Source organism: Bos indicus x Bos taurus, chromosome 12 (assembly GCF_003369695.1).
Source record: "Bos indicus x Bos taurus breed Angus x Brahman F1 hybrid chromosome 12, Bos_hybrid_MaternalHap_v2.0, whole genome shotgun sequence".
In the NCBI taxonomy this organism is placed as follows: domain Eukaryota; kingdom Metazoa; phylum Chordata; class Mammalia; order Artiodactyla; family Bovidae; genus Bos; species Bos indicus x Bos taurus.
Genome location: NC_040087.1, coordinates 19,843,004 through 19,915,092, shown reverse-complemented (window position 1 = coordinate 19,915,092; position 72,089 = coordinate 19,843,004).

Genomic DNA, 72,089 nt, shown 5'->3' with positions numbered 1-72,089 from the left:
TGAACAGTTAGAACTGTCCTGTCCCCTTCTTGTCTTTCAGCCAGCAGAACAATTCCCCGTTGTGTGGGGACTTAATTTCCTTGGACACTTTGGACTGGAGTTGTGAAGAAATGGGTTTAAACCATTGCCTCTTCTTCTCTCTGTTCAGTGGTGGGAAAGAAAGAAAAGCGATAGTACCTCCCTGACCCCCAAATAAAAGGAAACCAGTAATACGGTGCGCGGAAGGAAGCCGGAGCACGGAAATCAGGAACAGGTGGGCCTAACGCGGTACGGTTACACGTGTTCTTTCAGAAGGACAAATCAGAACCGTTCAAGAGAAGGCCGCAGCGACGCACAAACTCCCAAACCTCTGGACTTGCCAGCTGGAGAAACAGATTGCGCTGGGAGAACTTAAGAGTCACTGGAGAGTGTTTAGTTCTCCAAGTGAGTAGCAGAACTGTGCTAATGAGGTCTTTAACACCTGTACTCCAACCAGCCGCCGAGTCTAAGCAGAACCAGGTGGGACAGCCAACAGCTTAGAGGTGGCCAAGGGGAACTCAGAAACCGAAAAAAACCCCACTCTTCCTGGCTGGTAGGATGCCGATGACATTTGTTGTCCTTTTTTATGCTTTGTTTTTTTCTCTTTTCCACATATACCTGAAATGAGGAAAAGAATGTTACTTTGTAAAACAAAACATGGCTTTCAATTTATCTTTCCCAGTTATGCATTCCCTGGTCGCTTGATTTTGTCTCGAGCATGTAGCGGTTCAGGCACTATAGATGCAGCTCTGATTCTGCCACTTGTCAACTCCAGGAAGTCTTCATACAGACAGCGGCAGGTGGCTAGTGCAGAGGAGATGGGATGGGGAAGGAGAAAATATCCTTCCAGGATGTCCCTCTTTGGCATGCTTTGTCGTTGTTTTCTGGGCTCTGTGGGCTTGAAGAAGACTTCTTTTAAGTACTCTACATCCTTCCCTCTCCTCCCCTGCAAACACTCCCTGTCTGTTCTTGCCTTTCTTCCCCACTCAGGTTTTGACAACACAAACCATGCTAATTGGGAAAATGAGACACAAAATATAAACTTCTTAATCTGGGTAAGTAGCTGAAAACTAGAAAAGACAAGACTTCAGATAAACTGGTTAGGAAAATCAAACTTAGAACCAAAGCAAATGTGAGGCTTACCGCCTTGAATCTAAACCTTGCATTCTGTACCGTGTGGGTCCTACAGAGAGAGGCAGGGAGGAACCATGTCAGTCCCTGTGGAGCAGCCTTGGGGGCTAATGACCCCACCTGGGCACAGGTAGAACGGCAGGAGGGTGGACATTGCAGGCCATGCCCTCTGCAAATGTGGTCTGATCAGTTTCAAACTCTGACCAATCAGATCAGTGACTCCTGTAATGGCCAGTGTCAAGAGGTCACCAAGTGGGTATAGCCTGAGTGCCTTTTCATGGGCTTTGGCTGGTGGGCAGGGGGTGAAGAATGAGGAAAGCGATTTTCTTGCCTTCTTTTCTCCTTTCCCAATAAAGACTGGAATCCATTTAGAGTCCCCTATCACTGGATTCTTTAGCCCAGTTGGTTAAAATTTTTTCTCAAATCAAATCATTTTAATTAAAAAAATATAGATGATGCAGATCTTTATGAAACTTCTGCACTCCTTTCAGCTCCAAATCTATTGAAACCTGCTGTACACTGTGTTCTATCTGCCACTTTTCAACAAAATAGAAAAGGTATCTCATGGTATGATTACATTTGGTAAGAGCTGTGCATGGTGAGGAAGACAAAGTGAAGGTGAAGTCACTCAGTCGTGTCCGACTCTTTACGACCCCATGGACTGTCTCCTACCAGGCTCCTCCGTCCATGGGATTTTCCAGGCAAGAGTGCTGGAGTGGATTGCCATTTCCTTCTCCAGGGTATCTTCCTGACCCAGGAATCAAACCCGGGTCTCCCGCATTACAGGCAGACACTTTACTGTCTGAGCCACCAGGGAAGCCTGGTGTAACTTGAGTATAACAGGTTACAATTCTTTGGGTTATTGGAAGTTTAATCAAGACTCCCAGATGTTACGGTAAATTAATAACTTATGATTAAGTTTCTCTTGGCAATTAATGTCAGCTTTTAAATCAGTGTTACATTTCATGTCACATTTACATTAAGTAATGAAATATTTGTTTATTGCACAATGTTCTTATGAATGCTCACAGCACCCTCATTAATTATAAAGCATTGCTCTGGAATACGGAGATACGTGTGTTCACGGTGCAAGTCTGCAATGCCTGTCTGGCCAAATGTTCACACACAGTGCACACTAGAAAAGCAGGTGCGGAGGGCACAGCGTTGCACGCACTCTAATTGAGCAGAGGTGGTTTTCACCCTCAAACGAATTGGACTGATGAACTCACAGGAAACACTGATTAGTTGGAACTGGGGGAATTTTTTTCCTAGTTATTCCTGGGATTTGTTCCATGAAAGTATTTTTTGGAATTGGCAGAAAAACCAATTCGTACAAAAATAAATGTCCTTTCTTTAACTGAAAGAACTAGGAAACTTCTTAATGCCTAATGTTAAAAAAGCATAAGAAAGCAAGAAGGTGTTATGTTTCTTCCACACTGAACTAAGTAATTTCAGCTGTGGTTTGAGATGAGCCACCAAGGCCATTATGATATTGAGATAATTGAAATAACAGCAAACCTTCTGCTGAGGACAAAGTGAACCTGCGGTGTTTAGATGATCTTTGTGATGGATATACTGCTCGAGACTTTAAAAATCTACTATCTTGCCCCCAATACACGATCTTTTCCCTAATTCTGAAGAAAGTGACACACAAAAGCAGAGTGTCCCTCAGTGAATGAGCGACAGAACTCAGGCTAGTACGGGGCTCTTCACTCTTGGACAAAGGCTCTGCTACACTAAGCCGGTGGTTTACAAAATCTTTGGGGCCACAGAAATCTGTCTTCAATGACATCTCATCAGGAAGCCTAATATTGAAAACAGAGTGCAGCTGGTGGATAATTCCAAGCCAGTTTCAGTGCCTCCATCAATTTTCAAAGTTCTTGCCAGGTTGCAAGAATTTCTAAGAAAACTGATATTTCCCTACTTAATCCCCAAGAAATGGAATTCAAAGGACTTCTGAAAGCATCTTCATCTAATGGTTTCATCACTACTGATGGACAGAACCATCACCAGGCAGGTAAACACCACATACACTTCAGCAGAACCTGAACAAGGGGAGCCAGTACTGATACACACAACACACTGATGCTAGTGAATGGTAACAACTTCCATGCAGCCTGTATTACCTTCTACCTGGACACGTCCATCCATTTCTCTAAGTACTGGCCTTGCATTCTGGACCATGCAGGAAAATATCCAAAGGGAAGCCTAGCGGAATCCCTCAAGATTCCCATCTCCTGATAGTTAACACATCCTTTCTCAGACTCAAGAAAAGAAGAAATCCAGTATATACCAGCAGCTACTGAGGGCAAGGCATTTTTACCCAGATGATTTTCGTATTTCACTTGACCTTGTGAGACATGTAATTTTGTTCTCATTTTACCAAGGAGGAAATCAAGACTCAGAGCAGCTTCACAAACTGCTCAGACAACTCTGTTGAGAGTTGGGATTTTTTTTTTAATTTTTTTAAATTTTATTTATTTATTTATTATTTTTTTTTCTAATTTTATTTTATTTTTAAACTTTACATAATTGTATTAGTTTTGCCAAATATCAAAATGAATCCGCCACAGGTATACATGTGTTCCCCATCCCGAACCCTCCTCCCTCCTCCCTCCCCATACCATCCCTCTGGGCCGTCCCAGTGAGAGTTGGGATTTAGATCTGGATGAATCAAATTCCAAAGCCCACGTTCCTCCCACCACCCCATCTCTGAGTCTCTCATTGCTGATGTCTCTGATCAAGTCCAGAAACAATACGCTGCTGGGCACGGGCTTTGTATTACTAGGTACCCTTTTTATTATAAAAGCCAGATCTCCTCAGTTAGCAGACTACATGCATTTTGAGAATATAGCATAGAGAAGAGATTCCTCGGTCTAATTCCCTCCTTCCAAATGATAACACTGCAAAACATTGCAACCTATATTTATGGGACATGTTATAGTATTTATCAACTTGAGAGACACTGAAGGGCAGCACTAACAACCAAAGCTTTCTAAAACATCTCTTTCCATTCTATTACAGGATGGTCTGTATTCATAAGATCTATGGGTCTGTTAGCTCGAATTTTGTTTGCTTAGAAGAAACAGTTACTCAGGTTGATAACACAACTGCCATTCATGTACAGAGTGATTCCTTGACAGAAGAGGAGTACACATTTCTAAATACACTCATTGACTTTGCTATTCTTGAGTTTTCATGGCTATGGATGATTTTCTGCAAACATACCAGAGCTGTAATTTCTGAATGCACCAATGATGAATATCCCCTTACTGAATAACTCTTCCTGGAAGAGTTCCTAGAATTATATATCATTCAGTATTACAATATGAAGGGCAGTTGCCCATACAAAAAGAGATACAATCATCTTTTTTCATTACCTGTAATTCTTTTGATCCATTTTCTTCTCTGCTCCCTCCTCTGTAAGTAATCTTAAGAGACAGGAAATCTGGGCTATTTTTTAGAGAATAATCACTTTTCCCCTCCAAGTTTTAACTTGCACTTGGCATTAAGTGACAATAGAGGATTGGTATCAAATAATAAGCCTGGAGAATATCTATACACACACACACACAGAAGTTTGAATTTTAAAACAGATAATTTCCTCTTTATCTGAAAGCAGAGTTTCTTTAGTTGGAAGAAAAAAATCTGAATTTGCTCCACTCAACATTTTCTCCTCCTGTCTTAGCTCCAGCTACTGTAACAAATTACCCCATGCTTTAAACAATAAATATTTATTTCTTACCATTCTGGAGGCTGGGAAATCTGAGATCAAGGTGGTAGCAGATTCCGTGTCTGGTGAGAGCGCTCTTCTTGGTTTGTGCGTATCTTTCTCCTTGCTGTATCTGCTGGAGAGAAGGGGAGGACTCTGGTCTCTTCTTCTTCTTTAAGGACATCAATCCCATCATGGGGGCTCGACCCTTATGACCTCATCTTACCCGAATTACTCCCAAAGGCCCTACCTCCAAGGCTCATCATACTGTGGGGGGAGTGTGTGTGTGTGTGTGTTAAAGCTTCAGCATATGAACTGGGGGGATCAAACATTCAATCCATAGCATCTCCCTTCTCCCTCTCCACTTTTCACCTCATGCCCACACCGGACTCTGCAAAGCCAAATATAGAAGCCTCCATCTGCCCCGCTGACGCTTCTTTCTTGAGGACACTCCCTGTATAACAAGGTAATTTCCCCTTTTCCGTTTGTTCTCTACACATAGCTTTGATGAACCAAACCAACCACCCCCACACCCCACACCAAGCTCTAGAACAGTTCCCCTTCAAGACAATTGAATTCTGTAGGTCCCCCAGTGGCCAGGGGAGGGGAGAGAAGAAAATTTGTAATAACAACAGATTTTTCATTTTTGAAAGGCCCCTTTTAGTTGCTAAAATATTTTATATTCCCTGTAAGGAAAAAAAAAGTTCAGTGAACATTCTCACTAAATTGGAAAATAATTTTCAACATTACAAATGAATTTGTGTTCATTTAACTTAAATTCAGTTCAGTTCAGTCACTCAGTCATGTCCAACTCTTTTCGACCCCATGAATCCCAGCACGCCAGGCCTCCCTGTCCATCACCAACTCCCGGAGTTCACTCAAACTCATGTCCATCGAGTCGGTGATGCCATCCAGCCATCTCATCCTCTGCCGTCCCCTTCTCCTCCTGCCCCTAATCCCTCCCAGCTTCAGAGTCTTTTCCAATGAGTCAACTCTTCACATGAGGTGGCCAAAGTACTGGAGTTTCAGCTTTAGCATCATTCCCTCCAAAGAACACCCAGGACTGATCTCCTTTAGGATGGACTGGTTGGATCTCCTTGTAGTCCAAGGGACTCTCAAGAGTCTTCTCCAACACCACAGTTCAAAAGCATCAATTCTTTGGTGCTCAGCTTTCTTCACAGTCCAACTCTCACATCCATACATGACCACTGGAAAAACCATAGCCTTGACTAGATGGACCTTTGTTGGCAAAGTAATGTCTCTGCTTTTGAATATGCTATCTAGGTTGGTCATAACTTTCCTTCCAAGGAGTAAGTGTCTTTTAATTTCATGGCTGCAATCACCATCTGCAGTGATTTTGGAGCCCCCAAAAATAAGGTTTGCCACTGTTTCCACTGTTTCCCCATCTATTCATTTAATGTAGGACCAATAAATTAAGGATATGTTTCTGAAACAAACTTTGGCTTTTAAAAGCTTGTAAAAGCCTAATTATTTGGGGATTCCAGTGCAGAGACGTGGGTTTGATCCCTGGGTCGGGAAGATCCCCTGGAGGAGGAAATGGCAATCCGCTCCACTATTCTTGCCTGAAGAACTCCATGGACAGAGGAGCCTGGAGGGCTACAGTCCATGGGGTCACCAAGAATTGGACACAACTGAGCACACACAAAACAAGCTGCAACTCTACAGCCAGAGATTGCTAATTCGAATGTCTTGTGATATTTCAGAAAAGGGCTGTGCTTTGAAGACCATCAGCAACAGAAAAAGTAAAAAACAAAACAAAAACCACTGGCTAGATCAGAATGATGAGCAGCCACCTGCATGAAGGTCACTTAAAGCAACAAGGTCTGACTCAAAGTATAGGAGGGTGTTTCCAGGTCCTACACGAGTCTTCCCCTCTCTGTAGCTCCAGCCCTTAAGCAAGTCTGCCAGACCTGGAGCTGTCCAGAGGGAAGGCTGTCCCTGTCTGCTTGGACCCTGGACACTCAGAGGACAGACAACCTCTTTGAGGCCTCCAATCTGTATAGTGGCAGATTACACAGCTGATCTCAGGGGGGATGTTTGTAACAAGCAAACTGTTACTAAAAATAGTTAGAAGATACCAAATTTTTCAATGATAAACATAAAAACAGTTAAGACTTCATCCCAAGTTACCCCTCCTAAAACACTTTGGTCCACTTGCACTCTAAGACATTCTCCTGAGCAGGGAAGAATGTGGTGGGGCTTCAGCAGAGCTTCAGCAGACCTGCAGAGCTGCACTTCACTCCTGGTCTGTTTTATCGATGCAGCAGCCTGCAGTCTGCACCCGTGGGAGTAAGTCATTCCCCATCACAGGTGGTGGCAGAAGAAAAGATGGAAACTGCCAGGTGATAAGACGCCCAGATGTCTGCCCTCTCTCCACACGGTGACTCTGCATGGCTGAGGTTTCTGCTATGAGGCCACAAATACTTGTGTGGTAAGAAGCAGCTAAAACCCAAGGAAAGTTTACCCCCTAACTTCTACCACTTAATTCCCCTAGAGAGTTTCAGTGGAAACGTAATCAGATTAAGCTGAGGTTCTAAAGGAAATTATAGGTGGCCATGTTGCCAACTGGGAATTTACACACCAGTTTGGAGTGGCCTTTTGGATCTGTCCCTGCGCTATTTTTCTACTGAATACTCTTGTTACAGGAACAGCTCACCTTATCTGAAGAAGAAATGATAGTGTATTATTGTCCTGACAGAGAATAGCTACTTAAAGTCTCTTATAGCCACTCTTCTTGTAAAACAAGTAATTCTATACTGCTTTAACCTTTCTATTTGTTTATTGATTTGGAATATCGTGCATTTCATTGGCTTAAAGCAGAGCATCTCCATATTGTAAACCAACCCATGAAATCTACAGTTTATTGCACATTTTGTAAGAAGTGAAAATTCTCATGCCCTTTACTCAATGAGATGAACATGTCTTCATTTGAAATAAACACCGAATCTAAGGCAAAAATGAGACTGAAGACGATGGACCTGGACATCTAGCCTGATCTTTGTTTTGTCGTAGAGGAGTGGCTGCGGGAGAAGGTCTCACTGGTGCTGACGCAGAGAGTTTTGACACCTCCAGTGGTATGACTGCAGTTCATGCGGAAATCCATTTGCAGGTAGATCCTGCTTCACTCCACAAAGACGGCACTCTCTGCCCCAAAAAGCAGCTTCCCCTCTGGTGGTCATGGAAGCCTCTACAAACACACATTGCTGACCAGAAGTTTCGTCCTGCAGGGTGAAGCTAGCCCCACTTATAGCTGCTGAGTCCTGGGACCTACTCCACGGGCAGGAAGATTGATCATGAGGTAGTTTATTTAGTCAGAGGATCACGGGTGAGTCAGGAGACAAGGAAATTCAGAAACCAAAGTCAGAAGTGATTGTGCATAGAAGAGGAAACCAGCTGCACCTGGCAGCCTGCTACCAAATCAGAAAGGGCTGTAATGGAAAACGGATGCGTTTATAGAAAATCCGTCTCCCGTCCTCCCCTGGCCAGAGCTGCTGCCCTCTTCACAGGGAGTCAGCGTATTAAGTTTGGCAGCTCTAGTAGAGCTTGCCATGCCAGGGAGGTTATTAAAACTGAACTGAAATGGTTTCATAACTCGGACTGGAAACAAGAGTGAGGAAAATGCTAACACCAAAGTGACAGACCAGAACGAAATGGAGCTAGATTCGTAGGCTCTCTGGCTCATGTTTCAGGAGGCTCCACGTGTTAAAATAGGCTGAAAAGTTAGCTAAATAAAACAAAGTGCCAAGTGAGACATTTAACACCCTTGAGAGGGGGCTTACCAATGAGAGAATTCCATGATTTGCTATGTTGACCGAGAACTGTACTGATGGGAGTCTGAAGACAAGAATAATTATAACCACATCCCCTAAAATATCTGTCACATGTGAGGGACTTCTCCCTTCCCCAGTGCGCCTCACTGATTTGAAGGATCTCAAAGATATTTTCTGGTTCTCAGGGATAGAGAGTACCAGAGATTGAAAAAGCAGATGAGTGATGTGTTTTACCGTCACATATTACAGTCATTAAGAGTGTAGGCCAACAACTTCTTGGAAGGACATACTAATTTCAGAATTATACAATTTAAAACACTTGCTAAAATTGTGGAGGGTCTGATGTTAGCAGAGTCGTAGTTCAGGAGAGCCATCAATGGGCTATACTTATTTTTCCAGGTGGTCTTATGTGTGTCCAAATAAAAGTTATTTCTGAAAAAATATCAGCTATCATTTCTGGGAGGACCTAAGTTGAGGAGCAGCAAACAGCTTTCATGTTTGAAGCCAAAAGAATGTTTTTAGGCCCATTGAAAAGGCTGGTCACAGGCTTTATCCATGAGAATATATGGTAAGACCAACTCATGCCAGTGCAATTCAGAGGAGTGAAAAGCCTGGGTCTATAATACCAGTGCCCATGACCAAAAATGGTGGAAAGAATTTTAATGAAGAAGATAGGGAATGTCAGAACAAATGGTTAAACTCTAATTTTCCTTGTGGCTTTTAGGACATTTCCGTGACTATTTTTGTTCATTTCAAAAATAGGCATTTCTTATATTGACTTCCTTTTCCATGAGTTTTTATTTGCTTCTCATTCAATAGCAAATTGGTGGCTCCACCTTCAAAATATATCCAGATTCAAATATTTATCAGCACAACAACCCTATGGTGGTCAAGTACAATCATATCTCACCTGGATTATTGGAGTAGTCCCTTATCAGGTCTCCCTTTACCCACCCTGTCCTCCCTGTGGTCATTTCTTAATGCAGCATCCAGAGTGATTCACAGACATAGAGGAGCTCTGTTCAAAAACTCACCAATGGGAGAGGATTTGGGGAAGATGGTAGAGTAGGAATCACCAAAAATCTGTTTCCCTATCTAGACAACAATTGCAGTGGAAGAACTTGTCTGATGTAACTATTTTGTAACCCTGGAGTCTATTTAAGTCTTTCAACTTCCATGGGAAGGCTTGAACAGTAAATTATGGTTAATTCTGATCAGCTTCAGTTCATGCTACAGTACCATCCTCCCCTGCCCACAGCTGTATGACAGGCAGCTGTGCATGGGTTTCTGGAGCAGCTTGCACACAGCTTGTAGGAGCCAGGGTGGGCAAAATGCATCCTGTCTGCCAAATATCAAGCATCTGTTCTCTAATTGCTGTTTCTGATCATAGAGATGCAAAGAGGAGAGATCCGTTGTTGCTATATCTCAAGAGGGTTGCAAGCCCTCTTCTCCTTTGGCTAAAGTAACTTGTAGGGGATTTAAAGGACTGGAACACATCCCCCCTCATTATTCTCTTCTGTTAACTTTTGGAAGTCAAACATTAAGGCTAGGATATTAAAAAACAATATCATATATGGGGAAAATTAGGAAGTAACTATACATAACGATGGAAAGGCATAGGCTCAGAAAAGACCTGAGATGATCTTAAGTTTATACCAGGATGATCCTTGGCATAGAGACAGACTACAACAGTTGAAAACAAAACAAAACAAAACGAAAAAAACAGAAACCATAGCAAACCCCAGCAAACCCAGGAGAAAGGAGACATTATAGCTTACAGAGTTCCAACATAATTTTATTCAAATGTCTATTTTCCAACAAAAGCTCAAAAAGCATACAAAAACAAGAAAGTATGATCCATTCAAGAGAAAGAAATAAGTCAAGACAAACTGTCCTTGAAACTGATAGCAGTTGTACTAGACAAAGACTTTGAATTAATCATCTTAAGGATGTTCAAAGGTTGAAAGGGAGGTGTAGAGAAAGTCAAGAAAAGGATGTGTGAAAAATGAAATATCAGTAAAGAGGTAGAAAACCTAAAAATAAACCAAAAAGAAAACTGGAACTGTAAAGTACAATACCTGAAACAAAACTTTCATTAGAGGGATTCAAAAGCAGATTTAATCAGTCAGAAGAAAGAATGGGTGAAGTTGAAGATAGGACAAGCAAGGAGAAGAAAACTGTTGAGTCTGAAGAGTAGAAAGAAAAGGGAGTGAAAAAACAGTGAACAGAGCCCAGGGGATCTGTGGAACTCTATCATGTGGACCTAAATGTGCCCTCTAGGAGTCCCAGAAGGAGAAGAGAGAGGGTAAAGTGCAGAGAATATTGGAAAAAAGAATAGCTAAAAACTTCCCAAATTTAATTAAAGACGTGAATTTAAACGCTACAGGAATTTGATGAACTTCAGGTAAGATGAACTCGAAGAAATCCACAGAGACACATTATAATCAAATAGAGAGAATTTTGAAGGCAGCAAGAGAGAAGCAACTCATCACATGAAGTGATCCTCAGTAAGATAATCAGGTTTCTCATCAGAAACTTTGGAGGAAGGCAGTAGGCTGATACATTAAAAATATCAAAGCAAAAAAGCTCTCAACCAAGAATCCTATATCCAGCAAAACTGCCCTTAAAGAGCAGAGGAACGAACATATTCCCAGATAAATAAAAGCTGATAAAGTTCATTACCAGTAGACCTGCCCTGAAGGAAATGCTCAAGGGAATCCTGCAGGGTTAAACAAAAGGACATTAGAAAGACTAGAAACTGTATGAAGAAATAAATGTCTCAATAATGAAAATAATTGTAAACACATGAGTAATTACAAAAGCTGATATTACTGTAACCACTGTAACAATGGTGTGTGCGAAGTCCATTTTATGTTTTCTACATGATTCAAGAGACTTGGATTTTTAAAAAAATTATTAGTCTAAAAACTAGTACTATTGAACATTGATTTGTAACCCCACATTTTGTTCTCTACATAATTTTAGACATTAATGCATTTAAAAGATTTATTAAATTATGTTTTGTGCATACATATATAAAGATGTAATCTTGTGACACCAACAACTGAAAGGAGTGGGGACACAGTTGTAAAGGAGTAGGGGTATTGCATGTTAAAAATTATTAAACTATTAAACTATTACTGTGTTAAAAAACTATTGTTGAAGTTAAGCTGGTATAAATTCAAATTGGAGTGTTATAACTTTAGGATGTTAAATGTATTCCCCAAACTGAACAGAAAATAGCTGTGTATATACAGAAAAGGAAGAAAGGAATTATTTCACTATAAAAAAATCAAGTAAATCCAAAAGAAGACAGTAATGCAGAAAATGAGGGAAAAAAGCTAGAAGGCAAGTAGCAAATGACAGAAGTGAGGGTTTCCTTATCAGTAATTAATTTACATGGAAATAGATTAAACTCTTCAGTTAGAAAATAGAGATTGGCAGAATGGATAAAAAAATATGATTCAACTATGTTCTGTCTGCAGGAGTTTCAGCTTAAATACAAAAACACAAATTAGATTGAAAGTGAGAGGACAGAAAAAGATATTCCATGCAAATAGTAACAAAAAGACAGCAGGAGTGCCTATACTAATGTCAGATAAAATAGACCTTAACCGAAAAAGTTTTCAAAAAACAAAAATATAGATCAATGGAACAAAATAGAAAGCCCAGAGATAAATCCATGCACATATGGACACCTTATCTTTGACAAAGGAGGCAAGAATATACAATGGATTAAAGACAATCTCTTTAACAAGTGGTGCTGGGAAATCTGGTCAACCACTTGTAAAAGAATGAAACTAGAACACTTTCTAACACCATACACAAAAATAAACTCAAAATGGATTAAAGATCTAAACGTAAGACCAGAAACTATAAAACTCCTAGAGGAGAACATAGGCAAAACACTCTCTGACATACATCACAGCAGGATCCTCTATGACCCACCTCCCAGAATATCGGAAATAAAAGCAAAAATAAACAAATGGGACCTAATTAACCTTAAAAGCTTCTGCACATCAAAGGAAACTATTAGCAAGGTGAAAAGGCAGCCTTCAGAATGGGAGAAAATAATAGCAAATGAAGCAACTGACAAACAACTTATCTCAAAAATATACAAGCAACTCCTACAGCTCAACTCCAGAAAAATAAATGACCCAATCAAAAAATGGGCCAAAGAACTAAATAGACATTTCTCCAAAGAAGACATACAGATGGCTAACAAACACATGAAAAGATGCTCAACAGCACTCATTATCAGAGAAATGCAAATCAAAACCACTATGAGGTACCATTTCACGCCAGTCAGAATGGCTGCGATCCAAAAGTCTACAAATAATAAATGCTGGAGAGGGTGTGGAGAAAAGGGACCCCTCTTACACTGTTGGTGGGAATGCAAACTAGTACAGCCACTATGGAGAACAGTGTGGACATTCCTTAAAAAACTGGAAATAGAACTGCCTTATGATCCAGCAATCCCACTGCTGGGCATACACACTGAGGAAACCAGAAGGGAAAGAGACACGTGTACCCCAATGTTCATCGCAGCACTGTTTATAATAGCCAGGACATGGAAGCAACCTAGATGTCCATCAGCAGATGAATGGATAAGAAAGCTGTGGTACATATACACAATGGAGTATTACTCAGCCATTAAAAAGAATACATTTGAATCAGTTCTAATGAGGTGGATGAAACTGGAGCCTATTATACAGAGTGAAGTAAGCCAGAAAGAAAAACACCAATACAGTATACTAACGCATATATATGGAATTTAGAAAGATGGTAACAATAACCCTGTGTACGAGACAGCAAAAGAGACACTGATGTATAGAACAGTCTTATGGACTCTGTGGGAGAGGGAGAGGGTGGGAAGATTTGGGAGAATGGCATTGAAACATGTAAAACATCATGTATGAAATGAGATGCCAGTCCAGGATCGATGCACGATACTGGATGCTTGGGGCTAGTGCACTGGGACGACCCAGAGGGATGGTATGGGGAAGGAGGAGGGAGGAGGGTTCAGGATGGGGAACACACGTATACCTGAGGCGGATTCATTTTGATATTTGGCAAAACTAATACAATTATGTAAAGTTTAAAAATAAAAAAAATTTAAAAAATGACATTTTTATATTAATAAAAGTTTCAGTACAACAAAAAATGACAATTGCAAACACTTACGCATCTAATAACAGACTAGCAAAATATATGAAGTGAAAACTGAAAGAATGAAAGGAGAAATATCACTACAATAATAGTTGGGGACTTACCCTACTTTCAACAATGGATAGAAAAACTAGACAGAAAATAGTTATCTTTAACTATTACCAATAAACCAACTAGATCTAACAGGCATATACAGAATACTCTATCCAATAACAACAGCATACCCTTTCTTCTCAAGGGACATGGGACATTTTCCAGGACAGACCATAGGTTAGGCCACACATTAAGTCTCAACAGGTTTACAAAGACAAATATGTGAACTTTCCAGTTGTACTTCTTCTGTTGTTCATTTCAAACTTCATCCCATTGTGGTCAAAGAAGATACTTTATATATCTGTCTTAGGGTTAGGGTAGAACTTTTGGCCAACCCAATACTTAGGAATTGACTTAACCAAGGAGGTGAAAGACTCACATAACAAACTACAAAACATTTCTGAAAAAAATTAAAGACACAAATAACTGGAGACATATTCTATGTTTATGGATTGAAAGACAGTATTGTTAAGATTTCAGTACTACCCAAAGTCAGATACAGATTCAGTGAAATCCCTATCAAAATCCCAATGATATTTTTGCAGAAATTGAAAAACCCATCCTAACATTCATATGGAATCTCAATAGCCAAAGTAAACTTGAGAAAGAACAAAGCTGGAGAACTCACACTTCCTCTTTTCAAAACTTACTACAAAGCTCAAGTAAGTAAAACAATGTGGTACTGGCATAAAGACACATATAAATATCAATTAAACAGAATAGAGAGCTCTCACTTGTATTGTCAAATGATTTCCGATACGGCTGCCAAGACTATTCAATGCGGAAAGGACAGTCTTTTCAACAAAAGGCACTGGGAAAACTGGATATCCACATACCAGAAAATGAAGTTGGATCCTTATCTAACACCAGTATACAAAAAATTACTCAAAGTTGATCAAAGACTTAAGTGGAAATCCTAAACGATAAAACTCTTAGAAGAAAACATATAGCAAAACTTAAAGACACTGAACTTGGAAATGATGTCTTAGACGTGACACCAAAAGCAAGATGACAAAAGAAAAAGCGGACTTCATGAATATTAAAAAATATTGTGCGCCAAAAGACACTATTAGAAACTTTCCTGGTGGTCCAGTGGTTAAGAATCTGTCTTGCAATGCAGGAGACATGGATTCGACCTCTGGTTGGTGAACTGAGATGCCACATGCTTTGGGGCAACTGAGAGCACATACCAGTAGAGAGCCAGTGCAGCACAATGAAGAGCCTGCATGCCACAACTAAGATCCGATGCAGCCAAACAAATGTTTTACAAAGACACTATTAACAAAGTAAAAAGGCAACCCACAAAATGTGAGAAAATACTTGCAAATCATATATCTGATAAGGGACTAATATCCAGAATATACAGAAAACCCAAAAACTGAACAATAACAAAAATTTCAAGAATAGGAAAAGATAAAGACTTGAATAGACAGATACTCTTTGAAGAAAAAAGATATACAAATGACCAGTAAGAGTATGAATAGACCCTCAGCATCAGCAATGCTGCTGCTGCTGCTAAGTCGCTTCAGTCGTGTCCAACCCTGTGCGACCCCATAGACGGCAGCCCATCAGGCTCCCCTGTCCCTGGGATTCTCCAGGCAAGAACACTGGAGTGGGTTGCCATTTCCTTCTCCAATGCATGAAAGTGAACAGTGAAAGTGAAGTTGCTTAGTCGTGTCCGACTCTTAGCGACCCCATGGACTGCAGCCCACCAGGCTCCTCCGTCCATGGGATTTTCCAGGCAAGAGTACTGGAGTGGGGTGCCATCGCCTTCTCCAATGCTTAGGGAAATGCAAACCTAAAGTACAATGAGATACCACCTCACATTCATTATGATGGTTTCTATCAAAAACAGAAAATAACAAATGCTGGTGAGAATATGGAGAATTTGCAGCCCTTTGCAGTATTGGTGGTACAGACACGATGGAAAACAATATGGCTATTCCTCAAAAATTAAAAATAGAATTACCATATGTTGCAGCAATTTTGGGTATATGCCCAAAATAATCGAAAGTAGAGTCTGTACACACATGTACACCCATATTCATAGCAGCATTACTCACAATAGTGGAAGCAACTCTGGAGTCCATAGACAGATGACTAGATATCTGATATATACATACAATAGAATATTGCTTAAAGAGGTAGGAAGTTCTGATGCGTGCTACCGTATGGATGAACCTTAAGTATATTATGCTACATGAAATAAGCCAGTCACAGAAAGACAAATACTGTATATTTCCACTTACAGGAGATACTTAGACTAGTCAAAGTCATAGAAACAGAAAGTACAGTGGTGGTGTCAGGAGTCTGAGGCGGGAGGAGAACGAGGAGTCAGTGTTTAGTGGGTACAGAGTTTCAGTTTTACAATATGAAAAGCGTTACAGAGATGGATTGTGGTTTTAGTCGTACAATATGATGAATGTATTTAATACCGCTGAACCGTACGTTTAAAATTTGTTAAGATGGTAGATGTTAAATGATATGTATTTACCACAATAAAAATTACTTTTAGAAGCTTCTCTGTTGACTATACTTCACTCAGGGTAAAAGTCATCAAGACCCCACATCAGCGAGTCTCATCTCACATGGGTATCTAAGTCATCTAAGGAACTTTAAATTCTACACGTGCCTGTGCTACCTCTAACAGTTACGTGTGAATTGGTCCAGGGTAGGATCCAGGCAGAATCTGGTTCCTGTCCAACCTCGTTTCCTACTACTTTCCCTCTCTCACTGCAGGTGCACTAGCCTCTAAACGCACTTCCGCCTCCAGCCTCACGTGTCTCTCACATGCCTTTCCTCCTATGTCACTCCTCCTTGAGCTGACACTCAGTAAGTATCTGTTAAATGAATACATTATTCTAATTCATGCAACATGGTAAGGTGTGACTGATTTTGGATGTCTGCCCCACTGATATATATACTCTTTCCCTTGGGCATTTAAAAATTTTCAGCCTTTTTTAGAAATGGATCCACTGCCTAAATTGAGAGAATTGGAATGAATACTGCCCTGTCCTCACCATTTTTAGAGTTGAAGAGACCCTGCTAGGCTATTTCTACCCAGTGCATTGTTTTAGAAACCATGATGAGAGGAAAGAGCAACCTCATGACAGCTGACCACAGCTAGGGATTTTCTTTAGGGTCTCATTCATATTGATTTTCCACTGTATCCCATAAGATGTCCGTGAATGATAAATATAGAAAAGTTTTCTTTAAAATGTTTATTGGAGTATAATTGCTTTACAACATTGTGTTAGAAAAGTTTTAAATCACAGACCTTGGAAACACGCATCCTGATTCCCATAGCCCGGAGAACCCTCGGCAGCCACGTACTCCGATGGCAAGGGCTCCCTAGACTGAGAAGCACTGTATTCCCTACTTCCCTAATTGAACCTGAAAGCACGTAAGACCCAAAGGGCCAAGGGTTTAATTAAGATCGCACAGTTAAATCCTGGAATTAAAACTGGAATTTGGCCCCCAGCCTTTGGGTGCAAGGCTTTCCCTGTGTGCCTATTCTCTGCCCACAAGCGCATGCAAAGTCCTTATCCCATTAAACACTCCACACCACCTCCCAATGTCTGATTTCACATTACTGCATGAAATCAACAGCAAGGAGGGTGACACTAAGGAAATTACCTATAAGCTTTTCAAGCAAATATGCATTTGCTGATGATGTGTTGGAATTTCTGTAGAAACATTCAGCAAGAAATCAAGTTATCTATTAATAAAATGCTCAGTAGGGTGACAGTCATGAAGTAGGGCTTGTCAACCACCAGTGGACACACTGGAGGCAAAATTCTGATCTTCAATGGGAGAATGAGAAATATTGTGGCAATATTTGAATCAAGGACTCTTTTGCTGCATTTAAATCAGTGAAGGAGCCCTTGATTGATTTCAGAAGAGAGCTGTCCATAGTTCATGATAAGGGAGAAAAGCAAGTGGAGTCATGTACGTAGTATACCAACTTTAATTAATCAAGTAACAACCCTCTGTGTATATTTACGTGAGCGTGGAAAAAGTTATGGGGATATACACAGCAACTGCTAACACTGGTTTTCATAGGCATATGGAAATGAAGGAAGCCCAGGGAAGGTTATTCACTTTCTCTTAAGGCAAGGTCTAGGCCCCTTTCTCCTCAAGCAAGTTATTCTATTTTGAGTTCCAAAAAGTTGGGTGAAAATCATCCATCAGTGAAAAATCAAAGCATTTTAGCTGCTTGTTTTGAAGAAGAACAGTAATTTCATTAGGTGGACAGAGATACAAAGAAAAAGTCAAGAAGGTATTAATTGTCATGAATGAAGAGATCTAAATCCCCACCTGCTGACGGAGTCAGCTCCCACTGAGAGAAATTGGTGGTGGTGGCGGGGAGAGGAACAGAAAAACACAGAGCCAATGGGGAGTTAACAAGACTCTATCCAGAAAGAAAAGTAATTCAGGTAAAATCAAATGAGAACCCTAACTGCAATTTAGAGATGGCAGTGCAATAGTGCGTCCAAATTTAAGGACTAGATGAGATGATTTTGAGTGGGAGCTTTCTGTCCAGGCCCACAAACACCCACAGACAACAGTGACTTGGAAAAATCTCAAAGAAACAGGTCTGACAATGACTATGAATAAACAGCGGGGGAGAAACACTGTCTTATCTTCTGAAGGGATGTGTCAAAGCTGCCTTCAGCTTTTCTAAGAAAATGTATAAAATTATAATACTGAGGTTAAGATTCTTTCATTCTTTCACAAATATTATTAAACACTGACTAATGACCAGTCAGTATTCCATGCGCAGCGATAGAGTGGTGACTAAGACAAAACTCTTGGCTTCCAAGAGTGACCATTCTAGTTCAGGATACTGATAATAAGCAAACAAATAACATGACAGGTGAAAAAAAGAGATGCTATGGGGCACAACGTCAGGCTAAAGGAATAGTAGTGGATAGGTTCCACTTTAAACAAAATGGCCAGGAAGGATCCTCTGATGAACTTAGAGCAGAGGCATGAATAAACTGAGAAAGTAAGTCATGTGAAGCTTTGGGGAATAGGGTTGAGGGCAAAGGAAACAGGAAGCACAAAGGCCGGAGAGGACCAGATTGGTGTGTGAGGAGTAGCAAGCAGGCTCGTGTGGCTGCAGAAGACTAACCGAGGTGCAGCGTCATAGGAGATTAGGAGTGGCCTCTAGGCCAGGGGAAGGAATTTAGACTTATTTTGAATGTGGTGGGAAGCCACAGGAGGGCTTTGATGAAATAATAACAGAATGTGAGTTACATTTTAAAAAGATCATTCTGGTTATAGTATGAAGGACAAATTGTAGCGGAATATAAAGGAGCTGGCAGAATTGGTGGGAAGGCTTTTGCTTTGGTTCATAGTGGCTTTAATTAAAGTGGTGAGAGACTGCTCCACTTCTTCCCAGAGCTTTGCATGCTAACAGGTGATAGAAAAGGTTTTGCCACTTTTTTTCTGGAACAGGCAGTGTCTGCTCATTTTATACTTGCTTAACCAAGGGGTCTTCACCCAGAGACTCCATGAAGAAAAAAGCAGATTGAACTCAAAGTGATTTTTTCTTACTTTTCCTAGATTGGAAAGCAGCCAGCAACTTCACTGTCGAAACATTTCTTTACTCGGGCTTCAAAATCACTGCAAATGGTGACTGCAACCATGAAATTAAAAGACACTGGCTCCTTGGAAGAAAAGCTATGACAAACCTAGACAGCATATTAAAAAGCAGAGACATCACTTTGCTAACAAAGGTTCATACTGCCAAAGCTATAGTTTTTCTGATAGTCATGTATGGATGTGAGAGTTGGACCATAAGGAAGGTTGAACAATGAAGAATTGATGCTTTTGGACTGTGGTGCTGGAGAAGATTCTTGAGCGTCCTCTGGACAGCAAGGGTATCAAGTCAGTCAATCCTAAAGGAAATCGACTCTGGATATTCATTGGAAGGACTGATGCTGAAGCTGAAGCTCCAATACTTTGGCCACCTAATGCGAAGAACTGACTCATTGGAAAAGACCCCAATCCTCAGAAAGATTGAGAGCAGGAGGAAAAGGGGCGACAGAGGATGAGATGGTTGGATAGCATCACCAACTCAATGGACGTGAGTTTGAGCAAGCTCCAGGAGATAGTGTGACGGACAGGGAAGCCTGATGTGCTGCAGTCGCAAAGAGTCACACCTGACTTAGTGACTGAACAACAAAAACACAGACTCACGCAGAGCCGCATCACACTCACACAGTGTCCGTCACACACTCTAGAGCCAGCTGGCAAGGGAAACCCAGGAAGAGGACAGCAGGAGGCAGAGAGAGGTGCTGGGTCCCCCTCATCCCCAGACTGTAAAACTGCAAGACTTCTGTGCAGTCTTAATTCTTAGAGATTGACATTTCATTTTATTAAGAGGTTATGGTACAGCTTACATATCTTTTTTCAGAAATGAGAGAAGAGCATTAATTTTACTCCTTACCCTTGCCTTGTTTTCTCCAAATACACCTGTATAGTTAGTGAATTGCAAAATAATCACATAGACCCAATAGGGAATTGAAGTCATAAAGGAATAATTTAGAAAATAATTATATTTGCACTGTAATTTTTTCCAAATTCTTCTTATTCCGATTTCGCCAATATATCTAGAGTTGGACTGTTTTAATTAGGCAATAGGATCCATCGTAGGTGATTGATCTAGGAAGTGGATTGTGAATCTGTCTTTTTTTAAGTAGCACATTTATTGTATTACACCTGCCAGGTTAAAAGTTCAGAGGGGTAACCTTACAACAGAGGGACCCCTGAGCTGGGAGTGTGGGTCATAAACCCAGTCCCACAACTGGGAAAAGTACTTTAAACTCTTTTCCACTTGCTCATCTATAAATTAGAATAACAATCTGTCCTACCTACTCCACAGAGTTGGATAAATTTTCTGACCACAAGTCAAGATGGAAACTCCTAGATGAGGGAGAGAAAGGAAAGTGCTAAAGGGGAATTTTCTGCAATTCCAGAAAATGAGCGAGGCTAAGTGCGTAAAAAGTTGAATGGAAGTGATGAAGACACTAGAAATACTGCTGGAGAAGTAGGATGCCCAATGGGCAGGACAACAAGACACTTGTTTTTTAAGACAGAATATGCTCAGAGGTTAAAGCATCTGCCTGCAATGCGAGAGACCTGGGTTCGATCCCTGGGTTGGGAAGATCCCCTGGAGAAGGAAATGGCAATCCACTCCAGTATTCTTGCCTGGAGAATCCCATGGATGGAGGAGCCTGGTGGGCTACAGTCCACAGGGTTGCAAAGAGTCGGACGCGACTGAGTGACTTCACTTTCAGTTTCATGCTTCTTTTTGGTCCTAACTGGCTGTTTCAACTTCATCAGAATAAAAAACAAAAAGTCTCAAACTCTTAGAAACTCCAACAGTTCATAAACTCTGTCCCATATGGTCCTACATCCTTCTCCAGAGATTATCACTGGTATCTGTTTGGGACGATCCTTCTAGAATATCCCTAGGCAGTTACAATAGTATGTGTATGTATAACTAAATTAAACATCTTAAACTTTACTGCAGGAATACAGACATTTTAAGTAAATTGTTTTAATAATCTAAAACCACACTAAGATTTCTGGGATATCCTAAATCTTTTAAAACGATTTTAACTCTGAATTTTGGTTATTTCCATGGCAACTGACTCCAGTATGCTTGCCCAGAGAATTCTGTGGACAGAGGAGCTTGGCGGGGTACAGTCCATGGGGTTGTGAACAGTTAGACACAACTAAGCGACTAACACTTTCACTTTCCATCATTTTAATTATAAGAACATATTAAGTACATATTCATGACCATCAACATTTTAATTATAATTTTCCTCAAGTTGATTATTTTCTCTAACTTGAATTCTATCACCTATTTTTAATATATGATAAATTGTCTATAAAATGCAGTTATATTTTCATATTTTGCATTTATGTTAGAAAGTTACTGGGATCTGCTGCTGCTGCTAAGTCGCTTCGGTCGTGTCTGACTCTGTGCAACCCCATAGATGGCAGCCCACCAGGCCCTCCCCCCCACCCCCCCATCCCTGGGATTCTCCAGGCAAGAACACTGGAGTGGGTTGCCATTTCAGAGTTAATTACTTTCCTTTTGCCTTTTTACCTTTTCAAGGTTTTGTTCATTGATTACTTTTTGATCTATTGTATTTAATATTTTTGACAAAGTGAATTTTGTTCTGTATCTTTTATTTTTATAAAATCCAACTTTCCTGTGTCAAGCTTTGCATATCCAAAATTTACCAAGATTTTACTTTTCCTATCCATATTTGGCAACAAAAAATTTCATGTCATGCAATTTTGACCTTTGTCAATGCTGTTCTCTATTGATTCTTTTCATCAGCAATGTTCGTTATGAATTGAATGATTACTGACTGCGTTTGATTTTCAGATCATCCATAAGTGTAAGCAATTCCCTCTCCCTCGAGTTTCAGAATGGCTCAGTTGCTTGAATTATTCTGTTGTGTAGCTCATCCTATCTTTCTTACTTTTCATCTCCTTGCATACCATTGTGGGCCACAGAGCAAGCAGTGAAGTTAGAAAGACATTTGAAATGCCCTGAGCTGCTACAGGAAAGAAGCAGCAGCAATAACCTGAATGCATGCATAGAAAGAAATAACTGGGCATCTCTACATGCTAGCTGGTTGGTATATGAGGCTACAGTGAATCCAGAACTGTCCTATCTACTGCCATCTCCCCTGGAGGCACTAACGTGAAGTTTAGGCTGGCATCTGGGACCAACTTATCCATCAGACACAGCAGTCTCTGTGCTAAGGCCGCAATACTTTAAGGACCTAGAAGAATGCTTTAAATTCTTTTACAATCCGATGGGAAAAATAAACTTTTAGGTTGAACAAAAGGTTGATATATAGTACTGATATATTCTTCTTTATACCAATGCAGTGATAAAATATAACTCTTAAAAAATAAATTTAAAACATACTTTAAAAATATAATTTAAATTTAATGGAAGGGAGAAAGAAACCTGCAAAAATGAAAGCTCCTGGAGCCGAAGTCAAAATGTTGGCCTGCTGGCCTGTGTGCAGCCATGCTAAGTCGCTTCAGTCGTGTCTGACTCTTTGTGACCCTATGGACTGTAACCCTCCAGGCTCCTCTGTCCATGGGATTCTCCAAGCAAGAATGCTGGAGTGGGTTGCCATGCCCTCCTCCAGGGGATCTTCCAGAGAGCGAAACTTAGTCTCTGATGTCTCCTGAATTGGGAGGGAGGTTCTTTACCACTAGGGCCAACTGGGAAGCCTGGCCTCTTGGCATAAGGGCATCAAATTGATACAGCAGAACACACCACCCACCTAAAGAGAATAAGAGGGCTCTTGGGAACAAACATTTTATAATATGATAAAAACAAAGCTTACTTATTTAAAATTACTCAATATTAACATAGCCAGTATTTTCTCATTTCTCTTCCAAGGGAAGAAAGCTCAAGTACTGGACTGGTTTAAGGTCAGATCCCTGGCTCCCCTGGCTCTGGTTGTCCCTACCACAGCTGGTCACTATATCCCATGTGTCTGGGTCTAGCTTTGAACAGAGAAGCCCTAGAAGACCCATGTCTGACCAGCTGGGTCATGCTCAGAGACACCATGGTTTACAGGGATCTATCACTAGGTAGATCCTCTGGGTTCCTTGACTTCACCTTTGTATCTGAGCGCCTGACACACGGACTCAGTCAATACTGAGAGACTCACCTTCACTGCTCTAGTAGGAAGGGAAGCTGTACACACAGTTAACAGTTGTACCTGGGACTTCTTTGGAGGTCCAGTGGTTAGGACTTCACACTGCCAACGCAGAGGCGATTCCTGGTCAGGAAACGAGATCCCACATGCTGTGCGGTGTGGCCAAGATTAAAAAATCACAAACATAAAAATAGTTGTACCAATTGTTTCAGAAGAAGAATTTTCTCTAATCAAATTCTGGTAAGAATAAAATGTGAGAGAACAAGATGGCGGAGGAGTAGGTGGACATGGAGTACGTCTCTCTCCACAGATACATCAGGAATACACCTTCAGACACAGAAGTGCACGCAGAACACCAGCTGAGAGCAGACAGGAGTACCTGACCAGAGGAAAAGACCCACACAAAACTGGGTAGAATGAAGGAACTAGAGGGAAAAACAGGAGTGTTAGTAGGACTGGGCCTGCCCTAGGCAGGTGGGGGAACTGAAGCAGGGGTCTGATCCCCACACTGGGGCAACTGTCTGAGTCAGAGGAGAAACATTTAAGGCTAGTGAAACAGCTGATCTGTGGCAGTCTAAATGGAATGAGACTCAGACAGTCCTTGCTGCAGCCATACATACCCCAGACAGGGAAGTAGATCCCCTGGAAGGCGCAGAGGCTGGGAACTGGAGTTTAGGGATTGTGGAGCAATCCCGGGGTGAGGGCTGCTGTTGACTGAAGAGAGACGGATTGAGGGGATGTGTGGGAGGAGACTGTGGTGGGAAATGCCTGTGGAGGAAAGCCTGGCAGCCATGGAAGCAGGGCCATATTGCTGAGTCACAGGTAGGGGGTGGAGCCATCACCATAGCCTCTCTCCCCCTACACGCCAGAATCCGCAGCTGAACAATAGAGAGGCTGGTCCATCAAACGCCTGATGCACTGAACTACAGACTAGGACCCCACCCAGGGTGCCCCTTTCAGTGCCTGACGCTCAGATCTGTAAAGTAGGACCTCATCCAGGGTGCCCCTTTAAGTGACTGATGCGCCAAAGTACAGAGTAGGACCCCACGCAGGGTGCCTCTTTAAGTGCCTGACGTGCCAAACAACAGAAAAGGACCCCAGGCAAGGGAGCCCTCTAAGTCCCTGAATGGGTGGAGCTACGGAGAAAGACTGGCCAAAGAGGCCTTCTGATCACCAGCTACAAGATGCTTGAAAAAAGACTCTGATAGGGCCATCACTCCTGCGGCAGAGGCAGTCTGTGTCCCTGCACACTTGGTGCCACCAGGGTCTCCACAAGTCAAGCAGCTGCACTACCTTCACCATCAGCTCTCACTGGGGCAGAGCTGCCACAGGCAAAAGAAGTCTTGCGACTTTGCGCGCAGGGTCACTTCAGTAGTGTCTGACTCTCTGGGACCCTGTGGACTATGGCTTGCCAGGCTTCTCTGTCAGGGAGGGGTTCTCCAGGCAAGAACACTGGAGTGCGTTGGCCAATACTGGTTGCCATACCCTTCTGCTGCTGCTGCTGCTAAGTTGCTTCAGTTGTGTCCGACTCTGTGCAACCCCATAGATGGCAGCTCACCAGGCTTCCCCATCCTGCTGCCTTGGCCATCAACTCCCCTGAGTATCTGGTGCTGCCAGAACCCCTGCGACCCATATACCATCTCCATACCTGGCCCTCACAGGGGCAAACCCAAGTCCTCCAGGGCACCCTCAGGAGTAAACCCCAGTGGACGACCCACATGTAGAGGTGGAAATAAAATCACAATTGAAACCCAGGGGCAGTGTGGCTAAGGAAGAAGACCCAAAACCTTCCCACCAGCTGTACAAGCTGCAGGTTAAATCTACACGATCAACTAGGCAGAATCTGTGTCTATGGAATATATAAAAAGGTCATTGAGAGCTGCCACAAAAGAAAGCACACTAGTTCTAATAGCTGTGGGCATTGGAGGCAAGAGCACAGAGGAGTAGGACCTGGGTAGGAAGAATCAATATTGTGAAAATGACTATACTACGAAATGCAATCTACAGATTCAGTGTGATCCCTATCAAATTACCAAAGGCATTTTTCACAAAACTAGAACAAAAAATTTCACAATTCATATGGAAACACAAAAGATCCAGAATAGCCAAAGCAGTCTTGAGAAAGAAGAACGGAGCTGGAGGAGTCAACCTTCCTGACTTCAGATTATACTACAAAATTACAGTCATCAAGACAGTATGGTGCTGGCACAAAAACAGAAATATAGACCAATGGAACAAGATAGAAAACCCAGAAATAAACCCATGCACCTATAGGTACCTTATTTTTGACAAAGGAGGCAAGAATATAGGAGAAGGCAGTGGCACCCCACTCCAGCGCTCTTGTCTGGAAAATCCCATGGACGGAGGAGCCTGGTGGGCTGCAGTCCACGGGGTCGCTAAGAGTCAGACAAGACTCAGCGACTTCACTTTCACTTTCATGCATTGGAGAAGGAAATGGCAACCCACTCCAGTGTTCTTGCCTAGAGAATCCCAGGGACGGAGGAGCCCCGTGGGCTGCCGTCTATGGGGTCGCATAGAGTCAGACATGACTGAATCGACTTAGCTTAGCAGGCAAGAATATAAGCGGGGGAAAGAGAGCCTCTTCAATAAATGGTGCTGGTAAAACTGGACAGCTACGTGTAAAAGAATGAAATGAGAACACTTCTTAACACCACACACAAAGATAACTCAAAATGGATTAAAGACCTAAATGTAAGACCAGAAATTATAAAACTCTTAGAGGAAAACATAGGAAGAACACTCGACATAAATCAAAGCAAGATCTTCTATGACCCACCTCCTACAGTAATGGAAATAAAAACAAAAGTAAACCAGCGGGACCTGATTAAACTTAAAAGAAAGGAAACTATAAGCAAGGTGAAAAGACAACCCTCAGAATGGGAGAAAATAATAGCAAATGAAACAACTGACAAAGGATTAATTTCCAAAATATACAAGCAGCTCATACAACTAAATGCCAGAAAAACAAACAACCCAATCAAAAAGTGGGGAAAAGACCTAAACAGACATTTCTCCAAAGAAGACATACAGATGGCTAACAGACACATGAACAGATGCTCAACATTGCTCATTATTAGAGCAATGCAAATCAAAACCACAATGAGCTATCACCTCACACTGGTCAGAATGGCCATCATCAAAAAGTTTACAAACAATAAATGCTGGAGAGGATGTAGAGAAAAGGGAATCTCTTGCACTGTTGGTGGGAATGTAAATTGATACAGCCACTATGGAAGACGGTATGGAGATTCCTTAAAAAACTAGGAATAAAACCACCATATGACCCAGCAATCCCACTCCTGGCATACACCCTGAGGCAAACAAAATTGAAAAAGACACACATGTGTATCCCATTGTTCATTGCAGCACTATTTACAATAGCTAGAACATGGAAGCAACCTAGATGTCCATCGACAGATGAATGGATAAAAAAGTTGTGGTACATATACACAATGGAATATACACAATGGAATATTACTCAGCCATAAAAAGGAACTCATTTGAGTCGGTTCCAATGAGGTGGATGAACCTAGAACCTATTATACAGAGTGAAGTGAGTCAGAGAAAGATAAATATCATATCCCAATGCACATGTATGGAATTTAGAAAAATGGTACTGAAGAATTTATTTACAGGGCAGCAATGGGGAAACAGACATAGAGAATAGACTTATGGACATGGGGAGAGGAGAGAAGAGGGTGAGATGTATGGAAAGAGTAATATGGAAACTTACATTACCATATGTAAATTAGACAGCCAACAGGAATTTGCTGTATGGCTCAGGAAACTCAAACAGGGGCTCTGTATCAACCTAGAGGGGTGGGGTGGGGAGGGAGATGGGAGGGAGGTTCCAAAGGCAGGGGATATATGTGTACCTATGGCTGATTCATGTTGAGGTTTGACAGAAAACAAAAAAAAAATTCTGTAAAGCAATTATCCTTCAATAAAAAAAATAAATTAAAAAGAAAAAAAAATAAAAATGTGATTTCTTCAGAGGAAATATAAGGTACTTTCCTCTCATTATTTTTCTGTTGTTGGTTCATACCTTCCCTTCCCACCCCCTTTCCTCTCTGGCACTTCTTCTCCCCTTCCATGAAGTCAGGCATCTGGAAACAATTTTTAGGGACATCAGAGCCCAGTGGGAATATGCTCTTTGCCTTCTGGGGTAGGTTATTCCTGTTTCTTATAATTTCTCTCCTAAACCAAAGGATCCGAGGTTGACAATTTCTGCCCATATCTTCCAGCAACAACAGTTCCATTATTCTGCCCCCGCTTTGTTCTCTTCTTTTAAGGGCACAAGCTCTGAGTTCCCACCAATTTCAGGCCTGCTTGGACCTTCTGAGGCGATGGCTAAAAGCAGTCTCCATACAATTAACTTTGCCAACGTACTCGCATTCTTTCCATGACAATGTCATTAAAGACATTCCAACTGCTTAAGACTCCCCTGTTCTTCTAAATAATTTTATAACCTAGATGTCACCTCAAAGTTATTCACCACTAGTCTTTGACTACATCATGACATGGCAATTTGACCTTTTCTTCCTCTAGTTGGAACTGGGAGCTTTGTCTTGTTCAATAAATAAATATGTAGCTTTCCTTATAGGCAAGTGGTAGCGAGACAGGGTGAGAGGGGTTATACTGTGATTATGGAACTGTTTGCTTTTGAATCAAGATCAAATGGCTAATTTGGACGTACTATGGATTTGCAACCTGATACTGAGATACCCACAGAAGTGCTTTGGAGTTTATACATCTGCACTTCTCAACAGAGGATGCGGTTAAACAACACTTCCAAAATAAGACAAAGGGTGCTTTACAGTAAGAACGTGGAGGAATGAAACCCTTGCCCGCAGTCAGTTATAATGAAAAACAGGGCAGCAGGTTTAGAAAATAATATGGGAAGTCCTCAAAAAAAATTTTTTTAAACCCTAAAACAACTAGGTGATCTAGCAATCCCACTTACGGATATTTATCAAAAAGAGCTGAAATCAGGACACAGGAGTATTAGGACTCCTGTGTTCACTACAGCACTGTTCACAATAACCAGGATGTGGAAACATCCTAATTGCCAGTCAACAGATGAATTTGGTATTTATATACAACGGTATATTACTCAGCCTTAAAAAAAGAAGGAAATCCTGCCAGATATGACAACATGGATGAACCCTGAAGACATAAAATACATGAAATAAACCAGTCACAGAAGGATAAATACGGCATGATTCTACTTATAAAAGGTATTTTAAACACACAAACTCAGGGAATCAAAGAGTGGAATGGTGGTTGCCAGGGGCTGAGGAGAGGAGGAAATGAGGAGTTACCATGAGGCTCACAAGCCAGAAGCATTCAGTTAAGCAAGATAAACAGGCTCCAGAGACCTACTCTAAAACATTGTATCCTGATCAACATGCTGGAGAGTTTGGAGAAAAGGAAACCCTCTTGCCCTATTGGTGGGACTGTAAATTAATACAGCCACTATGGAGAACAATATGGAGGTTCCTTAAAAAACTAAAATATAACTACCATGTAACGCCAGCAATCCCACTAGTGGGCATGTACCCTGATAAAACCATAATTCAAAAAGACATATGTACCTCAGTGTTCATTGCAGCACTATTTATAGTAGCCAGGACATGGAAATAACCTAAGTGTCCATTGACAGATGAATGGATAAAGATGTAATACACATATAAATGGAATATTGGCTTGGGACTTACTGGCATTCCAGTGGTTAAGACTCTGAGCTTCCACTGCAGATGAAGTGAAAGTTGCTCAGTCATGTTCGAATCTTTGTGACCCCATGGATTATATGGTCCATGGAATTCTCCAGACCAGAATACTGGACTGGGTATCTCCAGGGGATCTTCCCAACCTAGGGATCGAACTGAGGTCTGAGGTCTCCTGCACTGCAGGCAGATTCTTTACCAGCTAAGCCACAAGGGAAGCCCAAGAATCCTGGAGTGGGTAGCCTATCCCTTCTCCAGTGGATCTTCCTGATCCAGGTATCGAACCAGGGTCTCCTGCATTGCAGGCAGATTCTTTACCAACTGAGCTATCAGGGAAGCCCATAGCTTCAGTGAAATCACTGAATTAACTCTCAACTCTTCACATCAAAACATTAAAATCAAAGTGTGGTTAACCACTTGACATTTCAGCAATATGATTACACATGCTGACTCGGCCACAAAAAGGAACAAAATTGGGTCATTTGTGGAGATGCGGATGGATCTAGAGTCTGTCATACAGAGTGAAGTAAGTCAGAAAGAGAAAAAACAAATACTCTATATTAATGCACGTATATGGAATCTAGAAAAATAGTACAGATGAACCTAGTCCCAGAGCAGGAATAGAGGGGCAGATATGGAGCACAGATACGTGGACACAAGGTGGGAAGGAGCGAGCAGGCTGAGTTGGGAGATTAGGTTTGACATATACAAACTTGCATGTATAAACTAGATAGGTCGTGGGAACCTGCAGTGTAGTATAGGAGCTCAGCTTGGTGCTCTATGATGACCTAGATGGTGGGATGGTGGGGTGGGATGGGAGGGAGGTCCAAGAGGGAGGGGATATATGTATACATAGAGCTGATTCACTTTGTTGTACAGTAGAAACTAACAGAATTTCGTAAGGCAATTATACTCCAAAATTTAAAATTAAAAAAAAAAATGGTGTAGTCATAGCAGCTTATACTGGAAAGAACAAACTGAAACCACTTTCCCTCAGAAGTAGCTGTGTAAGAGAAAGCACTCCAGATTTTATGGACTTCTGCTGCAGCCCATTCAGTACAATTACTATCCCCTTGTGACAAGACAGTGTTTTAATGTGTCAACAGCTATGGTCTATTTCGAGTATTCCCTGTTAACCCATGACCCTGCCCCATTTAGCCATATAGATACGGATAATCTATTGCCCACAAAGGTCACAGCTGATTGCAGAAAACAGAAATTAAATGTTAATTCCTAGCTTTTAGCCTCAAAATCTGAGGTGCAGATGTGAGACAAGAGTTGAAAGATTACATGAGCAGACAGAGCAAGTTTTCTGCCCACTGGATACTAGATACAATTTCCTTGGGTGAGAGGAAGAACAAAGAATAAAAGGAAAGCAATACTAAGAGTTTAATAAGGGATATTTCATGCAGTCCGTTTTCTCCTGAGGTCAAAATCTACAAGGAGAACATTGGAACTGTTGGCCAATTGGAGGACAGGAGAGTGGGGGACATCTTGTCTTGTTTCTGGAGTGAATCCTAGAAGAGCAGTAGGGTGCAGAGCTCCTCCTCCCCTAGGGGGACAGAGCAGCGCTAGATTAGACTGGGCAGTTCAGTGGGTCTGGGCAGTGGGTGCTCAGACAGCTTTAGTGGTGAAGAAGAGCATCCAAGGGAGCTGGGCTCGGTGAGAGGCAGGGGACCTGAAGGAGCAAGTGAGATGCACAGTGATCTGATTGGACTTTGGCCAGAGACCAGATGAGGGAATAGAGCTCTTACATATGTATATCTGCCAATGTCTGGACACCAATATGGCTAAAGCATACAGTAGCAGATTCCCCATGGATAGAAGGCAAACAAGACTAGACACTTCACCTGTCCTCTCCCAACGCCCCGATATCTTAAGGCACCCAGACTTTGAATACAGTTCCAGGGAGAAGGAGGAAAAGAAGTCAACAAGTCTACCATGAATTGACTTAGAAAATCCTTAAATGAAACATAGAAGCGTAAAATGACTGAGATTAAATTTCACCTTTTAGGCAAAGTAAAAGCTTGGGGCTAAATTTCCTTTGAAAATAATTATTGTCTTGTGAGACATTCTTTACCAGGAATGTATGCATCCTCTAGGAAAATGGGATGTTCTTCCTTGGAGAAAGAGGAATTGCAGAAAAAATAAATATAGAAGCATTATCATAGCTCAAACAAAAGATGCAGAAAAACACTCAGTTCTCAAAATTCAGTTCTTAGACTGAAATGAGTATCAATAGAGAGGTCAGAAGTAATAAATTGTTTTTGTGCAGCTCTGTCATTGCTTAATTAATATTCACCCTTAAAGATATTTTTTGAGGTAGTAGAAAATTAAAAAAGTTAAATTCTAGACTAAAATTTTCTTTGTTCAAATCCTGGCTCATCTCCTTTAAATTTATGACATTAAAAACTTAATCTCATCAATAATCTCTCTCTTTTTAGTATGAAAATTTTTTTAAATCTGCAAGAACAGATATAATAGTAGAGGATCCCCATGTACCTCACTTAACTTCAACAATTATTAACTTAGCCAATCTTATTTCATTTATGTTGTAATCCATTCCTCCACCCCACAGCATATTATTTTGAAGCATAGCCTGGAAAACATATCATTTTATTTGAAAATTTCAGTATATATCTTTAAAATATAAAGATTCTTTTAAAACAAATAAAACCAGGCTACTATTATCACATTTAAAAATTTTAAATAATTCTTCAACATCATCAACTATATAATCAGTTTTTAAATTTATAATTATCTCAAAATTTTAATTTTTTTTTGTTTATTGTTTGGAGTCATTTTCCAGATAATGTCCTTACACTGCAATTGGTTATGTATCTCTTAAGTCTCTTTTAATTTTTACATCTGCTTTCAACTTTTTTTTCCCATGCAATTTCTGACTGAAGAAAACTGGACACTTATCCTGTAGAATTTCCCACAGCTTGCATTGTGTTGACTGAATTCTTGGATATTGTTTAACATGGCCCTGTGTCCTCTGGGTTTCCTGTAATTAGATCTAGAATTCTTCTCGGGTGGTGGTAGTGCTTCCAACAGGTTGCATATAATATTTGGTTGTCTCTCTTTCAGTGAAATTAGAAGCTGTTTATGCTCAAGGCCTAAGTTCATTAGGGGTTGCAAATTAGTAATATTCTAATTTTTATCTTCTTCATGTATTAGCAAAGAGTCTGGGACAAAGAAGCTGCTTGTTAAAAGCTACCTTCTGTCACAGCACTTACACAGGCTGTGCTGAGTTAGTTAACTCAGCACAACTCAACATCAACTCAGAGATATATCCATATACTGGGGGTAAGCCATGTTAAAGAAAGAAAATGGGAGCAGAAATATATTACTTAGGGTTCATGATACAGTGGCTATACACTTCACGGTGTGTGTGCAATTTATTTTTTTCAAATTCAAACCATCAGAACTGTCCAACCTTTCAACAAAAGAAGGCTATGCAGTTGGATGTGAGAACTGTTTCTCGAAACATCTTGAAATGTTTGGGTTTGGCTCCTGAGAAGCCTTTGTTTACTCTGAGCCTCCTGTCCTATTGCATATTTGTATTGTGGCAAGAGGAAGAAATTTCATACAAAAATTGAAAATGCGTGAAATCTTGTGCATTGAATGGGATCTCCAAGATTCCTGACAAAATGATGTGATCTCTTCTAGAATTCATTAAAGAGCGGGTTACAGAAGAGAGCTACATTAGTCCTCTCAAAGTAGGTATTCATCTGAGTCATCTAGTGTTGATGGCTCTAGTGAGCCCCCATGTTTGTGATGTACATAAAGGAGAAACAGATCAAAGAAGTTTTGCTCTGTGAACCATTGCAAACAACTACAAAGGAATTGATGAGTTCAGTCCTGCCTTTTGAATGCACAAGTTAATGCTTGACACATGTGAATCTATTTGTACTTTTGGTATCCCCGATACCTGAACAAAAATATCAAGAGCTGCTGCCTTTGTAAAGAAAGTAGACCTTCACCATTATCACACATAATACTGCATGAGGGTGATTTCACTACAAAGAATGTTCCCCCAGATATTGAAGGCTGGTTTGAACATTGTGGTGAACACCATAAATTTCATCGGAGACTATGCTTCAATCTTCTCCCTGACTCCAGGTTTTGACAAAGTAATTGGGACCAAGTACAGTGTGCAGAAATGAGGTGACTTTTCAAGGACCATGTGCTTACTTGATTTTTTCCCCTCAATCAGATATTATTTTCTTACCATTTATTTACATGTAAACACAGATGAAAGGAAACAATATAAAAACTGAGTAGTATGTGCACTGGTGCTGGGAAAGATTGAGGGCAGGAGGAGAAAGGGGCGACAGAGGATGAGATGGTTGGATGGCATCACCAATTCAAGGGACATGACCTTGGGCAAACTCCAGGAGATGGTGAGGGGTAGAAAAGCCCAGAGAGCTGCAGACCATGAGGTTGCAGTCGGACATGACTTGGCAACTGAACAACAACAGAAGTGTGTGCGTACGCCAAGATATAAGAAGAGGGTAATTATTCAATACTAGGTGAAGATCCCTGGAAGAGAGAATCTGGACAGTGTCTCCAAGTCACAGCTGGCTTTAGCTCTGCCAGCAAGGCACCCACTTCCTTCCAGAGAAGTGAGGAGGCAGAGTGTTGAGTGAGTCAGGAAAGCACAGACTCATGACAGCTTATTCATCCAACAGGCTGTCGTGTGGGTCAAGTGCTAGATATCCAGCAAGAAAATGGGAGAGGGCTATCTGTAGTTTCCAAGCTTCTGTGGTTTCCAAGAGCAGAAACACAGCCTAGAGGTGAGAAGGACAAACAGATACAGGACAGAAGAGGAGGACAGACATTTCATCAGCACACAGCCAAGGCAGGCCAAGTACAGAAAAGAACCCAGGAGTTCTGACCCCTGATTCCAAAGCTAGTACAATGGTAGGTCCACCTTGCTGATGACAGCCTCACCTTGCCTGCTTCCTAAGTCAGGCTGCTCCAACTGGCTATTGGCAGGGTCTTAATACCTAAGGAAATAAGCCTGCTTGTTTGAAACTGAGGCAGTAATTCAAGTAAAGAATTTTAAAATAGTTTATTCTCTTATAATACATGGTAAGTGCAATTAAATTCTAAATAAATTTCACACACCCAAATAAGGAATTGTGGCTTCTCTGGTGCCTCAGATGGTAAAGAATCTGCTTGCAATGTGGGAGACCCAGGTTCAATCCCTGGGTCAGGAAGATCCCCTGGGGAAGGGCATGGCTGCCCACTCCAGTATTCTTGCCTGGAGAATTCCAAGGATAGAGGAGCCTGGTAGGCTACAGTCCATGGGGTGCCAAAGAGTCGGACATGACTGAGTGACTAACACAAATAAAGAATTAGGATGAACACAGTACAGCAGTTGTGCATGCGTATTCGGAAATTTCTAGTTTAGAAAAAGGACATTGACAAGATTAATTTTATTCTTGCTTTTTTTTTTTTTTTTTTTTTGCAGGAAAGAAGAGAAGCTTAGTAAATGAAGTAGTAAGCCCAGCAGGTGACATAACAACTCACTGACATGAGATGAGTGATGCCTTTATCCATGCTTTTTCCATGGGAGATTCTGCTCTTTCTGTTTGGCTTTTAAATTTCTGGATAGGAGAGTTTATTGGAGAAGGGGAAAGATATACCCAAATGAATGCAGAGTTACAGAGAATAGCAAAGAGAGATAAGAAGGCCTTCTTAAATGAATGATGCAAAGAAATAGATGAAAATAATATAATGGGAAAGACTAGAGATCTCTTCAAGAAAATTGGAGATATCAAGGGAACAGTTCATGCAAGGATGTGCTTGATAAAGGACAGAAACAGGACCTAAGAGAAGCAGAAGAGATTAAGAAGAAGTGGCAAGAATACAAAAAAAAAAAAAAAAGCTATACAAGAAATGTCTTAATGACATGGATAATCACAACAGTGTGGTCTCTCACCTAGAACCAGACATCCTGGAGTGCGAAGTCAAGTTGGCCTTAGGAAGCATCACTACAAACAAAGCTAGTGGCGGTGATGGAATTCCAGCTGAGCTCTTTAAAATCCTAAAAGATGATGCTGTTAAAGTGCTGCACTCACTGAGTCAGCAAACTTGGAAAACTCAGCAGTGGCCACAGAACTGGAAAAGGTCAGTGTTCATTCCAATCCCAAAGAAGTGCAATGCCAAAGAATGTTAAAACTACTACACAATTGTGCTCATTTCACATGCTAGCAAGTTTATACTCAAAATCCTTCAGGCTACAACAGTTCATGAATTGAGAACTTCCAGATATTCAATCTGGATTTAGAAAAGGCAGAGGAACCAGAGATAAAATTGCCAACATTCGTTGCATCATGGAGAAAGCAAGGGAATTAAAAAAAAAATCTACTTCTGCTTCACTGACTATGCTAAAGTGTTTGACTGTGTGGATTACAACAAACTGTGGAAAATTCTTACAGAGATGGGAATACAGCCCATTTTATTTGTGTCCTGAGAAACTTGTGGATCAAGAAGCAACAGTTAGAACTGGACATGGAACAATGGACTGGTTCAAAATTAGGAAAGGAGTACAAGGCTGTATACTGTCACCCTGCTTATTTAATTTCTATGTAGAGTATTTCTTGCAAAATGCTGGGCTGGATGAATCACAATCTGGAATGAAGACTGCTGGGAGACATATCAACAACCTCAGATATGCAGATAATACCACTCAAATGGTAAAAGTGAAGAGGACCTAAAGAGTCTTTTAATGAGGGTGAAAGGAGAGAGTGAAAACAGCTGGCTTGAAATTAAACATTAAAAAAACTAAGACCACGGCATCTGGTCCCATCACTTCATGGCAAATAGAAGGGGGAAAAGTAGAAGTAGTGACAGATTTTACTTTATTGGGCTCCAAAATCACTGTAGACAGTTACTGCAGCCATGAAATTAAAAGACACTTGGAAAGAAAGCTATGACAAACCTAGACAGCATATTAAAAAGCAAAGACATCACTCTGGCCACAAAGGTCCATATAGTCAAAGCTATACTGGCTTTTCCAGTAGTCATATACAGATGTGAGTGTTGGACCATAAAGAAGGCTAAGAATCGATGCTTTTGAATTGTGGTACCAGAGAAGACTCTTGAGAGTCCCTTGGACATCAAGGAGATCAAATCAGTCAATCCTAAAGGAAATCAACCCTGCATATTCTTTGGGAGGACTGATGCTGAAGCTCCAGCTCCAGCTCCAATACTTTGGCCACTTGATGCAAACAGCCAACTTACTGGAAAAGATCTGATGCTGGGAAAGACTAAAGGCAATAGGAGAAGGCGGTGACAGAGGATGAGATGGTCAGATAGTATCATCAACTCAATGGACATGAGTTTGAGCAAACTCCCAGGAGACAGTGGAGGACAGAGGAGTCTAGCATGCTGCAGTCCATGGGGTTGCAAAGAGTTGGACACAACTTAGTGACTGAACAACAACAGAGTTTATTGTTGTCTATTTTTATCATTAATTTATATTTTTTTCATTAAGCTAGGAGAATATATTCCATTCAACACATTTTCAACATGTGGGATTTATTGAGGATTCCTTTATCATAGTTTCTTTAAATGTTGTAGTTAAAAAGAAAATGCATTTTTCATTTTGGTGACATAATTAGAAAAACAGATTGTGTCTACTGCTTACGTCTATCTTATTAATTCTGTTGTTTAAGCCCAGTTTATTCTCACTTTTTTTTTCCTATTCTCATGGGATGAGAGAATAAATGCTCCTCTATCAGCAAGTTCTTCCTAAGTTCTCTTTATATTTCCAGTAGCACTTGCTTTATGACTTTTGATGCTTTGATATTTGATACATGAAGATTCATGAAAATTAGAGCTTCATTATGTATTATATCCTTTTTCATTGTAAGATATCCTTCTTTATCTTTAATAATTTTGCATAATTCACCCTGAACTAACACAGTATTAGGAACCCTGCTTCTTTTGCTGCATTTCCCTGGCATGATTTTAGCAGCTTCTGTCTGAGAATAGCATATATTTGGACTGTGCTTTGTAATCTGATTCTAGAATTTTTTCTTTCAATAGGTTTATACTTGATGTGAGAGAAATGTTAGGTTCCATCATCCTTCACTGCATTTTTCCTTTGCAATGTTGCACACACACAAATTAAAGACATGCACATATATATTTTTTCCTACATGGTCCTTGATTTCTTTATTGTGTGCGCATTTTCATTCTGATCATTCTAAAGGTTTATAGTCTGTTCTAAGATCTTTTAGTTGTTACTTTATAAGTTTACATATATTATCATATTTTAAAATACTTAAATAGAACCTGATGAGTCACTGCTACAAAAGATGAGACGTGGGACTTTCCTGGTGGACCAGTGGCTAAGATTCTGAGCTTATGCACAGGACCTGGGTTCAGTCCCTAGTCAAGGAACTATAAGAATTTCACATGCTGCAATTAAGACCCACTGCAGCCAAATAAAAACTTTTTTTTAAAAAAAATGATGAGACAATTACTACACTTACACCTACTCCATCTTGCCTATCCTACACTGCCCAATTTTGGTTTATTATAATATTATCATCATTAACATTGCTGGCTGTTACCTTTGTACTTTTAAATAATACACTGACACCTGTCACTTGGTTTATCATTTTAAATGGTAAGTTTGGAGACTGCTATAAAAGATGAGGAAATCATGCTTCCACTGCTTTTCCCTCTATCTCTCATTCTTGGTTTGTTTCACAATTACTAGTGCTTTACTGCTATTATCATTATTTCTACATTATACTATATTCTGTAATCATAATTCCTACAGTTGCTTAAACTTATGCCTTTTCCCCCCAATCTTTTATTTTATTGAAGTATGGCTGACTTACAATGTCATGCTAGTTTCAGGTATATATAGCACAGTGATTCAGTTATATATATATATATATATATAAAATATATATATATAAAAATATATTCTTTATATATATTATATATATAATATATATTCTTTATATATATTATATATATAAACATATAAATATATATATATTCTTTTTTAGATTACCTTCCTTAATAAATTATTATAAAATATTGAGAATAGTTCCCTGTGCTATACAGTAGGCCTTTGCTGGTTATCTATTTTATATATATTACTGTGTGTGTTCATCTCAGCCTCCTAATTGATCCGTCCTGCCACTCTCCTGTTTGGTAACCATAAGTGTTTTGATGTCTGCGAGTCTATTTCCATTTTGTGAATAAGCTCACTTGTACCTCTTTTTTCTAGATTCCACATATAAATGATATCATACGGTATTTGACATTTGTTTCTGTCTGACTTACTTCGCTTAGTATGATCATCTCTAGGTCCCTCCATGTTGCTGCAAATGGCATTATTTCATTCTTTTTTATGGCTGACTAATATTCCATTGTATATATACTACATCTTCTTTATCCTTTCATCTGTCAATGAACATTAGGGTTGCTTCCATGTCTTCGATTTACTGTTTGCTCTCCTTATCACCGTAGCTATTCCATTCATCTCTTGATTGACATCTTCCAGTAATTTTTTTTTAAAATAAAGGATACAGAAGTTCTTTTTTCCTGGCCCTTTTGCATGCCTGGAAATATGAAACAACAACTTGACTAGGTAAAAAATTTCTTGGGTCACACATTTTCTGAGAACTTGGCAACATTTTTTCATCACCTTCAAGCAGTTAATATTGCTAAGAAAAATCCTATAACCAAAGTTATATTTTCCCTCTTATTTCTGTTTGATGTTTTTTTAAGGCCTAGATTCTTTCCTTTATCTTTGAAGTCCAGGAGCCTTGCTAAGCCATGTTTCAGTGTTGATTTTGCTGATCCTTCTTTTTTCTTATTTCCTGGAACAGCTGGGCCTATTTCAAACTATGGATTTAGGCCTTACTTATTTAAGGAAATATTTACTCTGTTATATCTGAATATTTTTTCTGTTTCCTTTATTAGAGACAAGATTTGTAGGAAAGTTGAAATTCTTTTTCCTGCTTCCCATATCCATAATTTTCTCAATAATCATTTCAAATATTTAAATATTCTTTCTCATTTATTTTTTTTTTTCCAAATCTACTCTTTATTTCTTTCTAAGGAGTTTCTCTTTTTAAAAATCACTTCTGTAATTTAACTATTTCTTACTTGAGCCAGTATAGCTCTTCTTTGAATTATTATTCAGAATAGCCATATTTAAACATTTTTAATGGAAAAATGTTCCTCTACCATTTGTATCTATAATTGGTCTAATTTTCTGGAATGTTAACCTGCCTTTTGCCAAATCCCTCTCATCTATTTATTGATTTTTCTCAGTATATTTGTATCATGGGCCATACAAACTTTTTTGCATTAATACTCATATTTCTATGAGATTTCTCATTAATTTATATGGACTATTCTTACACAGGTGAACTATTTTCTAAAATATGATAAGGCAGAGAGTACAGAGAAGTGAGCTAGGTCACTCATCCACTTGGATTTCTCTCTGCCCTGTAGCTTTGCCTCCCACCCAACAGGAAGTAGTAGGCTTGGCTAGCTTGATGGTCAACAGGGAGGCACTCAGCATTCCTCTCCCTTCAGCTGCAAGACCATCGCCCACTCTCCTATGCTGCCTTTTAGCCAAGATAGCATGTTTCTTCACTTCCTCTTTAAGCTCTGAGTCCTCTCACGTGACGCGGGGACACCTCCAAATTCACCTTCATAGACACAGATGTCACCCTTCACGGAAACCGATGGTTTCTCTCCTGAGAATTCTTGGCCCACTTCAGGCAGGCTCTGTGTTACCTGAACTCTGAGAGTCCTGCCTTTCCTTTCAGCCTCCGCTCTAAACCAAACCCAACCCGACTGCGTTAATCAGGAGTTGGGCTGTTTTCAAGTTTCATGTATATTTTCCTTTCTAACTTTCAAGAACTATTTGAGTCGTGCTCAGTGGATTTCAAAAAGAAAAGTGGGACCAGACGCCTTGACTCTGCCATCCCACTGAACACCTTGATGTGGCCAAAGAATGGCTTTGGATCTGTTTCTTTGAAAATTAGATTTCACAAATAATATGATCTGATGAAAGATGATCTCATGGAAACATGGGTCATGGCTGAATGCAAATAGAGTTACAGACAATAAAGTTTGAAAATCTCCAATATGTTCAAACCAGTCCCATTTCCACATCTTACAATAGTATCAGAGGGCCCATCTGCTGGTGTGACCTGGGGTTTTTATCGTACCTCTTTACAGACCTTAAAACAAGGCATGTGACTAGAAAGAGCTCCTTATTGCTGAATATCACTGACCAAATCTCTTCTTGGAGAGTCAGTGAGTTAGTAAGCTTTTTAAAGTTTACAGTTGTATAACTGCTTATGCATTCTCAAGCATTTTCTAATGAGTTAATTAAATTGTATTCTTTTTTAGCCTATATTACCTATGGTATTTTTATTGTGATAAAATATACATAGCCTCCACCAGTCTCACTCTTTTTGAGTGTATAATCCAGTGGTATGAAGTACATTCACATTATTGTGTAGTCACTGCCACTATTCATCTCCAGAACTTTCCATCATCCAGAAATGCAACTGAACCCATTAAACACCAACCTCCCCCTCCCCATTCTCCTCCCCTCAAACCCTGGTAACTATTTAATATAGTTTTTAATCGAAAGAACTAACCTTAACAATTGTTCCTCTTGCTATATTATTGAAAATACAAGGGATGCAGACTGTAATAAACATTAAGACTTGCTGTGTTAGGTAGAGGCACGGCACTCAACCTTGAGGGATGACATCTACCGCTTCCTCTGTGTGGCTCACTCAGTCTCTCTATAAGTATGCTCTAGAGCAGCAGCAGCAGCAGAGAAGTATTACTCTTTTTTTGAGTTTGCAAATTCTCTCTTTTTTTTTCAAATTGCAGCATAATTCCTTTACAATGCTGTGTTAGTTTCTGCTGTACCACAAAGTGAATCAACTGTATGTATACACATATCTCCTTCCTCTTGAGCCTTGCTCTCACTCCCCCATCCCACCTCTCTAGGTCATCACAGGGCACTGAGCTGAGCTCCCTGTGCTACACCACAGCTTCCCACTAGCTAGCTACTTTACGAGTGGTAGCGTATGTATGTCCCACCTTCTCCTTCCCTCCCTGCGTCCACAAATCTATTCTCTGCATCTGCATCTCTGTTCCTGCAAATAGGTTCATCAGTACCATTTTCTAGACTCCATATACATACATTAATAGATGATGTTTGTTTTCCTCTTTCTGACTTACTTCACTCTGTATGACAGACTCTATGTTCATCCATATCACTACAAATGACCCATTTTCATTCCTTTTTATGGCTGAGTAATATTCCATTGCATACATGTACCACATCTTCTTTATCCATTCATCTGTTGATGGACATTGCATTATCCTCAGTTTACAGATGAGAAAACTGAGGTAGCGCAAGATTAGGTGACTTGTCCAAAGTAACGACGTGTCTGGGCCTGGAATCTAGGCACTAGGATCACAAAGGCAAAGCCTACACAAAACAAGCCAAGAGGGTTTAAGCGCTAAACACTATGGTCCTGAATTTAGGCATTGTCTTGCCTTGGCCATTTTTCGGAAAATGTTCTCTTCAAGATCACTCCATGAACAATCAGTGACCAAAATCCATGGGCCTCTCTAGGCTCTCATTTTCCTCTGTCTCTCTGATGCTTTTGAAACTCTTAAGCAAACCTTCTTTCTTCAAATTCTCTCCTCACTCAGCACCAGCAGAGTAAGTTGAGAAGCATCACTGCAGTAGAGAAACTTGAAACATGCAGTGGGTGATAAGAAAAACCAGACAGCCCTGAGCAAGGGAGCAACGGGCTGAAAGTGGTCCCTTAGGAATGTCAGCCTGTAGGGCCTTCACCAGGGAGGCTTGGCTGGGTGAGATGAGGAGCTGCTCTAGGAAAGATCAACGAGGCAGCTGTTACAGGGATCTGGACATGGTCATGACTGAACTCCAAGAAATGTTTATGCTCTAAGGGAGTTGATTCTAGAATGTACCATTAGAATACTCAGGATGTGATTTTAAAAAATCCTCATGAAACTCATTGCTCTTGTATTTCAGGGGAACGTGGAGGTCTATGGAGAACATGGTTTTTCTGATTACTCAATGTTCCTTTGTCTGGTTCCACAGGAAAATGCCTCTCAACTCTTGCTTGTCCTAAGCAATTTTATTGTGAGCTATCAACTCTGAGTCCCACAAATGTGAATGTGTCTTCTTTATAATGTCTGCTAGAAAATGCAAAAGGAAACGGGAGGCTCATGAAACTTCACAGCAGGTGCTCTGCGTCCTCACCCAGTCTTGGCTCCATCTGTCTTTTCTACTTGTATTCACCCTTTTGCCATATTTTCTCACTTATTGTGGAATTAATTTGTTTCACTGTCCCTATGTATTTTTGAAAGATCCTCTCTCTAAGTGGTTTCTAGAATAAGGAAGGGGAGAAAAAACAAGAGAAATGAAATTTAAAAGGAAAGAATATAATCAAAGCAAGTCAACGCTAAGAAGACAAATGAAATTTAAAAGGAAAGAATGTAACCCAAGCAAGTCAACTCTAAGAAGACATTTTTGAGACAAGTGAGAAAACTGGAAAATAAATGGGTATTAGATTATTACAGTTGCTTCAGTTGTGTCTGACTCCTTGTGACCCTGTGGACTGTACCCTGCAAGGCTCCTCTGTTCATGGGATTCTCCAGGCAGGAATACCGGAGTGGGTTGCCATGCCCTCATCCAGGGGATCTTCCCAACCCAGGATGGAACTCGTGTCTCCTGCACAGCAGGCAGATTCTTTAGCCACTGAGCCACCCAGGAAGCCCTAGTAAGGGATTATTATTAATTTTGTTCGTAAGGCATGGTATTGTAGTTATCTTTTTAAAGTTCTTATCTGTAAGTAATTCATAATGAACTATTTATAAGTGGAATATATAAGCATCTAGGATTTGCTTTAAATTACTCCAGGAGGAAAAAAAAGAGTGGATGGGAATCAGGGGAGAAAAATATTTAAACTTTTTTTTTTTTAATGTGGGAGACTGCAATACAATGGCACTTCTTACAGCAATGTTTTTGAGAAAAGTCTTGGATATTCTTAGAGAGTCACTGTACACAGCTTGTTACCTGATTTGTGGGGAGGATTTTGCTAAACCTTTCCCAGATGCATGAATGGTCTGTTCACAGTGAAAGCAAATGTGTTGATTCACATGATGCTTACTGAAGTCAACAGAGGGCCCTAGATTTTAGATTTTAGTGAGAAAAACAGAAAGGAAAGGAATAGATCTTCATTAAACACTTAATTTATTCTAGGTCCCATGCTCAGGGTCTTCACATGCATTATCTCAGTTTTTGCATCAGCCTGGTTGGAGGAGTATTCCCTCCGTCCTCTCTGGGTTTTCTCCGCTCCTCTCTCCTGAATGGATGTGTGGTAACTGGGTGGATCACTGAACTGGGAAATTTATCATCTTGTTTGCAAGGGACATGTAAGGAACTGATTACTGACTCCTGCTTCTGACCTGTTGGAAGCCATCATGGTTGGAAGTTAGGGAGCTCATTTCCCCTCAAACCCAAGAGAAAGACGACACCGCACCTTTGGGGCACAGAGAACAACACCTGAAACTGGGGCTGGCGCTTGAAGCTCATTCTCTCTGCCCCTCACCATAGCCTTAGAAGGAGATACGAATACTCCTCTGTACCTGCGAACAAAGGCCACGGAGGGCACATAACCTGCCCAAGGCACCGCAGCCAGTTAACAGCGCAGCCAGTGCATAAATAAAGCTCTGACGACCCCAAACCTCCTTTCTTTTCAAGATGCAAAGGCTTCTGGAATGTTCATTCTCATCATCTGTAAAATGGGTTGAATAATAACTTCTTTGCCTACCTAATAGGAAGGCAGAGAGTGTCAAGATAAAGCAGCATTTATTATCACTAAAATGACAAGCATAGGGATAAGTGCAGCAATAGTTGTCTAACGCTTCACCTTTTTTCACAGCACTTCTACATGTATCCTCTGTAAGGCAAGACAATGCTCTGTGGCCCACAAAAGGTATCCTACTGGTCACAGTCATTGTAATTCTTATACACCTTTATGTGGGGAGAGAAAATTCCCTCCTGGGCCTTTTAGGGAAGCAATATAATGCGAAGGTCAAGGGCACCAGCTGTGGAGCCAGATTCTGCCCTGACTGCCTAGGTGAATCTGAATATCAGCTACTTAACCTCTCTCTGACAGACAAATATAGAGCCTCCCTTATGGGGTGGTTTGAGATTAAATGAGACATTGCATGTGGAGCCCATAGGAAGAACTCAGTAGATGTTAGCAATAATTATGGGGACGCTCAATAGCACTGCTGGGTTTTCCGAGAGGTGAGACATTCATCTCCAGCCATCTCAGTTTCCTCCTCCTTTCTGCTCTTCCCCAACTCCAGCTACAGCTCACAGATCTTGTCTTTGTTCCTTTTCAATTTGGTGGCAATTGCAAGCCAACAGATCGTTTTTGAAAGCGATAACTTAGTGATTACCAAGTAAGAGTTTGCCACTTTCGTATGTTAAGCAGATAGAATTGTTCACCTCCCCTATGTCCATTAAAAAGTGATGTATTTTTATATATTATTTTTCTGGACAGCAAAAATGCACATTTTCCTGTCTGACTCCATCAATCATTTTGTTGCTGAACTGATGAGATCCCCGCTGGGGAGCTGAGTGGTGATTTACTCTGCACCAGTGTATCCAGCTTGGTCTCCAATATGTCTACTGAGGATACTCGTGTCTACTAATCTGGAAAGGGATTTTGGCTCAATTTTGAGGAATTATTATCTATGAGGGATTGAACTAATAGAAGAACAAATTGTGGGGGACTGAGACAAAAATTCCAGAAAGTAAAGCAAGATTCATGGAGTAAATACTTACTAGGTCTTCAGTGCTGACTCTCATGAAGTGTCTCTTGATTGAGAATAGAGCACTGTTCCCTGCTTTTCTCTAGAGAGAGCATGGGGACAAGGTTGAATATTATCTAGAAATAGTTTTTTAAACATGTCAAAGGTTCAGTGAAATCCTCAAATGGGTCAAGGGATACATCTGGCCCAGTGTCCTTTGTGGAAGAACTGAAGGGAGGCCAGTGACCTTGCACAAGAAAATGGGAGATGTTGGGGGGCAGCAGTCAGGCGAGCATTCTCAGCAAATGAGCAAAGAGAAAAATTAAGAGGAGAGGTAAAGGAGCCAAGGGATTTTTATCGCCAGGAATGCCAGTCATTGTTGCAATATAAATCCCCTCCAGTTCCCCAAACATTCAGGAAAGTCTTACATAATGTTCCTAAGTGGGTTTTTGTTTTTGGAGGAAACCATGGGAAAGGATGCATTTAATACTGGAGCCAATGGCAAAGGCAGAGACTAAGCAACAACCATGAGACAGAACAGAAAAGATACAGTGAAGACTGGACGTAGGAGTTAAGTGTGGTCATGCAATGTACACCCTTTGGACACTTATGTAAACCTTGGTGTGGACGTAGGAGTCTTCACAAGGTTTGAAATAGGGATAATCTGCCCTTCAGGAACACACGTCACCAGAAAACGTCAACGTTGTTTTTCAGTTGCTCAGTTGTGTGCAACTCTTTGCGACCCCATGGACTGCAGCATGCAGGCTTCTCTGCCTTTCACTATCTCCCGGAGTTTGCTCAGACTCATGTCCATTGGGTCAGTGATGCCATCCAACCATCTCATCCTCTGTTGCCCCCTTCTCCTCCTGCCCTCCGTTTTTCCCAGCATCGGGGTCTTTTCCAATGAGTCAGCTCTTCGCATCAGATGCAACGTCTATGTCGTAACACCTGAAGTGGAAAAAAACCTGCTTATTGAAAATTTCACTGAAGCTTTGACATTCCTTGTACAACAATTTCCAGATGATGTTCACCCTTTCTCTCCTCACTAGTGGTCACCTAAACCAGCTTGTGCTTTTCCACAATGGGGAAGAAAGTACTCACCCAGTAGTAGCGGGAATGCTGATAACGACTGGACAGTGTTTACGTAAATCATCAAATGATTTTAGCACTGTTGATTTTTCCATAAGCCTTCTTAATCATAAATAAGAAACCTGAGATGCAAAGAAGAAAAAAAAAATGTCAGATTTACTCTGAAAAGAAACAAAGACACTTCAATAAAAGGAAACAATGGGATTTCTAAAGTAACCTTAGAAACTCACAGAGCTGCCATCAAAAGTCCTTGATGAATTGTTCGAGTTGGATGTGAGTTCTGTGTGGGGAAAGGTCAAAAGGATAGTTTGTGTTAAAGCCTGCCCTGGACTGATTTTGACAGCTGCTGGCAAAGCTCTACGGTCGGCTGGGAGTTAACTCACTGGATCCCACCTGCTGCTGGGGTCCAGTGAGCAATGGAGGAGAAGGCAGGCAGGGATGGACCTCAAACACTAAAGTGCAAAAAGACTCAGTCTCTAACCTGGACACTCTTGGGCTGAGCATGTGATGTGGAGAGAACAAATGACTTTATGCTGCCACAGGTAATGAATACAAAATTTCAGCCCTTGAAAATGGAAAAGTCTATACGATTTCCAAGTATTTTTTAAATTAGATTATTATAACTGGTTAAAGTTATTTTCCATATGGTAATCTTATTAGTTAAAAAAAATCTGGAAAGGTTGTCTTGGGTTTCCTTACACATTACACAGCTTATGTTTTATAGCTGTGAGGTCATAGCTGTGAAATATCCCCCTTTGACAACTTGACTGTGATGTATGCTGTTATATTTCAGTAGCTCAGGGTGATTTTTCAGCTGGATGAAAAGTTCATTCCATTCCATCACTGCTGATATCATCTTCATTTCCATTTCACCCATGAAACGCAAAATGCCAGAGATTTGGAGACACCATTTGGGACCAGTTGCAAAAGTAGAGATTGATAAGATGGTAAGAGAAATAAAGAACACAAGCACTCCATATAACCCAATACTAATAATTAAAATGTCTTGCATTAGTTATGGTTGGCTCAACTCTTTGATAGGGTAAGATAAGAATCTCAGTTATATGCAGAACTTGAAGGAGCTGCTGCTGCTGTTGGAAATACAAAGGTTGGCTCACATCCCCCCTTCCTCATGCTTTTGCTGCAGCGTCTACAGTACCAGCACAGTTGGCCTCCAATCTTAATTTGCCAAGATATCCACAGAGAATCACAGTGGAGCTTCCTGGCAAGCACTGAACATTTTAGGAAATATATAAGAGAAGATGGCAGTTGGCAAATACCACTGGAAAATCTGTTCATATTTACGTGTCTAGTGAAATCTATGGCTTGAGGTAACCTCAAATTACTCTTTTGAACCAGAGAAAAAGAAATACATGCACAGATAGTTATTGTGACTTCATTTATAATAGTGAAAAAATGAAGACAGTCCCATGGGGGTTAGATTAAATAAATGGTTAAATACATTATGCTATAGTTATATAATAAACTATTGCACAGCTATAAATACATGCCTTAGAAGAATATCTACTGAAAAAAGGAAATGCTTGTCATATACTATATTATGTAAGAAAGTTATTGTATTTCATTAAAGTCACTCAATCGTGTCTGGATCTTTGTGAGTCCATGGACTGTAGCCCACCAGGCTCCTCTGTCCATGGGATTCTCCAGGAAAGAATACTGGAATGGGTTGCCATGCCCTCCTCCAGGGGATCTTCCTGACCCAGGGGTCAAACCTGGTCTCCTGCATTGCAGGCAGATTCGTTACAGTCTGAGCCACTGAAAGTTGTTTACAAAACTACATACAATTAAAATCCAAATGTGAGATATACATATATCGATGAAGCTATACTAAAAACAATTCTTTATAATCATCCAAAAGGTTTACAACAAACACTTAAGAAAATGTAAAATGCTAAATGCATAATCTTTCCTTCTGATTTGATGCATTTAAAAATGTATATCAAGTCTGAACTTTCAAGTTTTAGAAAGCTGATCACAAAAGGTGGAATTTTCCTTTAATCAAGATTAACAGAAAATCACCAGGAGAAGAGAAACATTAATCAGCAGCCCTACTGGCCACACTATAACCAAAGAAGCACTCACCACTGGTGTCATTGCCAGTCACATCAAACAATATCTGGGTCTCTCTTTTAAATGGCAGGGGCTTTTGTTTGTTTCTCCCCTTCTTAGAACTCAGGGAATTAAACTTTTTGAGAAAGGCACACATTCTAGAGTACTTTCTATAAATATAAAAATCTAGCTCCAGCAGGAAGGAAATAGGCCCCCCTTGGCTTAAACCTCTAATTGATTATCATATGTTTCTTGGGAGGTTCTGGTGTTCTGGGTGAGAACTTTCACAACGACGGCATACGAGATTCCAGTTAAGTCAGGCAGCTCATTGACTTGAAGGGTAATTATCCAGCTTCTCCATCATCTCAGGTCTGGCTGCTCTTCGTTCTGCCCCTTCAAGCTACTGGCAAATTTAGCTCCACCACAGGATGGGAACCCAGTGAAAGAAGCCCAGTGACGGTGACGCACAGCAGGCACTAAGGGTCTGAATCAGTCTGTGGTGGGACTGGAAAGAAAGCTGAGCGCTGAAGAATTGATGCTTTTGAACTGTGGTGTTGGAGAAGACTCTTGAGAGTCCCTTGGACTGCAAGATCAAACCAGTCCATCCTAAAAGAAATCAGTCCTGAATATTCATTGGAAGGACTGATGCTGAAGCTGAAACTCCAATTCTTTGGCCACCTCATGCGAAGAACTGATTCCTTGGAAAAAAACTCTAATGCTGGGAAAGATTGAAGGCGGGAGGAAAAGGGGACAACAGAGGATGAGATGGCTAGATGGCATCACCGACTCAATGGACATGAGTTTGAGCAAGCTCCTGGAGTTGGTGATGGACAGGGAAGCCTGGCGTGCTGCCGTCCATGGGGTCGCAAAGAGTCAGACACGACTGAGCAACTGAACTGAGTGACTGAAGAAAGGGCTGGACTAAAGAACAACAGGTCCTTCCAAGAAGTCAATCAGGGGTGTTCTCAGACAGAGGAGAAGAATCCCAACAACACTGCCTTCACTTCTGGGGTTTATGCAGGTCCACATGTTCCTCTAATCCTGGAGTCAGGCCTTAGGTATAATTGACGTGAGATGGCCTAATAGATTTAACATTCTTTAATGGAGAGAACTGCTCCAGGCAAAAGGAATAGTTTGCTGACTACGCACTGTGTGCTAGGTGGTAAGGAGCGGACAAGAAAGGTAGTTTTATTGTCCTCATGAGAAGGACAACACAAATCTAGTCTGATCTGCATTACCATGGGGGTCCTTCCATCTCTTCTGGATCCCCAACTCCCAGGGCTGCCTCTCCAATCTCCCCTCGAGTCTGAACGCCGTGAAGTGTGGCCCGTGCACCCGAGCTCTCTTCTTTATCTTCCTCCATTAAAAGCTCCAAAGCAGCTTCCTCTGTAGTACTCATGCTGGACGACAAATCTGGGGAACAGTCTGATGACTAAGAGGTATTTAAGAGCTTTTGTTGGTGACAAAACAGAAACCCAAAGAGTTTGAACTACTAGCTGGATAGCTCATAATGGCGCAGATGAGACCCCATGACTCTTATTACTTGTGTGGTACTTCTATGGCTTCCCAGGTGGCTCAGCGGTAAAGAATCCGCCTACCAAGCAGGAAACACAGCAGATGCCAGTTCAGTTCCTGGGTTGGGAAGATCCTCTGGAGAAGGGCATGGCAACCCACTCCAGTAGTCTTGCCTGGGAAATCCCATGGACAGAGGAGTCTGGTGAGCTACAGTCCATGGGGTTGCAAAGAGTCGGACACGACTGAAGTGACTAAACCACCACCTCCACCTCTTCTGCCATACGGCCTTAACACAAAGAACTCAATGAAACCCAGAATTTTAGCCCAAAGGAATGAGTTATTTCCTAAGATAAATTCTCAGGCATTTAGATTCCCACATGAAAAAGAGATTTTTGGATTAATGGACTTTCTGGGCTTTTATTACACCATCTAATCCTACCCTACCTATACTTAAGACTAAACTTGGCAAATAGAATTTAGAATTTGCTTTTAGGCACAAAACCTGTGCATAGTAAATTGAATGACTTATTAATAAAAGAGAGGGAGCATGTGGTGATGAAAGGGAATGGAGCTAACAGTTCAGTCTTCTACTTTCTCCCAACTGTGTGCCTTCGGGCATGAAACCAAGGTAGACTAGCTTTGCTGTGAAAGAAGGAGAGCTAAGGCCAATTTCAAGCACAGAATGTGAATTTTATCCAGTAACACCTTATTGTTCGCACTCAATCAGATGTGAGTACCCAAGGGTGCAGGGTTGGGGCCAGCTCTGCACCTGCAGAGGTAGAAGTCTTGCAGCTCTTAGCACCCTTATTTTCACAGGGAGGCATCTTACAGTACCATCCTCATCCTCATGGGCTCTCCCCTCCCTGGCCTTTCATTCTTTGGATCTGGAAGTTTCTGTCTTTGCCATATATGCAAGTAGCTCAGACTCCTGGTTGAAACCCTCTTCTATTAGACCTAAACATCCACAGATGGGTACAGTAAAACAGTCTGTGTCTGTTCTCCTGTAAGATGTTGGCTTTTACTGATTTTCCACAGCCTCCTTTGGGGGCTTCCCTGGTGGTTCAGATGGTAAAAGAATTCACCTGCAATGCAGGAGACCTGGGTTCGATCCCTAAGTCGGAAAGATCCCCTGGAGAAGGGAATAGCAACCCACTCCAGTACCCTTGCCTGGAAAATTCCATGAACAGAGGAAGCTGGCAGGCTACAGTCAATGGGGTCGCAAAGAGTCGGACACGACTGAGTGACTAAGCATGTATCATGCAGCCTCCCTTGGTTGGCTTCTACCATTTTGGGTGGATACTACTTATGTACCATTGTATTCCTTTATAAAATACATTGCAGTAAGTTGCTAGAGCTTATTTTTCTGATTAAAAAAGTAATAAACAATAACTACAGGAAAGTTGGAAAACAGAGAAGAGAATGAAGAAAAATAATAATTTCCTATAATTGCATCTTCCAGAGAATACCACGGTTAATCTTCTGCTGTCTTTCTTTTCAGTCTATTTTTCTCTGGATATAGCATACAATTAATTTTAGTTGGAATACACTTTTATACCCATGTTACCACACATGGATTTAGGGACATTCATTCACACAATGTTTTTGGTTACTTTAGAGCAATATTTAAAGCTACTGCAGTAATTTCCTGAATATATACAGAGGGGTGTAAAATCAAACTTTGGAAAACAGCATAACCTCCCTGAATCTCAGGTTCTTCATCAATAAAACAGAAGGTAAACAATGCTGATCTGCAAGATCCCAAGATGATTCTTTTTTAAAAATAAAATATGAACTTGGAGGAATATCTTCCCTCCCTTGATTCTGCCACAAGAACCACAACCTCAAACACCAAGTTTCTACCAAATGCTTCCAAGAACAACAATTTGGGGCCTATTGTAAATACGGACCCAATGTGACCTAAGAAACCAAAACTGGCACAATTTTGCTCTCAGCAAGTAAAGAATGAGTAGATCCAGACAAGTGAACCATGGTTCTAAAGAAAGTAATTCATGTTAGATGTCATATATTGCATCTTTCTGGGGCATCAATTTCACTTTTTCATTTAAGGACAATAGTTAGAGGGTAGCAGAGCTTAGGTTTCCTTTGAAGGAGGAATTTTCCTCTAGAAGGATGCACTTCCATATTGTCAGTGGTTTTTTGGTTTTTCTGTTTTCCTTACTTCAGTAATCCTTCTTCTGATGACTACCCTTGTTTCAGTTGGATTCCTGACTTTCTGTTCTCCTCATTCAGTATTTTATTATTTTTATTTACACTATCTCCCACCTCAACCTTGCTTTGTCTTTTTGTCCTACTTTAAAAGGGCTTCCCTGGTGGTTTAGATGGTAAAGAATCTGCCTGCAATGGGAGAGACCCAGGTTCAATCCCTGGGTTGGGAAGATCCCCCAGAGAAGGGAATGACAACTCACTCCAGTATTCTTGCCTGGAGAATCCCATGGACAGAGGAGCCTGGCGGGCTACAGTCCATGAGGTCGAAAAGAGTTGGACATGACTGAAGTGACTTAGCACACGTGCACGCAGGGGAAGATTATGTGAAAGAAAATGACGGATAGATTCATCTCTATGTCCCAAGACTGACACTAAATGAAGGTAGATCAGATGGGACCCAAATCTTTCCACCACTAGGAGAATTCTTTGATAAAAAACCATTTGCAAAAACCAAACAAACAAAAAATAAATAAAGCAAGACACAGACCTCATACTCTACACAAGACAGAACTCAAAATTGATCAAATAACTAAATGTAAAATAAAAACCTTTTTTTTTAAATGAGAAGATATGCTCATAATACAAAACTTTTAAATTTCTAAAATAAAACAGGAACAAATCTGCATGGCCTTGGATTTGGTGTTGAGTTTTTGCATATAACACCAAAAACATGAATCATGAAATGAAACATGGATATGTTAGACTTATTGAAATTAAAATCTTTTGCTCTGTAAAAGACACTGTTAGGAAAATCAAAAGTTAAGCCACAGACTGATAAAGGACTTATATCCAAAATACCCAAAGAACTCTTAAAACTCAACAATAGGAAGACAAACAGCCCAATTTTAAAATGACCCAAAGATCTGAAACAGATGCTTCACCAAAGCAGACGACAGAGAGTAAACAACGATATGAAAAGAGACCCAACATCATTTGTCTTTCAGTTCAGTTCAGTCGCTCAGTCGTGTCCGACTCTTTTTGACCCCATGAATCACAGCACGCCAGGCCTCCCCGTCCATCACCAACTCCCGGAGTTCACTCAGACTCACGTCCATCAAGTCGGTGATGCCATCCAGCCATCTCATCCTCTGTCGTCCCCTTCTCCTCCTGCCCCCAATCCCTCCCAACATCAGAGTCTTTTCCAATGAGTTAACTCTTCGCATGAGGTAGCCAAAGTACTGGAGTTTCAGCTTTAGCATCATTCCTTCCAAAGAAATCCCAGGGCTGATCTCCTTCAGAATGGACTGGTTGGATCTCCTTGCAGTCCAAGGGACTCTCAAGAGTCTTCTCCAACACCACAGTTCAAAAGCATCAATTCTTTGGTGTTCAGCCTTCTCCACAGTCCAACTCTCACATCCATACATGACCACAGGAAAAACCATAGCCTTGACTAGACGGACCTTTTTTGGCAAAGTAATGTCTCTGCTTTTGAATATGCTATCTAGGTTGGTCATAACTTTTCTTCCAAGGAGTAAGCGTCTTTTAATTTGTCTTTAGGTAACTGCAATTTAAAACGACCCAGAGGGATGGTATGGGGAGGGAAGAGGGAGGAGGGTTCAGGATGGGGAACACGTGTATACCTGTGGCGGATTCATTTTGATATATGGCAAAACCAGTACAATATTGTAAAGTTAAAAAATAAAATAAAATATATAAATAAAAGCAAAAAAAATAAATAAAAATTAAAAAAAATAAAACAACAAGCTACCACTCACATCAGAATGACTAAAATCCAAACAACTGACCATACCAATTGTTGGTGAGAATACTGAGCCACAGAAACTTTGATTCTTTACTGGGGGGAATGCAAACTGTTGTTAACTACTTCAGCAGACAGTTTGGGAGCTTCTCACAAAGGGAACACAGTCTTACCATGTAACCTACCAATGTGCTCCTAAGTATTTACCCAGTGAATCTGAAAGCTTACTTCACACAAAAAGCCTACACACACACACACACAAATAAAAAATCACATTTATTTCATGAAACAGGTAACAGATGAGCACATAAGACTACTTTGGGAGCAAAAGAGGGTGAAAGTGAGATAGAGAAGTAGGAAGAGTGGGACTACAGGACCCAGCCCCAGGAAAAGAACTCAGGGCATCACCCAGGGCATGCATGGCCAAGAGGAGAAAACAGGAACAAGCTCCCAGGGTGGTACCAGAAGGGCATGAAGGTACCTGCTAAGGTGAGGAGAAAAAGAGTAGAGAATGAAAAAAAAAAAAAAACGTCCCTCGCTTAGTCTTGTCAGACTCTTTGTGGACTGTAGCCCACTTGACTCCTCTGTCCATGGAAGTCTCCAGTCAAGAATACTGGAGTGGGTAGCCACTCCTTCTCCAGGGGATCTTCCTGACCGAGGGATCAAGCCCAGGTCTCCTACACTGGCAGGCAGATTCTTTATCATCTGAGCCACGTCTCAAAATTCTTCCAGACTGACCTTGTTCTGTGAAATGACCTCTCTTCTTTAGAGCCCGTCTCTGTTATCAAAAGACCAGAAACACTGAGCTCTTTTAAGAAAAATGACCACAGTCACATTTTCTTGGAAACATAGTTTAGATTTGTTCCTTTCAGAGCCAGAATATTGTTTAAACGACAGGATGGGATGTACTTTCACCCCTTTCCTTAATCTATACATTTCTACCTCTTGGGAGCCATATGCTAAATTGTTTCCAGCCAGTTAATAATGGTTGTGGTAGTGAAATTCCCAGGGGACCCAAAGAAGGAAACCTGCCTGCATTTCCAGGGCTCTGTTCCATGTGTTGGCTGCTGGGTGGATGTGGATTAGTCAAATAAAGGGAGGAAATAAGGCATGGAAGTCAATCAGTTCACTGTATAACCCAAGTGGGCAATCCCCCAGGTTACAACCTCCTCATCAACATGCTTTGCGCTTTCCACCATCGTGCCTGTAAATGCTTGCAATTTGCAGTCACTTTTAGTTTAACTGCAAAGGTCAGATTGAGTCAAATGACAAGATGATTGCCTCAAGAGAGCATTCTGTGTAGTACCATTGATTATATTTCTGTTTATTCGGTCATTGAGGCTATCATCAAGCACCCTTCAAGGACCTGGTTGATGGGAAGTGACTGTGCTAGGTACCGCAGAAGGTACAAAGATGAGTCAGTCAACAGTTTGGCCTCAAGGAAGCTCTCAGAATAAGACTTAAGACAAAGAGAACTATTACATGATGTCCCTTATATGTGGAATCTAAAAAAAAATGATACAAATGAACTTACAAAACAGAAACAGACTCACAGACTTAGAGAATGAATTTATGGTTATCAAGGGTGAAGGACGGAGAAGGCAATGACACCCCACTCCAGTACTCTTGCCTGGAAAATCCCACGGATGGAGGAGCCTAGTAGGCTGCAGTCCATGGGGTTGCTAAGGGTCGGACACGACTGAGCGACTTCACTTGCACTTTTCACTTTCATGCATTGGAGAGGGAAATGGCAACCCACTCCAGTGTTCTTGCCTGGAGAATCCCAGGGACGGGGAGCCTGGTGGGCTGCCGTCTATGGGGTCGCACAGAGTCAGACACGACTGAAGCAACTTATCAGGGTGAAGGATGGGGGAAAGGGATAGTTAGGGAGTTCGGGATGGACATGTACACACTGCTACATTTAAAACAGACAACAAGGACTTACTGTCTAGCACATGGAACTCCTTGCGCAATGCTACACGGCCGCTTGGAGGGAGGGGAGTTCGGGGGAGAATGGATACATGTATACATATGGCTGAGCCCCTCTGCTGTCCGCCTGAAACTGTCACAACAATGTTAACTGGCTGTGCAGGCATGTGTGCTAAGTTGCTTCAGTCGTGTCCCATTTTTTGTGACCCTATGGACTGTAATCCCCACCAGGCTCCTCTGTCCATGGGATTCTCTAGGCAAGAACACTTGAATGAGTTGCCATGCCCTCCTCCAGAGGATCCTCCCAACCCAGGGATCGAACCCATGTTTCTTATGTCTCTGGCATTGAGAGGTGGGTTTTCTTTTGTACTCCATACAAAAGAAAATGTTTCAAAAAAAAAACAAACAAACAGATGAGACATGAATATGTATAAATGCAACAACCTAACATATTTCACTTTTAGGTTAGCTGAAAGTGAAAGTCACTCAGTAGTGTCCAATTCTTTGCAACCCCCATGCTCTATCCAGTCCATGGAATTCTCCAGGCCAGAATCCTGGAGTGGGTAGCCTTTCCCTTCTCCAGGGGATCTTCCCAATCCAGGGATCGAACCCAAGTCTCCTGCATTGCAGGCGGATTCTTTACCAGCTGAGCCAGAAGAGGAAGGAGGGGTAGGTAGTAATAATACCTGTCATTTATTGACCCCTCCACCTTGTGCCGTGCATTCTTGCTGATCATCCCAACCACCTTGCCAAGCATGTCATACACATTTCATAGAGAGGAAAGCGCAAACTCAGAGAAGTTACCTGCTTAGTAAGAGACAGAGCCAGGTTTTGAACTCTAAAGCATGTGCTCTTAACACAGCAACACAGTGACTCTGAGCCATCTAGCTCCCGTGAGAGGATCAGGTGAAGTTCAAGTGTCATGGGGGACCAAAAGAGGGAGACAGACTCCAGCTGGAGGAAGTGGGAAGATGTGTGTCTAGACTGCGCCTTGAAGGAATGAGATCAAACCAGTCAATCCTAAAGGAAACCAACCCAGAATATTCACTGGAAGGACTGAAGCTGAAGCTGAAGCTCCAATCCTTCAGCCACCTGATGTGAAGAGCTGACTCATTTGAAAATACCCTGATGCTAGGAAAGACTGAAGGCAGGAGAAGGCGGCGGCAGAGAATGAGATGATTGAATAGTATTACTGACTCAGTGGACATGAGTTTGAGCACACTCCACGAGATAGTGAAGGACAGGAAAGCCTGGCGTGCTGCAGTCCATGGGGTCGAAAAGAGGCAGACACGACTAAATGATGAACTGAACTGAATTGTTTAGTCATTAAGTTGCGCCTTCCTCTTTTCGACTAAACTGAACTGAACTGCAAACGCGGTGGCGGCAGCAGCTGCGATGATGCACAAGTGCGGCCGAGAGGAGCTACCCCACGCCCGAGGTCAGGGGCGGCGGCTGAGGGGAGTGAGAGGAGCGACCCCATGTCCAAGGTAAGGAGCAGCAGCTGCACTTTGCTGGAGCAGCTGTGAAGAGATACCCCATGTCCAAGGTAAGAGAAACCCAAGTAAGATGGTAAGCACGAGACAGGGCATCAGAGGACAGACAGACTGAAACCACAATCACAGACAATTAGCCAATCAGATCACATGGCCCACAGCCTTGTCTAACTCAATGAAACTAAACCATGCTGTGTGGGGCCACCCAAGAGGGATGGGTCATGGTGGAGAGGTCTGACAGGATGTGGTCCACTGGAGAAGGCAATGGCAAACCACTTCAGTATTCTTGCCTTGAGAACCCCATGAACAGTATGAAAAGGCAAAATGATAGGATACTGAAAGAGGAACTCCCCAGGTCAGTAGGTGCCCAATATGCTACTGGAGACCAGTGGAGAAATAACTCCAGAAAGAATAAAGGGATGGAGCCAAAGCAAAAAGAATACCTAGCTGTGGATGTGACTGGTGATAGAAGCAAGGTCCGATGCTGTAAAGAGCAATATTGCATAGGAGCCTGGAATATCAGGTCCATGAATCAAGACAAATTGGAAGTAGTCAAACAAGAGATGGCAAGACTGAACATCAGCATTCTAGGAATCAGCTAACTAAAATGGACTGGAATGGGTGAATTTAACTCAGATGACCATTATATCTACTACTGTGGGCAGGAATCCCTTAGAAGAAATGGATAAGCCATCATGATCAACAGAAGAGTCCGAAATGCAGTACTTGGATGCAATCTCAAAAATGACAGAATGATCTCTGTTCATTTCCAAGGCAAACCATTCAATATCATGGTAATCTAAGTCTATGCCCCCAACCAATAACACTGAAGAAGCTGAAGTTGAACAGTTCTATGAAGACCTACAAGACCTTCTAGAACTAACACCCCAAAAAGATGTCCTTTTCATTATAGGGGACTGGAATGCAAAAGTAGGAAGTCAAGAAATACCTGGAGTAACAGGCAAATTTGACCTTGGAGTACAGAATGAAGCAGGGCAAAGGTTAATAGAGTTCTGCCAAGAGAATGCACTGGTCATAGCAAACACCCTCTTCCAACAACACAAGAGAAGACTCTACCCATGGACATCACCAGATGGCCAACACTGAATTCAGGTTGATTATATTCTTTGCAGCCAAAGATGTAGAAGCTCTATACAGTCAGCAAAAACAAGACCAGGAGTTGACTGTGGCTCAGATCATGAACTCCTTATTGCCAAATTCAGACTGAAATTGAGGAAAGTGGAGAAAAACACTAGGCCATTCAGATATGACCTAAATCAAATCCCTTATGACTATACAGTGGAAGTGAGAAATAGATTTAAGGGACTAGGTATGATAGAGTACCTGATGAACTATGGACAGAGGTTCGTGACATTGTACAGGAGACAAGAATCAAGACCATCCCCAAGAAAAAGAAATGCAAAAAAGGAAAATGGCTGTCTGAGGAGGCCTTACAAATAGCTGTGAAAAGAAGGGAAGCAAAAAGCAAAGGAGAAAAGGAAAGATATACCCATTTGAATGCAGAGTTCCAAAGAACAGCAAGGAGAGATAAGAAAGCCTTCCTCAGCAATCAATGCAAAGAAATAGAGGAAAACAACAGAATGGGAAAGACTAGAGATCTCTTCAAGAAAATTAGAGATACCAAGGGAACAACTCATGGAAAGATTGGCTCAATAAAGGACAGAAATGGTAGGGACCTAACAGAAGCAGAAGATATTAAGAAGAGGTGGCAAGCATATACAGAAGAACTGTACAAAAAAGATCTTCACGACCAAGATAATCACGATGGTGTGATCACTCACCTAGAGCCAGACATCCTGGAATGTGAAGTCAAGTGGGTCTTAGGAAGCATCACTACGAACAAAACTAGTGGAGGTGATGGGATTCCAGTTGAGCTTTTTCAAATCCTGAAAGATGATGCTGTGAAAGTGCTGCACTCAATATGCCAGCGAATTTGGAAAACTCAGCAGTGGCCACAGGACTGGAAAAGGTCAGTTTTCATTCCAATCCCTAAGAAAGGCAATGCCAAAGAATGCTCAAACTACCACACAATTGCACTCATCTCACACGCTAGTAAAGTAATGCTCAAAATTCTCCAAGCCCAGCTTCAGCAATATGTGAACTGTGAACTTCCAGATGTTCAAGCTGGATTTAGAAAAGGCAGAGGAACCAGAGATCAAATTGCCAAAAAACGCTGGATCATCGAAAAAGCAAGAGAGTTCCAGAAAAACATCTATTTCTGCTTTACTGACTATGCCAAAACCTTTGACTGTGTGGATCACAATAAACTGTGGAAAATTCTTCAAGAGATGAGAATACCAGACCACCTGACCTGCCTCTTGAGAAATCTGTATGCAGGTCAGGAAGCAACAGTTTGAACCGGACATGGAACACCAGACTGGTTTCAAACAGGAAAAGGAGCATGTCAAGGCTGTATATTGTCACCCTGCTTATTTAACTTCTATGCAGAGTACATCATGAGAAACACTGGGCTGGAGGAAGCACATGCTGGAATCAAGATTGCCAGGAGAAATATCAATAACCTCAGATATGCAGATGACATCACCCTTATGGCAGAAAGTGAAGAAGAACTAAAGAGCCTCTTGATGAAAGTGAAAGAGGAGAGTGAAAAAGTTGGCTTAAAGCTCAACATTCAGAAAACTAAGATCATGGCATCCGGTTCCATCACTTCATGGGAAATAAATGGGGAAACAGTGGAAACAGTGTCAGACTTTATTTTTCTGGGCTCCAAAATCACTGCAGATGGTGACTGCAGCCATGAAATTAAAAAATGCTTACTCCTTGGAAGGAAAGTTATGACCAACCTAGACAGCATATTGAAAAGCAGAGACATTACTTTGTCAACAAAGGTCCATCTAGTCAAGGCTATGGTTTTTCCAGTGGTCATGTAGGGATATGAGAGTTGGACTGTAAAGAAAGCTGAGCACAGAAGAATTGATGTTTTTGAACTGTGGTGTTGGAGAAGACTCTTGAGAGTTCCTTGGCCTGCAAGGAGATCCAACCTGTCCATCCTAAAGGAGATCAGTCCTGGATGTTTATTGGAAGGGCTGATGTTGAAGCTGAAACTCCAATACTTTGGCCACTGATGCGAAGACCTGAGTCATTTGAAAAGACCCTGATGCTGGGAAAGATTGAGGGCAGGAGGAGAAAGGGACAGCAGAGGATGAAATGGTTGGATGGCATCACTGACTCAATGGGCGTGGGTTTGGGTGGACTCCAGGAGTTGGTGATGGACAGGGAGGCCTGGTGTGCTGCAGTTCATGGGGTCGGAAAGAGTCAGACACGACTGAGCGACTGAACTGAGGATAAGGGAGAGGGAGTGAACAGATGGGGCAGGAAGATGTGCTGGAGAGAAGGAAGCCTGGAGAAAATTAATCCTTGGGAAAAGCCTAGGACCTGCCTGGGGAGGGAGGGGTTACCTTGGGTACTGGAGGTAGAGTGATGAGGAAGCTGCAGAGGTAAGAGGGGCAAGTGAGGTGAGCCTGGACTAGCAGACCAGGATTTGAGAATACTGAGGGGAAAAAAAGGCAATGAGAAGTCATTGACGATTTTTGAGAAGGGGCGTGACCCAATCGAAGCCAGTTTCAGGAGATGGGGGCCGTGCAAGAGGAGATGGGGAGAGCAGGATGAAGTCACAGCCCCTTTGCAGGGCAGGTAGGTCAGTGCTGCGGAGGGAGGGAATGAGCCGCTGCAAAGGCATTTACGGAACTAGAATCCACTGAAGTCAATCACCAAAACGAGTGGCAACAGGAGGGGATAGAAATCCAACGGCACTTTTGTGTCTGCATAACCCTGAAGATAACAGATACTAAATCGCCTCTAAACTGCATCACTGACACTTTGCTGAAGTGTTGGTTCTCAGATCGTTTTGACATGTGGGCAATTTAAACAGGCCCCAATATGCTATTTAATCTCCATACTCTTGCTTCCTACAAAAAGAAAAAAAAAATTTAATGTGGCTACTTTTATGAGACTTAATGAAAAGACACACACCTCTAAAAAGTTAATTCATGCCCAAAGCCAAGGACTTGGACACTGAAACGCCTTAAATAAAGTAGACAGTGTGCCAGCTAGGGACCACCTGAGAATCCCAGGATGACCCTACAAAAGAGCCCTCGGTATTATTTACCCCAGGGAGTGGAGGTTAGTTACTCTTAACTAGAATCCATTTAATAATTGTGATTGGGCACCACTGTGCACTTCATTCTGTGCTCAAAGCTGAGGACAGCCTTTCCTGACCAATTTTCTCTTCATCTATTTCAGCCCCCCAGCCTTCTCTCTGAAGCCTCCTGCCCCACCTCTTTCCAACACATCTTTCAAATAGGACAGGGACTTCCCTGGTGGTCCAGTGCTTAAGAATCTGCCTTCCAATGTAGGAAGGAGATGCAGGTTTGACCCCTGGTTGGGGAACTAACATTCCCACGTGGTGTGGAGCAACTAAGCCTCTGTGCCAGAACTACTGAAGCTGCAAGCTCAACTACCGAGCCCTTGAGCCTCAGTGAAAGATCCTGCATGCTGCACCAAAACCCAATGCAGCCAGATAAGTAAATAAACATTAAAACAAACAAAAATGGGACAAAGTGCCGTTGCCCACTTTATTCAAGCCAAACAGACTTAATCTGGCGAACTCAGGCCTTCACCAACCAATGGCTTCCAGGTATTATTATCTCCCATCCACTCTCTTATGTGTATTTATGACACTGATCTTGGGAGCCCTGTGTTCCTATTTTATGTCTTCCTAGGCTTTCTATTGCCTGCACGAGCCCACAATGTCCACAGTAGAGCCAAGCAGGGCTACAAGTCTGGCAGAACCCCTCACTGGAGTTCAGTTTGTGCAGCCCTGTCCTGATTTAATCTGCAATCCAATTGGCTACTTAGCCTCCCCGAGCCCTTATCAACGTTTTAGATTTCAATGTGCCTTTTCTAGGCTGCATATCTGTGTTTTCAATTATGTCACCCTAGGTGAATTACCCTTCCATTGTTCAAGGTCAAACGTCCAGTTGTTATTTCCTGCCCACGCAGCTAGTCCCTTTCCCCTCCATCCCTTTGGGGCAGTTTCTCAATTGTCACTGCTGTTCCCAGATCCTATCTCTATCAGGTTTCATCTGTAAATTTAATCATGAAGCCATGCCCCATTTGGCTTCTTTCATTCCATGGTACAAGTGTTTATTATGCATCCATGCTCCGCGAGGCACCCTGGGCTCCAAAGATATACTAGACATGCAGTTTTGCAGCTGTATAAAAATGAAGTCCCTCAGAGGAACTAGGTGGGCCTGCGTTCATTCACACTGCTGAGTATCCTCATCTGATCAGTATACCCTCTGAAGATGTACTCAGATTTCTACCCATAGAAGACTATTCCTGTGAGCACAAGCATGTAAGAAATGGTTGTTAAAGTAGAAAGGGGAAGCAGAAGCAGAAAGGCCAAGTCAGAACAGTTCTAGAAAACAGTCACTAACTCAACTCTTTGAAAAGAGCCCTCCCCTGCCTCCCCACCCCAGGTTCAGTCAGGGCCCAGACGCACGTTCACCTTTGCAGGTGCAGATTCTGAGCTAGGCTCTGACGAAGGCATAGCTTTGGCTCCCCTGCTCACACCTGGGATCCCACTGCCTGAGTTCAGCTTTTCCCCTCTTTTCCCCACACACTGCCTGCCTTACCCCTTCTACAGAGGGGAGCATCCCCAAGTGTATCTTTGGAGGGGGCAAGGCACCTCTCTATCTTGAAACATTCAGAGGCAGCATGCATGTCCAGCCACACAGCTCACCTGTCACTTCTCCCAAACTACTAAAATGAAGCCTTTCCAGACCCTTCCATTTTGACCTTTCCATCTAATTCCAGACAAATTTGAAGGCCCTGGTAACCCTTTGCTTACAGTTTGTGTGTTAGTTGCTCAGTCGTGTCTGACTCTTTGCAACCCCGTGGACTGTAGCCTGCTAGACTCCTCTGTCCATGGGATTTTCCAGGCAAGAATACTGGAATGGGTTACCATTTCCTTCTCCAGGAGACCTTCCTGACTCAGGAATTAAACCCAGGTCTCCTGCATCACAGGCAAATTTTTTACCATCTGAGCCACCAGGGAAGCCCCTTGCTTATCACTTAATTCATGCAGGCTGTCTGCCTGTCCAGCTGTCTGCCTTGTGGGCAGAAAGTGGGAGCAGGACCTACTTGTATATTAGTTATCTTTGTGTCTTCTCCTTACCCAGCACATTCAAGTGTTTACTAAATGACTCCTCAAACAAACAAATATTAAAGAATATAAATGATCTTTTCAGACCAAGTTTTTGTCTCATTAACCAATTCCTTTCACTGAGTCATTGGCTTTCAATCTGTTTTTAATGAGCAGATTTCAAATGAAGCCTTGTTTGGAAGACCCAGCTCCCCCGTATATGAAGTGCTAACAGTGGAGCTCTTCTTGTTCACATAAAATGGAGAACCCCACCCCAACCCCTGGGAGGCCTCACACCACCTATTTCCCCACCAAGCTAAAATTTTCATTCCTCTTCTCTCCACGTATATACATTTTTCACTTCTTTCAAGGCCCAGGCCAACTCTTTCTTCCCTCATGAGGACTTCTTTCTGATCATCTTATCTGTGGTGGGTGTTGCTTGTTTCTGAACTCCTGGGGGCTCTATTGTCTGTCCCACTCTTCTGGCATGTATTTAGTTTGTACCAATGAACATTCACTGGGGCTTGCTCAAGGTCAAGGGAGGTACTTTAAATACATTATCCCATTTAATCCTCGGGGCAACCCTGTGAGGTAGATGCTAAGATTATCCCCAGTTTACTGATGATCTAACATTTGTTGGCTCATAGAAAAAGCAAAAGAGTTCCAGAAAAACATCTACTTCTGCTTTATTGACTATGCCAAAGCCTTGGACTGTGTGGATCACAACAAACTGTGGAAAATTCCCAAAGACACAGGAATACTAGACCACTTGACCTTCCTCCTGAGAAATCTGTATGCAGGTCAAGAAGCAACAGTTAGAACTGGACATGGAGCAACAGACTGGTTCCAAATCCGGAAAGGAGTATGTCAAGGCTGTATATTGTAACCCTGTTTATTTAACTTGTATGCAGAGTACATCACAAGAAATGCTGGGCTGGATGAAGCACAAGCTGGAATCAAGATTGCCAGGAGAAATATCAACAGTCTCAGATATGCAGATGACACTAACCTTATGGCAGAAAGCGAAGAACTAAAGAGCCTCTTGATGAAAGTGAAAGAGGAGAGAGAAAAAGTTGGCTTAAAACTCAACATTCAGAAAACTAAGATCATGGCATCTGGTCCCATCACTTCATGGCAAATAGATGGGGAAACAGTGGAAACAGAGACAGACTTTATTTTGGGGGGCTCCAAAATCACTGCAGATGGTGACTGCAGCCATGAAATTCAAAGACGCTTGCTAGATAGCATATTAAAAAGCAGAGACATTACTTTGCCAACAAAAGTCCATTTAGTTCAAAGCTATGGTTTTTCCAGTAGTCATGTATGAATGTGAGAGTTGGACTATGAAAAAAGCTGAGCGCCAAGGAATTTTGAACTGTGGTGTTGGAGAAGACTCTTGAGAGTTCCCTGGACTGCAAGGGTATCCAACCAGTCAATCCTAAAGGAAATCAGTACTGAATATTCATTGGAAGGACTGATGCTGAAGCGGAAACTCCAATACTTTGGCCACCTGATGTGAAGACCTGACTCACTTGAAAAGACTTCCCTGGTGGCTCAGATGGTAAAGCATCTGCCTACAATGCAGGAGACATGGGATCAATCCCTAGGTCAGGAAGATCCCCTGGAGAAGGAAATGGCAACCCACTCCAGTACTCTTGCCTGGAAAATCCCATGGACGGAGGAATGTGGTAGGCTACAGTCCATGGGGTAATAAAGAGTCAGACACGACTGAGAGACTTCACTTTCTTTTTTTTTCTTTGATGCTGGGAAAGACTGAAGGCAGGAGGAGAAGGGGATGACAGAGGATGAGATGGTTGGATGGCACCACCAACTCAATGGACATGAGTTTGAGCAAGTTCTGGGAGTTGGTGATGGACAGGGAAGCCTGGTGTGCTGCAGTACATGGGGTCACAAAGAGTCAGACACAACTGAGCTACTGAACTGAACTACTGATGAGGAAATAGGAGCTCAGAGAAGTTTAACAGTCTGCCAAGGTCACACAGCTATTCACTAGCAGAGCTAGGATTTAAACCATGAGCTACCTGATTTACTGTTTACCGTTTTCATGTGCCATTATTTTCCCTCTCCAGCTAGGTTGTAAGCCGAAGTGTGTCTCTACTTCTTTCTCTCCCTGCCCCATCTTTAACATAGTGTTTTGCCAAGAGGAAGAGTGTACTTAATAAATGTTCAGGGCTTTCTTCGTTTCCCACTATACACTGCATAGTTCTTCACCTCTTCCTCCTCTTCAATCCGTCTGGGTAGAGGCCAGCTTCAGAACAGGCTATGGTCTTCATTCCTAAAGGGACCTTCTATTTCTGAAGACAGGTTTTCACTGCTGAAAATATTAGCCATGTCTTCCAAAGGCTGGAAGCTAAGCGAGAGTTTCACAGGAGGAGAAAAACAACAGTGATCTCAAATGGAGTAGGGAGGCTCAAGGAAGGAAGTCAAAGGAACCCTTGAACAGCTCCAGGGAGAGGGGAAGGTGGAGAGGAGAGAGAGATTATTTAGATTTTTACCACTTGGGATGCTATCCCCAATTTAACTTTTGGACTAAATCTTAAAAACAGCCACGTAGTAAACGCCCTGCTCTCCATGAACTCTAACCTCTCTGCCTGTTTGGATGTCACTGAGAAAGGCTACATTTTGTGCACAGCAGCCCCCAGGGGAGGCCCAGTGGCCCAGGTGGGGTGATTGATTGGGGAAAGCCCCAGGGGCACTCCCTGCCGCCCCCTCCCTGCACCTGGCGGTGAATAAACAGAGGCCTGCCTTCTGCAGGGGCCCCTTCCTGACCACCCCCAGCCCTTCTCGGGCCTCACCCCTCGGGCCCTCTTACTTGAAAATTAACCACAGGCTTAAAGTGAAAGAGAAAATGATGACTACATGAGCCCAAAGCATACAAGTTGAACTACATGATGAGCAGAAAACAAATAGAGCCCTAATGAAATAGGCACCTCTGTAGACTAATATTAGGATCGACTGCCTTTTAATTTCAGTTTTATGTCTTTACTACAGCCTGTGTAACCATATCGTTGAAATGTCAAGTGGTTAACCACATTTTGATTTTAATGTTTTGATTTGAAGAGTTAAAGTCAATGATTTCACTGAAGCCATGGGCTTCCCTCATAGCTCAGTTGGTAAAGAATCCAGCTGCAATGCAGGAGACCCCAGTTCAATTCCTGGGTTGGGAAGATCTGCTGGAGAAGGGATAGGCTACCCACTCCAGTATTCTGGCCTGGAGAATTCCATAGACTGTATAGTCTATGGGATCGCAAACACAAACACACCACATGCATGTATGTATGTATATATGTGTGTGTGTGTATATATATACACCCATATATATATAGTGTATAAATGTGTATGTGTATATATATATATATATGGAATGGAATACTACTCAGCCAAAGAAAGGAATGAAATAATGCCATTTCCAGCAACTTGGATGAACTAGACATTATCATTCTAACTGAAGTAAGTCAGACAGAGAAAGACAAATATCATGATATTGCTTAAATGTGGAATATAAAAAAATGATGCAAATGAACTTATTTACAAAACAGAAATAGACTCAGACATAGAAAACAAATTTATGGTACCAAAGGGAAAGTGAGGGAGGGATAAATTAGAGTTTGGGATTAAAATATATATTATACTATATGTAAAATAGACAACCAACAAGGACCTACTGTATAGGACACAGAACTATACTCAATATCTTGTAATAACCTATAATGGAAGAGAATGTAAAACAGAGAATATATAAATATTTGTCTTTGTGTATAACAATCACTTTGCTGTATACCTGAAGGTAACACAACATTGTAAATCAACTATATTCCAAAATTATTAAAAAATTTTAATTTGTGAAATTGTGAATTATATCAGAAAGTGTTCATTTTCTTTATATATATAAAAAACCCAACAACTCAATAAGAAAAATTCCAATAATCCAACATAAAAAATTGAGCATAACAGATGGACAGTTCATAAGAAAGGAACTAAATATGGCTCTATGTATTTAGTATGCAATATTTACTGTTATTCAAATGAGAAAAAATGAAAAAGAATAATTCTATGTTGGGGAAGATGGGAAACTAGGCTGATGGAGGTAAAAGGTATATGACCTCTATGGAGGACAACTTAACCACATCTGTCAAAACTGCACATGCGTTTATTCTTTGACCCAGCAATCACAATTCTAAGAATTTCTCCTACATATATTACTTTACACATGTGAAATGACATATGTACAAAGTTATTTACTGTAACACTGTAATAGCAAAAAGTATTTTAAAAATCTGAGTGGCGGGCAACAGGGGACCAGTTAAATGAATTATGGTACAGCTCCACAATTCTTTATCTGAAACCCTAGGGTTTGATGTGGTTTGCATGTCTGAATGTTTTGAAATTCAGAAAGCTAATACAGTGTGGGTACAGTGTAGGTATATATTATGTAACACTCTAGAGGGTTCTAAGGCAACACTCAGTAATCAAATCCATTAATATTTCTGTGGAGAAACTATGAATATTCATACAAAGTGGGAGAAATACAACTCATGTCAACTCAAGTTATGTTTCTCCACCAAATGAGTTTGCCACAATCTTAGGAAAACTTTTGGCTTCAGGCTTTTTTTTAAGTTAGAAATTACAGATAGGAGATTGTAAGCATGCTATCCATACAATGGAATACCATAAAGTTGAAGATAAATGAAAACACAGTTTCTGCATTCAATAATCTCTATATACTAAGTCAAAATAAATAAATTAATTAATAACCCATGGTGTACCAAACGGAGGGACAGAGTAAAAAATACACAGGAGTTTCCCCTTAGCTGTAGGGAATACGTTCCAAGACCCCCAGTGGATGCTTGAAACTGCAGAATGCAAAATCCTATATATACTGTTTTTCTCTATACATGCACACCTATGAAAACGTTTAATTTGTAAATTGGGTACAGTAAGAGATTAACAATAACTAATAATAAAAATAGAACAATTATAACAATCAGATCAGATCAGTCGCTCAGTCGTGTCCGACTCTTTGCGACCCCATGAATCGCAGCTTGCCAGGCCTCCCTGTCCATCACCAACTCCCGGAGTTCATTCAGACTCACGTCCATTGAGTCAGTGATGCCATCCAGCCATCTCATCCTCTGTCGTCCCCTTCTCCTCCTGCCCCCAAGCCCTCCCAGCATCAGAGTCTTTTCCAATGAGTCAACTCTTCGCATGAGGTGGCCAAAGTACTGGAGTTTCAGCTTTAGCATCATTACTTCCAAAGAAATCCCTAAATCTCCTTTAGAATGGACTGGTTGGAAAGTTATGTGAATGAGGTCACTATGTGTCTCAAAACATCGTATTGCACAAATGTAATGCCTTTTCCATCTAACTAAGCCCTTCTCACACAGTGTGGCAGCAGTTCTTGCCATCTGAGATGTGGCAGTAAAACTAGCATAAATTTCTTTTCCATTCTTCACTGTTTCAGAAATAGATTTGATCTTAATATAGGTCTAAGCAACCTCAGCATAAGATTTTTTTTTTTTCCTTTCCTTAATCAGTCAAGAACTTTCACCTCTGCATTTAAAGGAAGCACTTTACAGCTTCTCTTTGGCATTTCCAAATTTCCAGCATCACTACTCCTGTGCTTTGGGGCTATTATTAAGTGAAATGATGGTTACTTGAACACAAGCATTGTAATACCAAGACAGTTGATTTAATAACCTAGACAGTTACTAAGTGACTAATAGTCAGGATATGCTGGACAAAAGGATGATTCACATCCCAGGTGGGCCAGAGGGTAGGAGCAAGATTTCATCACACCACTCAGAACGGCATGCAATTTAGAACTTAAGAATTGTTCATTTCTGGAATTTTCCATTTAATATTTTCGGACCTCTGTTGACCCTGAGTAATTGAAACCACAGAAAGTGAAACCGCGGATAAGGGGGTCTATTGTATGCACTTGCTTATGTAAGCCAAAGATGGCTCTGAAAAGACTACATTCACTTCTGGAGAGAGAAACCAAGGGGAGTTTAGAAACTATGAGTAGGAGACAGACTTCATCGAGTTTGTTTTACATATCTTTCCTATGTAAATTATTACCAAATCAGAGCAATTAAAAAAGTTACATTTTAATTGCTAAATGTAATGTACACACGGATTACCAATGCACAGTATTACCAAAAGATAAAGACTTTATTCTTGTATGGAAATTCCTCAAGGTATGCCAAGTATTAAGTACCAGGTACGGGTCAGGCACTAAGCTCAGATGGTAAAGAATCCACCTGCAATGCAGGAGACCTGGGTTTGATCCCTGGGTTGGGGAAATCCCCTGGAGGAGGGCATGGCAACCAACTCCAGTATTCTTGCCTGGAGAATCCCCATGGACAGAGGAGCCTGGCAGGCTGCAGTCCATGGGGTTACAAAGAGTCGGACACGACTAAGTGACTAAGCACAGCACAGCACACAGGGGCCAGGCACTAAGCTAGGTGCATTGCCCAGATTATAGCTGGTCCCGTGAGGTAGGCGTGAATATCCTCATTTTAGAGAGAAGGAAACTAAGTTTCAGTTAGCACCATATAACAGTAAGTGGAGAACTGGGACTCATACCCAAAGTGGCCTGAACCTGAGTTCTATGGTGTAAAAGAACATTGGGAAATGAGAAGTAGATGGCCATCTATTGAGAACACATGTGGAATTTATGACTAGACAATGATTCTTTTCTTCAGCACAATATTTGGGACATTTGAAATCCTGCTCTGTTCTGACTCCTCTGGGCATTGTTAATGATAAGGCACCAATGAAGCCTGCAGAGCAAGGGGTCTGTGCCCTGGGTATGGCTGGGGGAGGGCGACTTCTCCATCATAAACAGCTAAAGCTCTGTGGGGTCCAGTGTAGACATGTCTGACGACACAGACAAGTTGTCTGGTCAAAGAATGCACTGTTCTTTCTCCAGATTGCTCCTTAGCACTGGCTGGGGATGAAGGGGGCAGAAAGGTGCTATGGACTGAATGTTCTTGTCCCCTCAAATTCAGATGTTGAAATCCCAATGCCCAGCATGATGTTATATGGAGATGGGGTCTGTGAGAGATGATTAGGTTTAGATGAGGTTACGAGAATGAACCACTCACAATGAGATTCACGCCATTATGAGATGAGACGTGAGCTTGTTTCCTCTCCTTGCTCTTCACCATGTGAGGTGAATCAAGAAGATGCCATCTATAAACCAGGTAGTGAGTCCTCACCAGAGACCGGATTTGCTGGCATCTTGACCTTGGACTTCCCAACCTCCAGAACCGTGAGAAATAACTGTTATTTATTTCTGCCTGTTACGGCAGCCCAAGTTGACTCTGTCTCTGGAAAGAATCACTTCTGGTCTCAAGGACTATGTATTTGAAGGCACAGTTTGCTATTCATCAAAACTGATCAATGCCAACTGGATTTATCTTTTCAGTCATTTTTCCCTTTGTTCTGTGATTGAAATAAGCAAAGGAGATAGAACAGTGTAGACACTTTCCTCACGATCAAGTACCTCTGGACCCACTAATGTGAAAAAACTGACAGAACCAGTATCAGCTCCAAAACACGCAGGGTCTCTCTCTCCCCAGGGGACTTTCCTGGTGGCTCAGATGGTAAAGAATACACCCGCAAAGCAAGAGAGCCCGGTTCGATTCCTGGTTGGGAAAGATCCCATGGAGGAGGAAACAGCAACCCATTCTAGTATTCTTTTTTTTTTTTTTTTTTCCATTCTAGTATTCTTGCCCAGAGAATCCCATGGATAGCGGAATCTGGTGGGCTACAGTCCATGGGGTTGCAAAGAATCTGCAACTAACACTTTCATTTTCTCCCTTCCCAGAACCTCAACATACCCTGTATATCTCCCCATCTCATGTCCCCACCCTTCAGGAACAGGAACCAGGTGGGAAAATTAAGCTGACCGCTAGTCAATGACTTCAAAAGAATTAAAGAAGTAGTGAAATGTAACAACTGACCTTTCTTTGATGCTGGACTTCTCTGGTGACCAACCATCCCTGTTCTGGGACTGTCTCAGTTTTAGTACTGAAAGTTCTAAGTCCTGGAAGACCCATCAGTACTGGGCAAATCAGGATCACCGCTCACCTTGCCTAGGTTTCAATCCCAGTTCTACCACTTCTTAGCTATGTGACCTTGAGCAAGGTACTTAGTTACTCTGTGTTTCGGTTTTTCCCTGCTGAAGATGCAGAGAATAATAGTACACACCCCAAAGGATTGCTATGAAGATTAAATGGATATTTATAAGGTGCTTAGAACAGTGCCTGGTAAGAGCTGTGTGTTTGTTAAACAAAAGAAAAGTATGTCTTTTGTGACATGAGATGGGGAGATATACAGGGTGTGTTGAGGTTCTGGGAAGGGAGAAAATGAAAGTGTTAGTTGCAGACTCTTTGCAACCCCATGAACTGTAGCCCACCAGGTTCCTCTATCCATGGGATTCGCTGTGCAAGAATGCTAGAGTGGGTTGCCATTTCCTTTGTTGAGATTCTTTGTCATTGTTCTCAACCAGAGTATGCAACAGGCATTGAGCACACTTAAACTACATGAATGTGTTGGTAAACAGAAGCAAGAGGATTCAAAAACTTTCACCAAGACAGATACTAGGTG